The sequence below is a fragment of the Abrus precatorius genome, unplaced genomic scaffold, assembly GCF_003935025.1.
Source record: "Abrus precatorius isolate BTA unplaced genomic scaffold, Abrus_2018 Scaffold11, whole genome shotgun sequence".
Classification (NCBI taxonomy): domain Eukaryota; kingdom Viridiplantae; phylum Streptophyta; class Magnoliopsida; order Fabales; family Fabaceae; genus Abrus; species Abrus precatorius.
In genome coordinates, this window is record NW_020874303.1 from 22624701 (window position 1) to 22681744 (window position 57044).

The 57044-nt window shown below is 31.9% G+C and overlaps 6 protein-coding genes across 7 annotated transcripts; 1 reads left to right on the forward strand and 5 right to left on the reverse strand.

The window, feature by feature from the left end:
- Nucleotides 1–1682: 1682 nt before the first annotated feature.
- Nucleotides 1683–3949, reverse strand: LOC113856164 (uncharacterized membrane protein YuiD). Its single transcript, XM_027487874.1, has 5 exons — nt 3742–3949; nt 3286–3442; nt 2675–2725; nt 2443–2535; nt 1683–1778 (listed from the first exon to the last, which is right to left on the reverse strand). The coding sequence occupies exons 1-5, from the start codon at nt 3837–3839 to the stop codon at nt 1707–1709; spliced, it is 471 nt and encodes a 156-aa protein (XP_027343675.1). The 5' UTR covers nt 3840–3949; the 3' UTR covers nt 1683–1706.
- A 2034-nt stretch (nt 3950–5983) lies between these two features.
- On the reverse strand, nt 5984–13765 carry LOC113856456 (ATP-dependent DNA helicase Q-like 5). The gene is given in 20 exon segments (XM_027488274.1): nt 5984–6114; nt 6356–6471; nt 6575–6599; nt 6822–6991; nt 7297–7425; nt 8307–8409; nt 8675–8730; nt 8968–9066; nt 10094–10223; nt 10299–10393; nt 10480–10524; nt 10979–11032; nt 11162–11236; nt 11335–11388; nt 11661–11766; nt 11822–12043; nt 12161–12273; nt 12462–12515; nt 12617–13254; nt 13366–13765. Coding segments are annotated over 20 exon segments (2772 nt in total). The 3' UTR covers nt 5984–6026.
- Nucleotides 13766–14679: 914 nt separating this feature from the next.
- On the reverse strand, nt 14680–21506 carry LOC113854471. Of its 2 annotated transcripts, XM_027485469.1 has the most exons (7): nt 21331–21506; nt 20212–21216; nt 19993–20101; nt 19661–19781; nt 18786–19535; nt 16255–18151; nt 14680–15512 (listed from the first exon to the last, which is right to left on the reverse strand). In XM_027485469.1, exons 2-7 carry the CDS (start codon nt 20405–20407, stop codon nt 15082–15084), a joined length of 3504 nt encoding a protein of 1167 aa, XP_027341270.1. In that variant the 5' UTR covers nt 20408–21216; nt 21331–21506; the 3' UTR covers nt 14680–15081. The 2 variants fall into 2 exon arrangements, with proteins under 2 accessions (XP_027341270.1, XP_027341269.1); XM_027485468.1 differs by having other exon boundaries at nt 20212–21506.
- Nucleotides 21507–26377: 4871 nt separating this feature from the next.
- On the forward strand, nt 26378–29590 carry LOC113855842 (3-oxoacyl-[acyl-carrier-protein] reductase 4-like). The gene is made up of 10 exons (XM_027487470.1): nt 26378–26608; nt 27170–27223; nt 27708–27788; nt 27937–27982; nt 28070–28164; nt 28445–28477; nt 28905–29039; nt 29121–29214; nt 29323–29405; nt 29558–29590. The coding sequence occupies exons 1-10, from the start codon at nt 26378–26380 to the stop codon at nt 29588–29590; spliced, it is 885 nt and encodes a 294-aa protein (XP_027343271.1).
- Nucleotides 29591–30489: 899 nt separating this feature from the next.
- LOC113855198 lies at nt 30490–34059 on the reverse strand. Its single transcript, XM_027486735.1, has 2 exons — nt 32914–34059; nt 30490–31903 (listed from the first exon to the last, which is right to left on the reverse strand). Exons 1-2 carry the CDS (start codon nt 33628–33630, stop codon nt 30596–30598), a joined length of 2025 nt encoding a protein of 674 aa, XP_027342536.1. The 5' UTR covers nt 33631–34059; the 3' UTR covers nt 30490–30595.
- Nucleotides 34060–43988: 9929 nt separating this feature from the next.
- Nucleotides 43989–50245, reverse strand: LOC113855150 (putative ABC transporter C family member 15). Its single transcript, XM_027486652.1, has 11 exons — nt 50168–50245; nt 49111–49993; nt 47559–48988; nt 47378–47464; nt 46700–47293; nt 46429–46593; nt 45933–46227; nt 45011–45531; nt 44869–44932; nt 44483–44722; nt 43989–44258 (listed from the first exon to the last, which is right to left on the reverse strand). The coding sequence occupies exons 2-11, from the start codon at nt 49946–49948 to the stop codon at nt 44143–44145; spliced, it is 4350 nt and encodes a 1449-aa protein (XP_027342453.1). The 5' UTR covers nt 49949–49993; nt 50168–50245; the 3' UTR covers nt 43989–44142.
- Nucleotides 50246–57044: the final 6799 nt, after the last annotated feature.

Sequence of the window (57044 nt, forward strand, 5' to 3'; positions counted from 1 at the left end):
AACTAGACGGTCGCCAGTAAGAAAATATGATGATGTGATTTGTCTATAGAAGTGCCAAAATGTTGGCCAAAACAGTAAAGTACATGGTTTATGCTATAGTCATTTTCGTAGTCTTATAATAATTTATATGTATAAGAAATACTATTTCTTTTTTATTTGTTTTAATTATAAATAAAAATATTTCAGAGGCATTACTTGTTAATTTTACTTATTTATAATAAAATTAATGTTAACAAAACATTCACATTTGGATAAATTCATTAATATAATACATAAATCATTATTTTGATTATTTATTAATACAAGTATATAATTTATAACATATTTTTTATTGGTCTTATAAATAAATTATTTATTATTTCATAAATAAATCAGAAGAAATATTGGAATTTTTATAAAAAAAAAACATAGATTGGATAAAAATTCTAAGAAAATACTACTAAGAATGGTGTCCTTCACATAAATATCTCTAACCTGGGTAATGTCTCGTCGTTTGTTTTGAGCACATGCGTTTCAGACGAAGTATGGTAGTTGTGAAATTTATGAAGTGGAATTATTGCAAGAGAAAATAATTGAATGGCAAGTGTACTCTGATGCGTTTCAGATGACTTAACCCATTTTGAGGCTGAATTTGCAATCACAATAACCCATCTATCAGATAAAATTTATTTTACAAGAAAATTTGAGTTAAAAATGAATAAAACAATAAAATATATCTAACTTATTATTATTTTTTATCATATTATACTTTTTTAACTTTTATATTATGTTATTTTTTTAATTCTATCTTATTCCCTAAGCCACAATCACTTATAGCACCACAGTACCATAGCCAGCACCCACCAAGCTCTTGTGCGAACCTAAGGTTTGGCAAACCCTAGCCAATTGCAATCAAACCCACCAATCAATACTGAAAACGATGTTCACAATTAGAAAGGAAAAAAAAATAAAAAATAAAAAACACAGGGAAAAAGAACATTTGTCTTGATAATTAAAAATTTAAGGAGTAAAATAATAACATAGACAAAAAGAACCTATTACCGACGGTAATAAAGTTAAAGCTAGACCATAGTAATAGAACCAATAAATTTAATAGAATTTTAAAATTTAAAGAAATAAAATGAAAAAAAAAGTTCAAAAGATTAAAATGTTATTTGTCATATACAAATAATTTAAAATTAATATTATAAAAGAACTTTAAATTAATCACATAAGTAGATATAATAAAAAAAATTGTGTCAACTCAAATAACTAATTATCTGTGTAGGTTAAGTAGGATCAATAGTTTTCCAATCTTATATGAAAATTATTTTTCACACCACTCATTTTTGTTAGTTGTATCACTTTTTTTCCCGGAATTTAATTCTTAAAAGTATATTTAATATATTTTAAAAATTAAAATTTTAAAATTATTTGCAAATTATTTTTAATAGAGCAAACATGAGTGCAATCAACCCCATGGAATTCCTTTGAAATTGACAAAACAGAACAAGCTAGGAGGCAAAGTACTCAAGCAAATAAATGATTCTATAAGATAGATGCTTCCATTACATCAAATACTGTTAGTCTATAGTATTTAATTTTTGATTTCTACTGTAGAAGGTTAAGTGAAGATTTGGGACCACAAACTGATGTCTTCAATTCTTGTACTATGATGGTATGAATTGAAATAGCCCCAAGTAGGAATGTCAAGAAAGGCATCAAGTCTAACTACTAATCAAGGTTCTCAGAAGCCCAATTGCTGCTGTTAAGACTCCAAGTAACCCACCGGCAATGACCTGCAGTATAAACAAGAATGAGTAAATTTCTACTTTAATCACTGAGATTGAAATTGTAATTTATTTAAAGTGAAATGAAAAATAAAGTGAAAAGGAACTTAAATTAATGTTTTTTTTTTATAAAGTGAAGGACTAAACGAAGGTTTAGTAATGTTAGATACTTAAGTACGGGATATCTTACTGTTAAGAACCTACTTATCCCGGTTTTTATTTTTTAAGGACTTAAATCTGTCCACTTTAACATGCCCTGAGAGGTAAAAGAGAAGAAGCCACAAACAGATATAGGAGGAACTGGAAATAATACATAAAATGAGAAAAAAAATAGTGTGGAGCAGTTTTACCAAATCTAGTAATGTCAATGTAGATAAGCTAATCATAAATTGGAGTACATTCTGAGTTAGAATGAAAATAATCAGCAATTCTATAACCTGTCATTTGGCACACTATTTCTCTAACCAAAGGTTCATCATTCACTTGGTAATCTACATTACATAATAAGATAATGAGTAAGATAGCCTGAATGAGTTGAAATAATGAATATAACTCCTTGAAAACCTCAACCTTTAGCATTTTAAAGTGCTGTCATTATGGTGCACTGAATTCCATTGGTTAAACTTAGATCCATCAAATAGTCACATAAAACAATGAAATGAAAAATGATAACCTGAGAGGGTGTATGCCCAAGAAGTTCGCGAAGCGGCCTGCTTTCAGCCAGAGGATGCTCAGCTGGAAGTTCATATACAATTTGGTTTAAAACCTGGAAAATCCATTCACTCAAATTTAATAAAATCCATTGAAAACAACCAAAACAAAAGAGCAAAGCCTGCCATTTTATCTCTCATGTCTGTCATGAGAGACGTACACAAGAGAGAATATTGCATAGAGGGGCATCAAACCTCTGCTTGGCGTCCTGCTTGCAATCTTACACCAGTAGCATCATACATTACCTGCCAGCAATCTCTTTGTTAGAAATTTACACAACCATATGAACCAGCATTACATTAGTTTCTGATTATATATCAGAGTGTGTTTTTAGATTACCTTATTTTGAAGTTCAATTTGTTTTTTTACTGTTTCTTGGAAGAACTTAAAAATTTATTTTTCTCTAAATAAACTGTTACCACCAAATGCTTTCGTAACAGTAAATGGAGAAATGTCAGCAACACGTTCTTGAACCCACTCTTGGTAATTGATATATTCTCTAAAAAATCAAAGCACTTACCTTGTCAATTGATTTTTTTTTTTAAATTACTTTAATCTTTTAAAAACCTAACTAATTGCAGGAAGTGAGTTAAATAGACTGCTTAAAAGAGTGTCTTGCTAGCATTCATAACTAACATAGAACATACAAGTCTGTTGTGGCAGGTGCAGATATGTTGCAAGAATAGATTGAATATTCCTCATATCACATCACACATCATTATAATTAGTAAATAAAACATCAAGTCCTTTAAGAGGTCTTTACATATTACTGATTTATTTGAATAAGTATAGAGAGAAGTCATACAACACAAGCCAAAACCAAGGCAATAGCAAAAAGAGGTGCTCCTAAGCCTTCTTGGAACCCAATGGCAGCTGCAAGAGCAGTGACAGTTGCTGAATGAGATGATGGCATTCCACCAGACCCAACTAATTGTTTGAGATCCCATCTTCTTTCCTTAAACCTGCATATCTAAAAAAAATAAGACTCTTATTTATGTTTCAAAGTATTTTACAATTCTCAAATTTTAAAAATGAAAAAATAACTATTCCCCTCCAAACATACCCTTAGTTAAGTATATAGTTATTGAATTGACTTTATTATTATTTTCATTTTAATTTAAAAACTTCACTTGTCCAAGGATATCAAATATGTGTCAAATTGAATCAAGCTACTACAAAATCTTAGGACCAAAACAAGAAGATCAAATTGGATTTGAGTGTTAAGGAAAAAGAAAGGAAGCAAAGAAAAGGGAATACCAACCAGGTGGTGAAGAACTTGATAGATTGAGAAAGGGCAAAAGCAAGGATGGCAGAAATGAGAGGGTAGTTGGAAAAGATTGATGAGATTGGAGAGTGCATGGCTGAAATCTCAGCTTAATTTATGTGAAGCCAAAGGATTTGGGAACAGAAGGCTTAGCCTTAGAAGAAACAAAAGAGAGATTTCATTTGAGAAGAAATGATGACTTCTCTCTGTTTGGTTCGGTTGCTTCTTTCTTCTTCCAAATGCTAACTAACGGTCATACCTTAGCTTTCTCAACTGAATTTACTTTGCATGTTTACGGTGCATTCGTTAAATAATTAAAGTATTTCTCTAATTTTTTTAATTGTATAAGAGTTTATTTATGTTAGAAAGTTTAACATAAAATTTGTTAAAGCACGTTTTATTTTAACAAGATACCCTAAAATATTTATTAAAATAAATTAAAAAATTTAAGTGACCATAAGTTATTTTTATAAACTCAAATAAATTTTTTATTTATATACTTAATTTTTTAAAAATAAGGTCTTGAGTTTTAAATTTTTTATTTATATAAAAATATCTAATAAGATAATCAAATTTATCATATTATAAATATAATTAACTCAAATAATTTTGTCTAAATACAAAATACTGTTATTTTATGTTAGAAAACAGTGAGTACGTAATATTAACAAAAAAATTTGGTCATTTTTTTGGTCATTTAGAATAATGACAACAGTGTGATTCAATGGGAATGACTTTTTGTAAAGGTTTTACAAATTGATTTTGGTAATGAACGTCTTTCTATTATTTACAAGAGACAACTTAAATATAATTAAAAGGGGGAACATACAATTTGTCAAGCAACTGTGCAACATTGGATAATTTTAACGAATACTTTTATTTTAAATTTTTTGTTTAATTAATTTTTTTTACAGGGATAAATATTAAAATTTTCTAAATATTTTATTGATATACATCAGAATACATATAATATATGTTTTAAAAATATGTAAAATTAAGAACTCATTCATTGAAATTTAATTTTTATACAGTGTGTAATAAATAATTAAAGTAATGTATAATTATTAGATAATGTATGTTAAGATATTTCTTGTATGCTGGAAAAAAAAATTCTTTTATATTATTAATGAAAGTGATATATCCTTGATTCTAATTAAATAAAGTCTTCAATTCAAATTATATGTACGCAAACATCTTAACAATTTTCTTTATGAAACTAAGTAACATTCAGAATTTGGATAAGCTCTCTTACTATTTTTCACTACTCCTTAATAAGTTTTTCTTCCTGCCATTAAAAGTGAAATACTTGGTTTTTTCTCATGGGATTATGGTGTACAAACAAATTTAAGAATGAAAACTGAAAAAGAAATACATTTCATTAAATAAAATAAACAGTTTTAAAAATATTAATCTCAACCCTTATAATGAAATTTAAATAACTAAAAATATTTGAAAATATTTAATTTTATTTTTGTATCTTTAATATAATAAATATTTTTAACAAAATTTTATTATTTTTAGATGCTTAAACTCAATTTTTTGACTAAATTTAACAAAATTAACGATTTAAGTGAAATATAATATAGTGAAAAAAAAATAGATAATTTTATTGTTATTTTGTTCAAAACTAAATGAATAAATACATACTCATGACCAAAGAGTAACAACTTAGAAAATTGAAGTATAAAGTAGATGTTATGACAAGGATAGTAGCAATATATTTCTTTTAAGCATTCCTTTTGTCTTCATTTTTGTAATGTTATTTTCAACTTCTATGCCAAAAATCTTCATTCACTAGATATTTGAGAGTAAGCAAGTAATAACGCCATCATTCATTATTGGGTGCTATTCAAGAAAGGATAAGGAAAATAGAATAATTATTAATCAGTCTTTTTCCTTTTGATCCAAAGGATCACTCTCAAGGACAAGGTTATAACAACAAAAATATCAGACAGATAAGGATTGTAAATCCCTGATTCCTCCCACCATACTATCCCAACGGACAATTGGAAAATGCAAATAAATAATAGCAGAAAGAGGCAGGATTTCAATTTTCCTTTCGCTTCTGTCTCAAACTGAGATGACAGACATGTGCAGTCCTCACAATTACGACAACAACAACATGGCACAGAACTTCCTAATTCAAGTCCAACGACTTGATGGATCACAAAAATTGAGCTTTTTAGTTTTTTCCCTCTTGGATCAATGCAGATTTTGGATTCTTTTGAAGGCTAGGGACCCCCAATCCAAATCTGTCAGCTGGTAAAATCAATCGTAAATGGCTAGAGCATATCTTTTTCAACAATATTCTTAAGTTCCCCCTTTGCTGCTTCCATCACCACCTTAAAGTCTATATTCGTATACCTTCCCCTGCAATCCACAATTAGAAGTTCAGTTTTAGCACCTTGCTCTAATCAATGTTGTAAAATGTGCACACAGAAAAGATTCAATAACTATTAAATCTTTGTTTGGAAAACAAAAATAGGAGGGGAAAAATGAAAGGAATGGAAACTACTGCCCCCTATATTTTCCTCTTCTTTGTTTCCCAGAAAGCTAAAAGTTTGGAAATAGCAAATCATGACTAATGTTTGCCAATTAATTTCCTATGTACCAGAAATGAGTTCTACTCCAAGCTGTTGAAGGATAGGCTGGGCTTGCAATTCCATGCATTATCCTCGCAATGGCTCTTGGTGTAAATCGAGCCTGTGAATTGCTCTGTAGAAAGACCTGGTGATCCCCAAAGGAAAATGTGGTTTTCAAATTTTCTCTTCCAAACATGATGTGCGTTGAGTTTATTTAAGATTACCATAATGCCCATGTGACAACTTACCTTTATATCTGCCCGCAGGAAAGGGCTGCACATGTAAATACAACAAATTTTAGTACGAGATAATAATGTAGCATATAGCACAGGTATATCCTGATCATCAAATAATAGGTTGTTACTTGCAAAAGAATTTTATATCTGATGTTTCAACTCCGAATAGAATTCAAGTTCATCAAGCTTAAAGCCATATTAGAAGTCAGTGGTTAAATTTGTGTTCTACAGAACTTAGGTGACAACAATTATAAAGTACCTGCTTTGACCAATTTTCTTGCAGAAATCAGTATTATCGACTCCAGCAAAGTAATCCATTATTTTCTTTTGCAAGCATGGTGTGTGATCAGCACTACTACAACCTTGCATCTTATCACATAGGTTTACTGCGAAGTATGCAGCATTAAACATTACATCCAGTTTTCTTACCTACTCAAAAAGTAGAACCAAAAGAAAATAATCAATCAGTGATAACTTGAACAAGAAATTTGACTCTACAAACACAAAGAATGCAGACATATCATCTAAAATGAATTATCCAACCAGCACTTATTCATGGTTCAGGACTTCTGATTGTTGAGAAGAATATAGGACAATATCATAAGAACATTACATTTCAATCTTTAATCCCAAAAGGGAAAGAAATTGTGCAGAGGACCACGTCCAAAATGAATATATTTTTCAAAAATACCATAATGAATAAATATCCCACAAGTTTATCAGAATTTACATACCTTACAATTTTCAACTTCTGATAACCATCGGATAATATCTGCTGATAGACATAATAAGTCTGTTGGGACTTCAACAATCCTATAACAGTAGGCCAAGTCCTTCATTTCATAAGTTATTTCTCCCATCAACTGAGAATATTTCATGAAGAGCGAGGTCAGATCGTACGCACCAGAATATGGCTATATTGCTTCCAATACCACACATATGGTCAGAGATCCCAGATTAGAATCAAAATAAAAATATTTTAGTTTTAAAAACAAATTGCTTGCAAGATTAAACTTTTGAAAAACCCCAGATGCAATACCCTTCTGATTCTGCATGTACACAGATACACAAACACTATTTCCAGATGATAACAAAAGATAAAACATCAGTGTATTGAATATCTGGACCTATCATGTATTATGCAAAAGATTTTCAAGACAAGGTAAACTAGCATAGGGTTTAAGATAATTACAATAATAAAAAAAATTCAAAACATAAATCATGGTGTAAGTATTTATTGCTGAAATATTATAAGAATAAAACTCCAGCATAATCACTATGTTTTTCTTTCAAGCACATTCATCAGCAGTTTAAACAGGAGTACTGTAGGCTAATTGGAGGTTTAATGCAGGGGCAAGTATGGGAAGTATTTGTCCTTTGGACTACTATCCAAAATCAAAACTCGGCAATTACCATGAATATTAAACTGCATTCAATCTTAGTGAAATTTTTTAAGAACGACATTGTTATACGAAGATGTTTCCCATATCAATTTTCAATCGTAATATCTGATGTCTTTGCTTAAAGCATAAATTCTTGGATGAATGTGTTTTCACTATCTTCTGATATGTAAACCATGCAGCTTAAGAAAGTTGGATAGGACTTCTCTTATCATACTTCGTTGCTGTGGGGTAGTGAATTTCAATTTAATTACTCAGAAGAAAGAAGACCTCTTGGACTTCTTAAACATATTTGTTAAGCACACATGTGAACTGAAGAAAAATATATATCCATTAATCCAAACCTTCAGGTCGTACAACTGATTTGTTATTTCAACTGCTGTAACCCCTATGTCGTTTGCCACAGTTGGAATGTCAAAAACATATTGCCCATGCTTATTTTCGGACCTGAAAATCACATAACAACAATTCAGTTAAACGGATGTATGAACGTAAGTAGAATTAAACTGCTTTTCTATCATAATCAGGAACCAAGTACCATCAGCAGATATACCTCCCCTTTATATAAATTGAAAATTTGAAATCAGACTCCATCTTAAGGAAGCAACATTAAAATATTAAAATAACTCATAAAACAGTGACCATCCAGAGGAAACCGGAAAGATTTGAAACAGTGGAAGGCCAAGAAATGTCATAAGCTAACTATTATTACCTTTTTAGAATTACAGCTATAACAGAAGCCTTTTGAGCAAGGACTGGTGGAGAAGTCTGCATTAGTGCCAAAAATAAAAAAACTATAAGCACCTAAATTATTATTCAAACCACGCTTCTTCCTTTTTCTTTCTTTCTAGATTTCAGTTAAAATTACAAACATGACATTGAAATGTCTTATTTGAAATTTACCTACAATCTATAGTTTATGATATAGTTTAAATATATAGATTCAGAGAGATAGCATTCAATGAATTTACTTGTTCAACATGAAAAGGTGTATCCGGCACACACCTTATGAAAACTCAAAGTGCAAGTCGCATTTATCTGTGGAAGTAACTGCAAGTACTGAACCTCACCCAATTCCAAGCGTGTCAAGAGTGTGAGCATCACCTGGTAAAGGAAAATATGGGAAAATTTTTTAACTGCAGACCTAGAATAAAATAGGCAACATATAATTTCTAGAGGTTCCTTAAAAGAACAGGTTTCATTTCTAGCATATTATATTACATGATAAGATAAATGCTTGCAACATACCCTGCTGAACACATTTGTTGTAATTGGTCAGTTTTTAAAAAAGTCAAACCTCTTACTTTATAAATTGATTATTTTTTTGGAATTACTTTGACTTTTTAACAAACTGATCAATCACATGCGGTGCGTAAATAGTGTGTCTAAAAAAGTATGTTGTTAGCATTCCTCACTTACATAAATAGAAAAAATTACTAATATGGGTAAGAGCAAAGGAGAGATTTGCATATGTTATAATAAACTTGCATAAGTGGCAAGTGTGGGAAGCATTTGGGTAAAGTTATGGGCTGAGTGGGGATATAAGGGGAGAGGGATGAGAAGGTAGGTAATCAATTGGGTAGTTTTGGGTGGCTCTTGCTAGAGGGCAGAGAAGTTCCTTCTCTGATTTGATTACTTTCATCATCTGTTTCTACATGTTTATATCTTCAGTAGATTAGCCTTGTAATCAGTTCTCTGAATATTTCCTTTATTATTCCTTAGTAAATTCAGTTCCTATTATTGTCCAAAAAAACCCTAATTACTGCTTAGAAACCCCACCTTAGCCTTATCAGGTTTTAAGTTAATCTTGATCAAGAGTCAGATAAAACAAAACATTTTTATACAAATACAGAGATCACCTACAATCATTGGCTAAAAATGGCAATTTTACAAAGCAAGCATACCCTACAGATCCCACCCTAATGATTTTCTATTAACCATGTCCAACAACTCTGGAGCTACAAGGATGGCCATCAAAAACTTGTATCCCCCTTTATTTATCATAAAAATATCAGAACAAGTAATTCCTCAATAGGATGTTATGAAAGCTTTCTAAATTTTAAATTGAAAATCACTCGTCTTAGTTATCAAAGTTATGAATTTAAATGAACAGTAGTATTGAGTAGAGGACCTCTTCTTTCATGTCAAACCTGCGTGAAGCAGATTCTCTGATTAATGAACAGATTTTCCCACAGGAATTTTTGTCAGCAGGAAACACTTCACACAGAAATTTGTTTACTGCATATTCATCTACTACTTCGCTGAGGATAAAAAATTGTGTTAAATACAGAACAATTTAACAGTGTGCAGAAATGAAAAGAAAAAAAAATTGTTACCTATGTGTTAGACTACGAAGTTTGAAATAAGTCTCATCGTCATAAAATAGGTGACAATATGACAACCTCCCATCCCTTCCAGCACGTCCTATCTCCTAAAATATCCATACCATTTGTCAAGCAAAGCATATGATAGAACATCTTGCTATGCTACTACAAAAGTTTAGGCAAAATCGTATACCTGTACATACTCTTCCAGACTTTCAGGCAAACTATAATGAATTACCTAAATACACATATCACAATGGTATGAATTACTGTTATATACAATATCATTTATATTGCGATGCAAATATGCGGTGTGTAAAATACAAGAGAAAAATGTATGCAGAGTGATGCTCAATAACGGTATTTTGTAAACTGTAATTATTAACTAAAGTAAATAGCAGCATATTAGCATGAACAGAAACTGGGGAAAGAAAAGGCTCAATTATCCAAGACCATTTGTCGGACTTTGGAGCATTAAGTAACCATAAATAAAAATCTTCAAAGGAAGAATCAGTATACAGTCACAGTTCAAAGCTTTATAGCATAAGACACATGGAAAAGCAGGTTACCATGCAACAAGAGCACAGTGACAATCAGTGAACCACTACATGAGCAAACCTATAGAACTTCTATTGTCAGAAACCAGATCATGCGAGTAATGCAGAAAACCATGACATGTTAATAAGCCTTACAGCTCCAACATCTCTTTTATCTAGTCCCATGCCAAATGCCACAGTTGCAACAACCTTCATAAAAAAGAATATAAGATATAAGTTGACAAAATATAAAGCAAGCAAACAGGCAGACTATTATGCAAAAATGCACATGCCAGAAATTTGACAAAACTAGTGAATCGACAATAAAATTTATCTCACCACTCTGATCTTGTTGGAATTAAACAACTCCTGTACATAGCTACGTTCCTTTGCAGTGATACCACTGTGATAACTCTAGGTGATAATTCACATCAATCATCAGATTTCACACTCATTTGTCAAGGATTACACAGAAAGACATGTAATGTCAAAAAGAAAAATTTGGAGCTAACCTTTGCCATGATATTGCTATCATTCAAATACCTGCTAATTAGATCAGTTTCAGACTGAAACAATAAGCAGCGTCATTAATTCCCACCAATAAAGATAAGTTACAATATATCCAGTTATCCACTATAGAACATGATGTTCCTAACAAACTTGAATAATTAAACATATTCTAAACCTGAGTCATAAGGATTTCAATAACTTTGCAAACAATATTATACACATCAAATACTGAGCTAGAAGCAAGGATTTATAGCAATATAAAGACAGATGACTTTTGAGAAATCATAGAACATCCTCTGAAAGGTGAACATCATGTCCATATACACACCTGAAATTTGCAGTATATGATGATGCTTTGAACTTCCGCAAAAGGAGGAGACTTAATCAAACTCAGCAGGTCTTTCATTCTATTACGTTCAAAGTATTAATATATAAGTTCAACAAGTTCAGATGAGGTAAGCATACAGGGTGAAGCAGTAATAGAACCCTCTAACTTGCCTATTTCTGACCAAAGACACTGACAACTGAAAATTATCCCTTAACTGTGCCTTCTGAATAAGATTTGTGCAAGGAATATCTAGAGCAGACATGATAGCATCTAAAGTTGTGGTTGTAGCAGTTGCTGTCATTGCAAGAACTGAACCAACATTAAGTGTTTTATGAAGCAGAGATGCTCTAAGTCTCATAAACGAAGGTCGGAAATTGTGAGACCTGTAAAAATGTTAAACATCTCAAGATCAACCAGAAAGAAGAAGCATAAAATGTGAGATCTCCAGTGTGAAAATATTGTAATTAATATTACTAAAAAAAACATAGGAATCCCCTCACCATTCAGATATGCAGTGTGCTTCATCAATAACAACAAGTGAGATGGCTGGCATAGCAGAAATAGTTGACAGAAACTCTTCGTTCAGGAACCGCTCTGGCGAAACATAAAGCACCTGTATGAATTAGGGTTTCTAATATTAGCTTTAAGATAACAGTACTATCATCATCCATAAACAAATCCCAACATGCAAACATGTAATAAGAAAATGGCCAGTAAATAATCAACCATGGTATGCCATCCAAACTGCAAGAGTGCTACATAATCTGAGCAAATGTTGCATTCGGTTATCAAAACTCATACCTTTATTGCACCTTGTCGAAGCTGGTTGAGCGACTCAGAGACTTCTTTAGTTGTCTAATATAATTGAACAGAAATGGGATTTAAATGATGACATTCCATATATCAGACAAAGCAAATTGAGCATAATGGAGAATGCAAAAAAGTATATACAACACCTGAGTGCTGGATAGAAGACCACCCCTAATCACTTGAGGCAATTGCCTTAACTGATCAATCATCAAGGCCACTAATGGACTAACAACCAATGTAATCCCAGGCAAAACCACAGCAGGCAACTGATAACACAGCGACTTCCCTGCACCGGTCGGCAAAACAAGCACGCCTGACTTCCCAGCAAGAACCATCTTGATTGCCTCCAGCTGCCCTTCTCGAAAACAATCATATCCATAAATCAATTTCAACAACTTCACCAAGTTCTCATCCGAAGGGTCAACACGCGCTGTCGCTACAGCCTCATCCACTGCATTGCAATCAATCTGTCTTGTCCCACAACACCCCCTTTGCTTCAATTGTCCACTTTCTGCAGCCAAACCAGCCAGCTCCTCTTGATCCTCCCCTTCACGTTCCAATTTCCCCTTACCTCTCTTGTACCTTTTATGACCAAATTTTCCACCTTTCTTCCATCCCTTGTTAACAAACTTCCTTCTCTTTCCACTCAAATTCAGCTTCACATAATTCCCTTCACCACCACTGTTTCGCAACTTCACATTCGGCATTGGCGCGCTAGCACCTATCAAATTAGGGTACAGCTTCTTTCCCTGTTTCCTAGCTTCGCCACTCTCAACCTTGGGTCCTGAATCAGACGCAGAAATGAAAACCGGTACAGTTCCAGAAGCTTCTAAATTGACGAGAGGTCTTCGAATGTTCGAGCAGGAAACCTTGGCGCCTGAATCAGACGCAGAACTAAGAAGCGGTTCGGTTCCATAAACTTCTAGATTGCCGAGGGGTCTTCGAATCTTGGAGAAGTGAGCGGAGTTGGAGAAGAAGAAGCCGGCGGGGAGGGTTTCGATGGAGAGAGAAGTTGACGGCGCAGAAATGCAATCAGAGGGTCGCCGAATTTGGAAGGGAAGAATGGTGGGAAGGGAGAAAGAGTCTTGGTGGGTCGGGTCGGGTTTGGATGGAGTTTTGGAGGGTTTGGAAGGGAGTGTTTTGGATCTTGAGGGTTTGATTCTGATTCTGGATTTAGAGGAAACTATAAGAGGTGGCTGTAGTGGCGGCGGCGGCGGCGGCGGCGGCGGCGGAGTTGATTGTCTTGGTGGAGTTGCAGAGACGTAAGACCCGTCGGAATCCGAATCGGAGTCCATTGTTGTTGTCGACGAGAGAGGGTAAAAGAAAACACATATAAAAGCTAGCTGTTACCTTTGTTCAATCGAGCTTTCCCGCCAAATTTGTATTTTTTTATTTGGGTTCCGATTTTGGGCCTATTGGGTTGGACCGTATAATGAAATCATCAACTGCCCTAGTCTTGGCCTGATTTAACGAGAAGAATTATTTCATAATGAGAGCTCAAATCTTTTGATGACAAAAAGAGAGAGAGAGAGAGAGAGAGAGAGAGAGAGAGAGAGATAAAATATTTTAGAAGAAAATTAAAATTAAAATTTGTTTTAAGATTCTTCTGTGAGATTTTCAGTTTTCACCCTTGTTTTAGCCCAAAAACAAGTTAATAAAACAAGAAAAATCTCTGGTAATTATACAACTGAAGACATTTCAATTCATGTAAAATTTGCAAGGTGCATTAGTTATATTTGCAAGAAATTGTCCTTTTTTTTTTATCTTTAATATGACGGTATCATGTAATTTAGAAATAGGAAAATATCTAAATCCATTCACCCACTCCTCTGTCGAGCAATTTTTTTTTTCTAACCAATTTAAGTTGTGCACATACCCTTACATGAGTGTGAAACAAATATCTTAAGAACGAATTTGCTTGTGCCTTTTTATTTTTTGTCTCTTTTAAGAAAAACGTATTTAATTAAAAACATAATAGTAATTATATATTTTGAAAATAAAATTTTAGTAATTTTCTTAAAAAATTATTATCATAAAATTATATATATTTTTTACTTAACTAAATGCACTTAAATGTACAGTCAACAATTGTTAACCTCATGGAAATGCAAAAAAGTTACAACAATTCAATTCCAATTGATATCTACTTCTGTTTTTCCCTTTTTCCTTATTTTTTGGGAGGGGGGAGGAAGTATGATGCACATAAATAAGCTTCAAGCAATGAAATCAGTATGCTTTTCACAATCTTAACCAATATGAATGAGTTCTACTTCACACTTGCATTGATGGATCACTTGAATTGAGATGGAAATCAAATAACAAGAATGGGGCAACTGGAAAAGCATAATCCTCCAAATGCCTCTGATTAATGGCCTACCAACAAAAAAAGGAAGGGAAAAAATAACTTTACAATTATGTCAAACACAAAGTGGTATATCTTACAAGATATTGGAACCAACATATTGCAATTGGCTATTATCCCAAACAATCATAAACCTAAAACCATAAACGCCCAAGCAATTGACTAAGCTTTGCTCTGGTGTGTATGTAGGTCAACAGGAAGAGTAGAAATGCTGGCAGAAATTGTAAGCACAATCTGAACTCTGCACTCTCACATTATGATGCAATTACACTTTGATTCAAGCTTATTTGGGGGTTTTGTGCTGTCTACCTTGTTAGGAAGCCCAACATTGCGCGTCAAAGGCTCATCGACACTTTCATCATTCTCAGTCTTAGCAGAAGGGGATTTTACATCAGTTTCCATTGCCTTTGGCCTAGCCTTCTGGGGTTTCACAACGCGCTTGCCAGCAGTTCGGCTGCGAGAATCCTTTATATCAGAATTGGGTTTCCCCAATATAGTCACAGTCGGCTCAGAACCTTCCAATGGTTCCGAGTGTTCCTTTTCCATTGCTATTGTTGCAGCCTTATATGCAAGATCATGGATGATAGAACTGCAAAAAAGTATAGTATCTGTTGCCTCTTCAAGTGTAAGGCTTCTGGTGTTCCCTCCATCTTGACACTCCACTGTAACACTGGATCCCTCTGACATGGAAGCATTAGAAATTTGTCAGAAATTTGTGGAGGACTAATATTTTCTCCAAATAAAGCTTTAGCAGATAAAGTACATTACAAGCACTAAAGACACCATATACATAGAGAAGCAGAATCTGTTTTCATTTTCAATACAAAACTGAAGTGAGCCTAGTAATAAAATATTTGTTCAGATTTCAGAAACCTCAAAAAAAAAAAACACACAGCCACACTTGTTATTAGAGACCATTCAATGAATTGCGATGTTTAGAAAGTAGCATAAAACATATAAGTTAATCCAAATGCAATTCTTAATTGAAATGTAAGAAACTATACTACAAAATTGCTGCTGACTATAAAACCAACACAAAGATATCCTAACATATCAGGTACATCACTTTAGAGTATTATCATTATTATTAAAAATATGTCAAGAAACAACCGTTAAAAATAGCCTAACTCTATCTAAACCCTAAATCAGTACTATGAAACAGGTGAACCTAGTACACAAATCAATACTATAAGATAAAGCAGGTGAAGCTAGTATAGATAAAGCAGGTGAAGCTAGTATAGACTATCATTCTATAAAATTGCGTATCCCTTAAAATTTCTCAAAGTTAACATATGACAAGCTGTGTGCTACGTATATAGATGAGAGCATATGAGATATACATGAGAATAATAAGAAGAATCTTATGGAAAATTTTCATCATTGGCAATATCTTTTGTTTGAAATATCATCCCAGCATCATACCTAGGCCATGGGAGTACTCAGAAACAGAAGCTGTAAGACAATCGTTGGAATAATTTGGATCAGAATGTTCCTGAAATTCAGTGACAGTGCTCTTTGATACCAGAGATGGATCATCATCCACACCAGTATTATTCTGAGAACGGTTTTCCCCTTCTATCTCTGATTTTTCAATAATAGAATTGTTGGGAGTTACCAAAGCATCCATTCCATCAACACTAGAGTTATCCATATCATCTTTCTGATCAGAAAATGACTCCCTTTCCTTAACTGATGTTTCTGTATTTGAGACACTGGTTATGTTATTTGGATGGTCTTCAATATTATCACTTGAAAAACTTACCCCATGATTTGGAAATGATGCCCCTGAATTGTCATCAGGCTGAACACCAGTAGTAACTTGGCTTACTAGGTCTGAGCTACAAGCATCAATTATTCTACTATGATCATGACATTCAAGTTTATCTTCCTTGACACAAATTGAACCCATAGAGGCAGCCTCAATTACATCTGTCGCTGCATTTTCTGAACCTTGCATTTCTCGTAGATCTAGGGGTATCTCCTCTAGATTCCCACATTCTGTATTGTCAGGAGTTTCTTGTGTAGCAAAACCTAATCCATAGAGAGAATGGTTTGACATCCCAGAAAAGGACGAACCAGGGCTTGGAGGCTTGATTCTTACATCATAACCATAGTCTACATCCAATTTCCTGCCACTTGACTGCCTTTGGACACGAAAATCAGAATGTCTTGCTGAGCTGAAATCAACAGATGATGAGGTAGAATAACTGCTACGTCCAGTTGAGCTTCTAATACTGTTAACACTGTTTCTTGCAAAAGACAGATCATCATAAGATATGGTTGTGGCAGTAAAAGTCCTGCCCTGAACTACAGGTCCTTTACTGCTGCTTGACCTTTTTAGTAGTACAGAAATGCCAGCGCCTTCCAAGAGGTCCGCTTTTAAATTTGAGCGATCATTGGAAAGATACAACTGCTGATCCCCAGAATGATTAACAGGCTTCTTGTAATTGACCCCTGACTGGCCCACTTCTAGCTGATTGGCAAGCATTGGCCCACTTCTTTCCACCAGTGAACTTGAGAGAGGACTTTGTTGTGAGTGAATAAATTCACTGGACAAATTTTGAGTTTCCTCAGCATCTGGTTCACCAAGGGGAAACCTCATGTTACCCACATGAGTCTCTTGAGGCAGTTCAGACACAACAGTTAGTTGGTCTGTTTCAGCTGATGATTTTTCTTCTGCAGACATGTCTGTGGAAATCACTGAATTCTCTTTGGAAACTGCCAAAGTTGTCTGCGGGATGATATGTCTCAACAATGTGCTCTTCCTACTGCATTCTGGACATAGTCTAATATTCCTCTCAGCTCGATCAGTGGCCTCGTAATGGCAACCACAATGAGAACAGATTGCTGTATTCTCAAAAGTACCAATTTCTGTAATGTCACCTATGACAAGGGAAGTTTCTAAAGTTTCATTGAATTCTCTGTCAATAGCATGATAAACAGAATCTTCAGATTCAGTGGGATTTAAAGCAATCATAGGGCCTCTAGTTTTATTGTGCAGGACATCAACTGATTCATCATTGATCTCATGCCCAATGTCTACATCATCAATTTTATCAAAGGAAAATACTTCTTCATTAACATCATGGTATAATATCTTCTCAGTTTCACTTGCCACATCATCTTGATTGTGGTCACTCCCTTCAGTATCTGGTGGAAAACTAGTACCATGATCAGAGCTCACATTGCTGCTAGTTGTGATAGAGGAATTCCTAGATACCAGGGAATGTTGTGCAGAATTTGCTTTTCCAACATAAAAGGTTGTACTTGGCACACTTGATAATAGTGGCCTGAACATGTTCTGAGGACTCTTTCTATCCTGCACAGCATTGTAAGTTAACAAAACAACTAAGCAGTTTGATCCCAACCAACTATTTAAAGAAATAAGAGAAAAGATAATAGAAAAAGTGTAGATTTTAAGACAAATTCATGACTGAGCATTGGTTTCTCTGCCATTAAGAACAGCAAATGTGTCACCAATAGAAAAAACTTTGCTATAATAACCATGCTAGTGCAAGCATTTACTAGAGTAGCATTCTTATCAAGTGTACTTCAAAAATAATTTTACAGAGGAAAGGAAAACATGCATCAGAAGAACCAAATAAAGCATTTGTACCTAAGATTATACAGTGGTAAATAGAGCAAATATTATATCAAAGTTTTGATCATTGGTAGCCTAGTACGATCAAGGATCATTGACTCACTTGACTTTTCACTTAATTTGCATTGATTTGAATAGAAAAAAATGTACTACCTTAGCATGTATCAAAAAGGAAAATGCAAAAAGGAGGGAAAATTCAGGAGAATGAATGAGAAAGAGTCCTAAGAAGAGGAGGGACAACTACCTTAATAGGAATAGTCAGGTTTTAAATGGCATGATTGCTTGTCAGCAAATTGGCAGTGAACCATAGAGTGATTGAAAAAGGAAGTAAAGAGATTAGACAACAAAATACCATTTGCCGGAGAGCAGAGTCAAAAGATCTTTTAGGAGCAGAACTTGGGGACACCATCCTGGGCGACTTCTTGGAAATTGAAGGAGTTTTGCTATTTGAAAATGAACCACCCCTTCTTGAACTCAATTGGTCTAAACTGCCCACTGTGATGGACTGAAGAGAGTCCAGATCATCATCACCAGAAGATATGACAGAACCTTTGCTGTGTGAACTAAATTGGTCTCGATCATGACTATGAAAATAACTGCTGCTCCTGGAAGAAGTGGGAGACATTGATTGCCTGCCAAATTTAGGAGTATAATCTCTACCATTTCTGGATGCTGGAGATGACCCCCTCACATATGATGCTGGTCGATCAGCCATAGAAGTACGAAGATTGGGAGGAGCTTCAGTAGAGAAATCAGGAATATTAGTTTGCCATGCTCTTATCTTTGGTGAAGCAGAGTTTCCACGACTTGTCTTGACAGGGGAAGTTCCCCTAATCCCTGACGAGACTGCTGGAACACTGGATCCAGTGCTGATCCGTCGAGGAGTAGGAGTGGAAGACCTGGGAGCAGGTGTCCCAGGCTTAGCTGGAGGTGGAGATGGTCGCCTTGTGGGAGTAGCATGCTGCAAATTTTGTGTTGGACTAGAATTTGGTACTGATGAAGACCTTCCCCTTGATTGCGAGGTATTATTTCCAGAACGAGGAGATGAACTCAAACGGTTTGGACTTGCACTACCCCTACTGCTTTTGTAACTTCTCTCCATCTAAAAGAAGACATCCGACCAAAGATGGATAATTAAAACAACCACTACATTTTTCATAAGGAGGGTAAAAGCTAAGAAATTCTATGTAAGAGGTAATTAGGCATAAAAGGGATTTGAAAGCACACCGTCGATGATCTTGATATGGAAATGGGTTTACTTCGAGGCCTCCCTCTGCTGACAACATTTATTTCTGGTGGCTCCTCATCTAATGAAGGAAAAAGTGGTGTGTCTGGTGGTGTCAATAACCTTAAAATGAATAAAGCAGACATGTTGCAGCGTAAGTGAAGTAAGATGCGCATCAAACTCTCAAGCTTTGTGAATTGTCCACAAAATAGTACATTCTTAATGTGAAAGAAACACAATTGCAAACAGTTGGAATTGAAATCATAAAATTTGATCATAAAGCACAGATATGATTTAACAAGGTAAAATTCAAAAGACAGAAAAGACTACGCACCAATCGTAGTCATTCTTGTCACCATCTGCATTAAGCAAGTCACTGGTTTCTCCTCGACCAGGAATGGATATCCCATGCTTGATATCAGAAAAATGTCTCAACTTTGTCGCTGTAAATTAATAACAAAAACAACAGGGAGAAATGCATGAGCATCACCCAAATAAAACAACCAAGAAAACAGACACGTTCTCTTCTTAAGATGTCAGTAAAGAAAATTACAGAATGAGTCTTCCAAGTCATCTGATGACTGAAGCAAAAAATTCTCTCTTTCTCTGGACTGCATTTCACTGAACAAAGCAAGATCTTCATCTTTCTCTCTCAAGATCAATCCACTTTCAAGACTGCGCCCACGCTTGTGACTGTCTGATCTTTGCTCTCCACTTGGAGAGCATCTAAATGCTGGGGAAGGTGGCATCTCCACTACCCAATGCAGGGTGTCAAACAAGTGTCACCTCAAGTTCTCCATACAATCCAAATTCAAAAACCTTCCACACTCTAACCAACAATCAATGATTAACACATACCTGATACCTCAATCTCACAACAAATTCAATATCCAAACATCAGTTTCAGCAGAATCCCACTTTCCTTCACCATGAGCTCTCTCCTCAGCCTTCACTACTACTTCTCTAAACACCCAACATACTCTGGCATCACAGCCAATGTGACTGAACAGCCAAACCACATATCCTAAACAAACAAAAGCTAATTTGGCATATTAAAACAGTAACAGAAACAACTGTACCATTCAAAAAGCAATGTCATACACCTCAACATGCATATGCAATAAGCATCCAAAACCAATATTGAAGATATTCCACACCCTGAAACCCTAGGATATTGGCCAGTAGCAGATCCTAATTATGCAGTTGACGTGCACGGCCAAAAGGGTAGCCAATTCAAACGCCAAAATTCAAGCTTGAGCGCCTATTAAAGCCACCATTGAAGTTAAAAGCACACCATAGGAGTGTAGCAGCTGAACGTGGCTCACTAAATTTCCAAGTCAAATAGCTTCAAACACAGTTCCACTATTAGGATCCCAAGTTCGAAGATTAAAAAACAAAATAAAATAATAAAAACAAAAACAAAAAAATAGAGCTTAAATGCCAATTACAATGCGACGAACGTTGAATCAGACATCCGGATCTACAGCATTCATGGCTTCTTCTGAGCGACCAAAAAGTACAGATCAGAACCAGTGTGATCCAACGGTTCCAACAAACTCTAAAAAAAATTCTATTATTCTCTCTCCTCACACAATTTTATTTTTTCAGTTCTGAAAAAATAAGAATATTGGACTGCAATTTGAGAATAATAATATTAATACTGGACCAAAACCTTTGTTTGTTGTCGTTTGATTTGCTGTTTTTTCCTCAACACCAAGCATTCTTTCTTTTCTTTTTTTCCTTTTTCCCTTTCTTAACCTTTTCTTTTTCTTCAGCTTCCTTTTTCAGTTTCCGTTACTATTGCCTTGTAGATTCCCTCTGATTTTCCATACTTCTTTTCCTTTTAAATTTTACTTCAATACTTCACATTTTTTTTGAAAAAAAAGAAGAAATAGATGTTTTCTACTTTTCTATTTTCCCATTTTGTGTTTGCGTATAAGAATTAAGAGTATTGATTTGTCGATTTTGATTTTTCGATTTTTAGTTCCACTTGTCATTGTAGCTTTGGAACCGTTTTCTACCTTTTTAATTGCAAACATAAATTGGATTGAATGGGATATTATAAATGTGCTGGTCGAAGGTTATGTGTAGGATGTTCCATTTAATGCCTACGGTGTTACCACATTGAAGCCAAGTTTGGACTTTTGGACCCTCTCATCGCATGAAGGGACTCAAGTAGTAATATTAATAGCGGTGGAATTGATTGGGGTCAATTTTTGGGACTAACCAATTAAATTTCTTATCACATTCAGTAAATGTATGTTACATTGATCCGTAGAGCAATCAAAAAGATTTGACTCGTTGAAAACCCAAAAAGGGCAAAAAAATATGTACTAATTTGGTGGAAAAATCTTCTATTTCAACTTGGAGCTAATAGACAAAAAGATAGTTTTATTAAGCTTCATTGGCATAATTTAAAAGTAACGAACAATTTAGAGACAATGTATAAGAAAAAACATACAGAGCATTGTTTATGTTGATGTTTAAAACAAAGTCCATCTCACGAGAACTGAACAATCACGATCAGTGGCATCATTTTGGTGAGGTTGGCATTTTAAACAAGTGATATGTCCTAATTAGTTTATTTGTGGCCAAAGGTTTCTTTCTACGAAAATAATGTTTTTTTAATAAATTAATGTGTAAATTGGTGACAAACGAAAAAGCCAAGAAAGAAAAAACTTGAGGGGAAAGGAATGAGGTTCTGTGGGGCAATGTGGGATAAAGTCAACATAACAACTGAGTTATCATTAACCAATAGCTAGCTGTGTACACTAATGGAAAGATTATCCAATTATGTCTATTTAATTGGTAGGTGATGAAGGAAACTTAAAAGGCTATTTGTTAATCATTTCAATTGCTTTAAGCCTTTTTCTCGTGTATGGTCCTAAACACATTATTTTAAGGAGTTTTGGAATATATTTTTTAATATACATTTAATTATTAGTTAAAATTTATTAAAATTTATGATTATAAGTTGAATTTATTAAATATTAAATATGAAGCTCACATAATTCTCATAAATTTCAACAAATAATAAAAAATCTAATTAAAAAACTGTTTTAGTGTTGCTAACATATTTTCACCATTTTATATCGATCTCGTTTTTTTATTTAGAATTGTCTTAAGGATAAAGATCATCTGCTTTGAATAGTGTATTCTCTTCGTTTTTTAGTGTTGCTATCATCTGATGATTTATATTTATCAGACTGAGCTTGTTATTATTTTTTATCATATAATCAAAAGTTTTATGGCTTTAGATTTCTTTGCAATTTAGGGTTTAGGCATAGGGTGCCATCCTCGTTTTAATAAGTGTATAAAAAATTGATTAAAAATATTTATACTATTTAATCATATTTAATGGCCATGAAATAAAAGAGTTGATAATTCTATTTCTCACCACAATTGATTAAAAATGGGAAGTGAAAACACTGTAAAATTACCAGTTGTCAAAATTGTTCTTGTTAATATGTATATTTACGTTAATTGCGTAATGCATAAAAGATATACATTAATTTCTTATAAATATATAATTGCTAATGGATCATTTCAGTAGCAGTTTAGCAAAAGTAATTATGTACCACTATCAGCACAAACTTACAGTTAGGAAAGGAAATAAGCTAAACTGTTATTAATTAAGTGAGTTAGATTATGTTTTTTATTTTAGTTAAAAGAATAATAATTTTCTCATACTAGTTATTACTTAGTACTATTAATGTATACATCTTAAAAAGTATATTGGTTTGATTAATTACTTAAGAAAAAAACTAATTTTGTTGTAATATTCTTATCAAAGCTATTGCAATAGTTAGGTAATAATCAATTTTAAGATTATTTCAATTATTACTTGACAAAATTTATTTTAAATAAATAAGGGTGATATTAAAAATTTTAATTAATACTTTTTAATATCTTTAAATAAAAATAACTTGAGACAAATAAAATTTAATAAGTGATATTTATTTGAAGCAATGAGCATGTGGATCAACGGTTAAAATATTGATTTAACTTAACTTATAATCTTAAATTTCATATTTAAAATTTAATAATATAATTGTTATTTAAACATATAATTTTATTATTTATAGTAATTTTATTTAACTTGAAAATAGTTATCTTTAATGGAAAATATATGTGGTATAGAAAAAAAATATAATAATTAATTAAAGATGGAAAGATTAACTTTTAGGTAATTTTATTTATTTTAATATGCTAACCTATTTAAATAATAATAATAATGATATACTATATTCTTAATTTTTTAAAAATATATAATTAGTAGTCTATTTAAATAATTACAATAATAATAACAATAACTTATTTAAGATTATATCGTTTTCAACTGAGTTGTGATTAACCATTTCGTATAGAAAAGTCAGTGTTGATTATAGGAATTGGGAGAAAACTGTGATGTTGTAGGCACATCTAATACAAAGGCGTTTTAATTTAAAATTAAAGTTAATTTTAAACTATTTAAAAATATTAAAATATGTATTTAAATTAGTTATAATCACAAGATTCATATTAAAATGTTTGGTACTGTAGAATAAATCAATTTTAAAAATCTGTCAATAAAAGAGTTGGCCAAATGTATAGAGGTAAAGTCAAAAAGGCAATTCAGTCAATTTATATATACTTTTTTTTTATGCCGAGCTATGATTTAGACTCGGAACCTTGAGATTGAGTGTGTAAGATATTTTTAACATTTATAAATTATTATTTTTTCTTTTTTATAAGAAATAAAATAAAATATTTTTTTATTATAAAAAATAAATAATAAATTTAAAATATATTAATTATTAAAAATTTTTATACTTTTCTTTTATTAGTATTATTAAATATACAAATGACTAATCATTTAACATTATGAGGATTCTTAAAATAAAATTTATATTTATAAAAAATATAATTGATTTAATTATTTTTGTTGGTCTCATGATTTAGTTTTTGTTTGTTATAAAAAAGACTGAAAATATTACCATAAATGATAGATATTTTGAAATATTATATATTTCATTCCTTTCAAATAAATATTATTTAAAGTTTTAGATGAGGATTTAGAAAGACAGTAAAATCTCTTAATTTTAAGAAAATGTAAGTTCTTTTGTCTCATTATTGTTTTTAATTTCATTTAATTAGTGTTAATTAACTTGGTGCTTGAAATTTAGTATGGAATTCGAATTGGTTCATATGGACATGATTGATTATTATTTCAAAAATAGTTTTTATAATTTTAAAAAACAATAAAGTCCTTTGGTAAAGGTTATTTTTATTTGAACTTTAAAAACAAAATTTCATTTCTATTAGGGAAAAAAAAACCAAAATAAAGGGATGTTTTCAAAGGATTTTTCTGTTTTCACAATGACTATCTTGAGAATTATTCTCTTCATTGGTGCAATTTTGAATAAACTCATCTATCCCTTACATCACCATGGATTTAGATGAGTGCGTGACATCTCAATCTTTCTTGCAAGATGAAGACTTCGACGATGATGTTAATGATGGGTTTGATCATAACCAGCATCTCAATCCCCACAACTTGTCCATGTTTTGTGTGTACTAGTAGCAACTTTTGTGGTGTTGACAAAAACGACATTGATAATCTTCCATTGCATGTCACGCTTTGTTGAAAGTTTGAAAGGTGATGGAGATGCAAATGAGGAGTTCTTAGGTGACAATATGCTACTTTAAGGTGTCCTTTGGGTCTGAAAACAAAATGGGTTGCTGTTATTCTTTGTAGGCTTCGCCCCCACACTACAGAAATTGGCCTCTGCGGTTGCAAATGAAGGACTATGCCAATGACAATGGGGTCGAAAGTGTATTCATGTTGCAAGAAAAAAAAACTTAAGAACAATGATCCACGAAAGATGAGAACAAGGGACGAAAGGGTTACTTTATTTTAAACATTAAAATTGATATTATATGTAATTTTTTATTATAAACTTATCTAGTAAAGTGTGATTAAGCCCTACTTGTTAAATTATTTATCACAAAATAAATAAATAAATAAAAGAGGTTCCCGTAAGAATTAAATCATGTGCTATTTTAGCTATTGAGACATGCTTTTATACTACTGTTGTATTACCATCTTTTACGAAAATGACGTAATGAAAAATCTATTATATTTAATTTTTTTATTGATGACATTAATTTAATTTATATTTATGTATATATTAATATTCTATTATTATATTTTTATCTTGTGAAAAATTATTAGTTGATATCGTTTTGAGATAATTACTATAAGAATTAATGGTTCTTAGTGATATAATAATTTATAATTGATTGATAATATATAGTTTTATACTATTAGTATAAAAATATATACGTCAATAGTACATTAAAATTAAATTAAAACAAAATTTGCCCCCCGAAATAAGCGACGAGCAAAATTTTCGTTTAAAAGGATTGTTGAATCCAAACTTAGGTGCTTCCCATGATAAGATAAAATAATAATAAATAATAACAATAAGATGAGCTCTTTAATTGCCTCTTTGTGTGTTCTAAATTGTAGCCTTGGCATAGAGGATTAGGACCATGGTTACTAAATACTTCATTCTTTAACAGAGACATCTATTATTGTTTTTGTTTTCTTTGATATAGTTTTTTAAAAATAAAAAAGTTACCAAATAAAGAAAAATAAGCATAGCAGAAATAGTAATACAGGAATATGGAAAATATATGATTAAGGTTTGCAATGAAATAATATTTGTGTATGAAAAATGAATGTGATGGGATGTCTGAGGCGACCAAACTGTGTCCTTTTTGGAGGCAGAGCTAACCTGACGAAAAGCAGTGGCAGTGAGGTTTTGGCTTTACAGCAGTTCGCATGGAATGGGAAGGGTATGAAGAATCAGCATCAGCATGTGGATGCGCCTGTTGTTGTAGTCACCGGAGCCTCCAGAGGCATTGGCCGCGCTATTGCACTCTCCTTCGGTAAAGCCTCTTCCAAGGTTCGTTTCCTACCTCATCTCATCCACTTGCTATAATGTAATGTTGATTATACTTTTATAAGACCTAATTGAAAGAGTTTTATGACTTTCATAATCAGTTTTTTTACTTATTTATACAAGTTATTTTGTATAGTTTATCGAAATAAATTTCATTCATAAACTGTTATTTAGAAAAAATTATTAAATAAGTTGTATATTTTAACACACTCTTGTATAATCCCTAGGTTGCATGGGTATGAATACGTATATTGAGTATAATGTGATACACAAATATGAAAAAATTGTAAAAAATGTTTGTAATCGATCTTGGCAATATATATTAACTATAATATACTTATATTTGTGTATGCATGTTTAATATTTTATAATATAATTAAATAATGACAGATATACATAGAATATGAATGCACAACTTCCTTACGTAACTGTACAATAGAATTAGAGTGCAATTTCTCTTCCTATAAACTAGCTGTTAAGAGTGAATTAGGCCTCATTCTCTAATATTAGAACTACTCATTATTGTGATGTCACATGCATTTCTTTTCTATCTATTGCTTGCAGGTCCTCGTCAACTATGCCACCTCATACACGCAAGCTCAGGAGGTTTCTAATTTGGTACACTTCAACATGTTCTTCCTCTCTTTCTGTTTTTATTTTACGTAATACATCAATATATATATATGTCATTGCATGCTAATTACCTTCGTTGTTCTTTCAAGTTTTTGGTTCCGTTTCGTGATGTTTTAATTTTTTTATGCGGTGGAATTCACGAAGAGGATGCAATTTAAATATCAAGAAAAATATGGTGCAAAGTGTATTTAAGATAATATGGTGCTCTTGCTAGCATTCCTCGATAATTGAATGACTTGCTTCCTAGAAAAAATTAGGGAAGACTGTTTTGCTTATATAGAGTTTGAATCTGTTTTTATTCACTCTTGAATTTGTGGGTTGGTTGTTATTCTTGTGTGTCATGTTTGATAAGATTTGTAGCATTTCTCATGTTTCTATGCGTTATTCATGAGTCACTGAATCAGTGTTGAAGCTAGCAGCTAGGTTATGCTGATTGACTGGCATTAATTTCTTTGATTACTACTCTCAGATTGAGGCATTTGGTGGACAAGCTCTTACTTTTGCTGGAGACGTTTCCAATGAGGCTGATGTGGAGTCTATGATTAAAACTGTGAGTAAATATTTTTTTCATAAAAGGTTTTTATTTATAGATATTTAAATTCAGTTTTAAAAGTTGAGATTAATAAAATCAATTTTTTTATTTATTAGATTGATCAAATTATTGTACGTTAATTGATTCGTGACTTCAACATCTGCAGGCAGTGGATACATGGGGAACTGTTGATGTATTGGTAAATAATGCAGGTAAATTGAATATATAAATCTCTGGTGCTACAACTTATTTGTTTTAATTTCAGATTTCATGCTTAAATAAAATTATCATTGGTTCAGGAATTACTCGGGATGGTTTGTTAATGAGAATGAAGAAATCACAATGGCAGGACGTCATTGATCTAAATCTCACCAGTGTTTTTCTTTGCACTCAGGTAAAAAAAAAAAAAAAAATTGCTCACAATTTGAGTTCATATTAAATTAAGGCAAATGCTAACGAAGGTCTTTATGACACTGATTAAGAAATCAAAAGTGAGAAGTTTTAGTCTAAAATGTTGTCAATGCACCTTCCCTAGCCCATTATTTCTAATACAATCTAACATAGTTTTCAATATAAAAATTCACTTTTAGTTTTGGACACCGATTAGCACGACTAGTCAAGTAATTTTTAAAAAAATTTAAGAAAAAGAAGCTGAGATGGTTTGCTTTTTGCAGGCAGCAGCAAAGATTATGACGATGAAGAAGAAGGTAATATCACACTTTAAGGGTATGTTTATTTTCAATTTTTAAAAGAGTTTTCTCTTTTTAAAAATAAAAAATACATGTATTTTTAATTTTTTAAAAGGAGAAAACTCTTTTAAAAATTGCAAAACAAACATGCTCTAAATATACCCTCCCCATCCCTTTCCCCTTATAATTTGTTTATAGAAGAAGGGGTTTTTGTTGGATAGAAGAACCCTTTAAGCTTTCAATTGACTTCTTTCTTTGTGAATTAATCACTTTTCATGCTAACGACAATATCTATGTAAATTACCATGTTAACTAATAACTACAGATTATTTTTGCATTCAGCCCATTGTGATTCTTTTTATTTAATTTACAAAATGACATTCAGTGGTTGCTGAATTGAGCTCTCTATTATCATATCTCAGTTTACTCACTAGTATTTTTGCAGGGAAGGATAGTGAATATTGCATCAGTTATAGGTGTGGTTGGGAATGTTGGACAAGCCAATTATAGTGCTGCAAAAGCAGGCGTAATTGGCCTAACAAAATCTGCTGCGAGGGAATATGCTAGCAGAAACATCACTGTAATTTATTGTGCCTTAGATCCATGAGCACAAGTTATGAATTGATGGAATTAATTAAAAGGGGGTATATTTTTATGACAGGTTAATGCGGTTGCCCCAGGGTTTATTGCATCTGATATGACTGCAAAACTAGGACAAGACATTGAGAAAAAAATATTGGAGGCAATTCCTTTAGGTGAGTGTGACCAAAAGATTCTTAACTCTGAAGCAAATGTAATTAAAGTTTTAAAATATTTAAAAAATGTTGGTAGCTTAATTAATTACAATTTCCACCATGATTCAGGAAGATTTGGTCAACCTGAAGAAGTAGCTGGACTAGTGGAATTCTTGGCTCTTAGTCCTGCTGCTAATTACATCACTGGGCAGGTCATTATTTATTTCCCAATTGGTTTTCTAAACATATAACCAAATGATGAGTTTAGTGTATCATTAAACTTAGGCTTTTGTAACTAATATCTTATTTTATTTTTCAATTCTTCTGTTGTGTGTTTTAATAAACCATAATTGCCATGTAACAGGTGTTCACTATTGATGGGGGTATGGCGATGTAAGTCAACAATTTTCTGTATAGCAACTTGAACTTCTTTACATCAGAGTTCATCCCAATGGTCATATAATTTCAAATTTCTATGTTATATGATGATAGTTTGTTCTATGCTGATTTCTGCTCAAGCTAGTTATACGTGGTGGTGACTTATGGTAGAACTTTAGTTGAGCTTTTAACATTTCTTGGGATCAATTCGGCATATTGTTGCATTTTGGTGATTATTGGGGTCGCAATATTACATTTTACATTTCATGCGATTATGCAATCTTGAGCAACCTTTCCTTGATGATGAGAAGCTTGCTTTAAAACTAAATCCTTCTTCAAGGATAGTATTTTTAAGAAGTGTTATCATCTTCGTTACGAGACGTGTGATATTTTTTTTCAGTGAAATTTTTTTATTTTAAATATTATTTCTTTACTTTTTTAAAAAAAATTTAAATCTTGATACACCATATCAAATTAAATATATCTTTCTCTTTTAGATAAACTAATTTTAAAATTATTTTAATGTTAATCAATTAAATTTAAATTTAATTTTGAAATTTTTATTAATTTAAAAAATTATATCTTTAATTTTATTTTATTTAATATAATAAAATGAGTTGATTAAGTGATGCACACATATTTACTTTATTATTGCGCATCTAAAATGGATATCCATACCCATCTAAATTTATGGATACCCAATAATTCACAGAACAAAAAGATTTAGAAAATAAACTCTATATCAATTTTCTCAAAATAATATTTGATAGTTACAGGATTAATTTTGTAGACTAATCAAATGCAAAATTGGTGAGGCCATTTTATTGGGCCCAACTTATAAAAAAAAAGTGGTGGGCTTTATAACGATCTAGGTATGATACGAAGAACGAATATAAAAATATTGACGAAAAAGAAGAATATAAAATGTTCAGTACCATTTTATTCCCAAATGTATAATCTGAACATGTTAATCCTTGAAAAAGAAGAATAGATTCTTTCATACAAAATGGCTCATATATAACATCTATGCAACTAAAGAACTAAAACGCTTAGAGCTTGGATTTGACATTGTGCAGCTATTTGCATCTTCCAAAGCCTGGCCTTGTGCTCCAAAAGAAAAATATCGGTTCATCAATTTCTTATTGAAAGAGCTTTGCTTGTAGTTCAACTGTATGGTGCCACCATCATCAATTGGTCGATTGGAGCAAGAGGGTCCCATTGTATCAACACGTTTTGGTTTATTATTTGAAGAATGAGAAGAGATAGAGAACACTTGAGAAGAACTAGAAGTTGAATGAGTAGGAAGAGGCACATGTGGCTTTACCTTAATCACACCTTGCATTAGGCCTGCGGTAAAATACTTTTTGGCTAATGGGCTTGGAGCATAAGTCCTTATAGATAGTGTTCTTTTGTTGTTTGGAAGACAACACATTTCAGAGTATCTTTGCCTTAACGGGATTGGAAAGTCATCGAAGTTTTTCCTTGAACTGAAAGAATTCACAGAAGCATCATCTTCCAATTCTGAGGCTGTTTCTTTTGTGTCTCTTCTACTAGGCCACTGAAGTAGAAGCTTTAATCGCCTTGCAGCATAATTGAAAGAACTAGACTTACTGTTACTTTGGGAATTGGCTGAATCATGATTGTTTATTTCACTTGCCCATGAATTTGATTCTACACTTGCCTGATCATAATTGGCATCAGATGAATTTTCAATGCCTGTGTACAACAATATCTCAGAATCTGATATTCTAAATGATGTTCCAGGACTCGCTCCAATGTCATGAGTTTTCAGATGAGTAACAAGAGCATTTCTTGCGATGGAATCTTGACAATTAGAGATCCCTCCAGCTGAAATCAACTGCTTGATTAAAATTTCAGAAGATGCTGATACTGGTCTTTGCTTTAGATGATCCAAAGGGGTCATTCCATCAGCATCACGAACGTTCAAATCAATTGATGGAACAGACATCAATAGTTCCACTACATCACATTGAATGTTATGAATAATAGCAACATGAAGAGCTGTTTTTCCATCATTGTTCCTGACATTGATGATGTCTTGCATGTTTACAATCTTTTCACATGTCAATTGCTTCATGAGCTCAGTGTGCTTGTCCAGTCTACAGAAACCGGGGCTTCTAAAACCAACCACTGCCATGTGAAGAAAAGTATCTCCATAGTGATTGGTTAACATTGTTAATGAGGAAGATGCTTCAATCAGAACCTCTACCACAGGTGAGTAACCTCTGTAAGAAGCCACGTGTAATGCTGTATTGCCCTGAGCATCAGTTGAATCTATGATATCACATGACACAATTAGATTTCTCACCACCTGCAGTACTAAATGAATATTAGTAATGTATTAAACCCAGAAGTTTGGACATATTGAACATTTGTAGCATTAACTGTTCCCAAAAGTATCAAATGTGAAGGCAAGTGGTAACATACAACAAGTCTTTTTAAAGCAAAATATTCAACATTAGCTTAAGTCTATGTAGTATGTACACAAGATTTCATGGTTTCTACCCCGAGTCAGAAGCCAAAAATTGGAATAAAGCATTGAAACATCGAAAGAGGAATCCACCCAAATGTGTCGTACTATTTGAACAGTGTATTAAAAAACTTCCCACTCAATTTATTAAGGAATCTGATCTATTGGGAAGTTTGATAATGAACAAACTAGATGTTCTTTAGTATCTATAAACATGAGAGGATTCGTGGGTTTTCTTTTTCTCACTCCTAAATAAGCAAATCTAAAGATAGGCCTAAAAGAAACTTCTGAAAAGACAGTAACACTAACTTCAAAATAAAAAAAATCTTTTAGCAGGTTTGAACCATGTTGGTGTGCTTTAAGTTTTTTTGTGAAGAGAATTCAACGAAGGTCGAGCATGAATTGTATAAGACACTTTATATGATGACATAACGGGCGATAAGTTTTGCATAAAAGGTCCAGGATAAAGTTTACTTATACCATACAGCTTGAATGGCACTGAAGACCACATTTTCTAGAGACCATGCAACTACTTCTTAAAGCTTGCTGAGCAGGTTTTTATGTATTTGACATATTCCGATTGTTAATTTAGAGTTTTTAATTATAAGCAAAATACTTTTTTTTCCTCATGTTTTTTCCCGTTTACAATTAAATCGTTAAAGTTATTTAGCCTCCCTGACCCTGGCCAAATAAAGAAAAGGGTATTCTTGTGATCCATAAACTACAATAAATTTTTCTATAATATATTATTATGGACTTGATATCTATGTCCTTATAACTTCTAAGCATAACAATAACATTAAACAAAGTAAGGCTCTTGATTTTTCTACAAGCACATTAATCTGCCTCACCTCAACCTGCCCTTTTCCAGCTGCTGCATGCAGGACTGTACATCCTTGAGCATCTCTGTATGACACAATATGAGAAACACTTGCTAGAATCTGCTTCAATATTTCCCAATTCCCTCCTCTAGCAGCAGCATGAATGGCCCTATTCATCATGTCCCTTTTGAAAACCCAAGCACCTCCATCTAACTCCCCTTCCTCCAATTCTGCTTCATTGCTACCACCAAGGCACTCCTTTCTTGAGAGGGCAGAATCAAACAGAATCTTAAACACCTCAGACTTCTTGCTCCTAGCAGCAGCATAGAGCATATCAGTGACACCATACTCTCCTTCACCAAACACCAACAAGGGGTCTCTCCCCAACAATTCATTAACAAAGTCCACATCACCAGCTGAAGCAGCAGTGTAGAGAAGCCAGCCACCATACCCTGCACCAATGAGAGAGTTGTTCCCACTTCCTCTCTCACACTCATGCAGAAGATTCCTTGCAACCATGGAACGACACTTGGCAACATCCTCAAACTGAGCCTCATCATCCCAAACAGTTTCAAGGCGATGAATCCTACGAAGGGAAGTGAGCTTAATGAGAAGGTTTGTGTCAAGGTGAAGAAGCTCAATGACAAGATCATATAGTCCATTTGCTGCAGCCCAATCAATAGGAGATGCATACCACCACTGATCCCCTGTGCTCTCCCAACGAAGAGGGAAGTAAGAAGGAGGCATGGTAACACTAGAACAACAAATTAGAGGTGACCTTTTACAACAAAGAACACTTACTCACTCACTGACTACCACTATGTTCAATTCTAGTTCCAAGCAGCATAGTTAAGTGGCTTTTTACCTTTGAGACACCCCCCATAAAGCAAAAAGTGAAAGCACACCACTAAGAGAAGAATGAAGTTGTTCTTATTCTCTTGGACTGAAAAGTTGTTGAAAAATGAAAATTCTAGGACTGATCAGGGTGATAACCTTGTGAATAGTGAAGTACAAGGAAACAAAAGTTGGATGCTGTAATTGGCCAACATGAAGCTAAAGTGTTTGATCCTAGCAGAAGTTGGTGGCAAAAGCATAATGCTGAAGGGAAGAAAAAGATACCAACTATAAACAGTTGTGGCAGAATGTTAGATGACAAAAGGAAAATGACCAACAGATAGGATTTGTAAAGGTGGGCAATACTTATCTTTGGTGAAGGAAAAAGTTAAAAAGAAGGCTTAGAAAGATTGAGATTCTCTGGTCCGTGAGCACACAGCCAAAGGATATTTTTTTATTAAATTATTATAATTCCGTAGACCCCACTATGTTGGTGATTGTTTTCATTCTCACTTTGAGGAAATTTCAAGGATATTGTCATTTCTAGAAGGACATGGGGCACATAATTAGCCGGGGGCACTTTAAAAAGAGAGATTTTAGAGGGTACAATTTGTTTTTGCGCAAATTTCCTTTCATACATAATTAATTTGCATGACTTGCTAATGAAAAATTATCGCCCTGTTGAAATTTGGCAGCCATGAACTTTTGTGGTGTTCACCATTTAGAACAAAATCCTATATAATATTTGTGCATCTTGAACGGATTCTTCTAAGTTTTTTTAGTAGTTAATTTAAAATGTGAACATACAAAAAGATAGAAATATATAAAAGATAAAATAATTATATACAATGTTACATTTCAGACGTAGCATGTCTTGAGGCATATGATTTCGAAAAAGAGAGTAGGGAACAGCGAAGAAAGGGGCTTTCCCCTTCTTGTCTGTGTACATGCTAACTTCAATGCATGTTGCATTCAAAAGAAATGACAATAATAATGTTTAATAATTATAACCGATACAATTATGCACAACTTACCGTTTCTGTAATGAATATGGCTACCCTTAGTTTTTCTATCCCTCAATGTATACCAATCTTAAATTCTGATGTTCATTGTGTGAATTTTCAAAGTAAAATGTTAATTTTGATACAAAAAACAATGTAGAAATATTTAAAAATTACACCTAAATTTTGTTTTTAGAAAAATGTATAAATATTAGAGTAAAAAAAATTGATGGCTAAAGTTTATTACAATTGAAGGTGGGTTTTTATATACGATTAGTTAACCTTTTGAACCATTGTATTAGTTAACTTCATAATTTTCTTGGTGCGTTATTAGTAAATTACTTTGTTACGATGTAAAGCAATTATTATAGCAGGCTGGCCGGCCTGCAGTAAAGGCATTCTCCTTGGGATAGAATTTGAATGATGGCGACTCTCATTCTCTCAGTAAAAATTAGATCAATATCAGCAAAAAAAATTTGAGAAATTTTTATAAAAAAATAATATAAAAAATTGAATAATATTTCATATAAATTTCTTTAAATTTTAAAGAAATAAATTATTTTTATTTTATAAAAAATCTTTTTTTATATTAATTTCTTTACGCTGAAATTTTTTTCCTTGAATGTTCAACCTGAGAAGATCGTCGCTTGCTACTATGAAGGATTTACTTTTTATAATAATCCTCTTTTCATTCAAGACTAAGCAGTGATTTACACTTTTTCATTGTAATAAGATAACCACATGAAATATAATCATTAATCATTAGTCTCTTGCGGTCCCATTTTGCCACTCTTACTTCTAAAAAGAGAATATGCTGTAACTTAGTATTTAAACTGCCATCCTATAGGTCCAAGAATACGTGATTATCCATCGTTTAAAATTATTTTAATGCATAAATGTAGATTTCTAGTCTAGAAATAAAATATAGAAGATGGTAAACTCCATATGAATGCAATCTCCACATGCATGCACCCATAATGTATTTCGTTTGGTAAAACAAATTGCATGGGACAGTTACTTGTTTCATGTATGATTTTCAAAATGATCATGGGATATGTAAATAAATAAACAAAAGATGATATATGACATAATTCTACACTATTATTCAGAAAATCACACGATAATTTTTTGTCTTACACACAACATCTAAAAGTTACAAGTACCCATCAATGGTACGTTTAAAAAATTTTACATTTTCATAAATTATTTTTAATTTACTTTAATAAATTTTATAATCAAATTTGTATCATCAACTTGTGTAAAAAATATTATTAAATAAGTACTAAATTAAATTATTACCTGATCAAGAAAACAAATAGAAAGGCTAATTAAATTCAGACCCAATGAAATTTTGTGCTTCACTTGAGGGGTGAACACATGCAAAATTAAGTTAGATTTCAGGAGATATTTTATCCAAACTTTTGGGTTACTTTTCACATATTTTTATATTTAACTTGAATTAAACTAATCTATTAAATCTATGTTCTGGTTCCTATCAGGTCATTGATAAAAAAAAAAGAATTATTTTGTTTAAAATATTTATTAAAAAAGTTCAAAATAAAGAGATAGGAAAAAGGAGGAACAAGTGAAGATGGATGGATGGGTTTGAAACATTTAACCTGAGACTTGACTAAAAAAAGAGATGCTTTTGGAAATGTAATTCAATTTATGAAATTATAATGGGAAAAAGTGGAGATGAATCGTATACCAATACAACCAATATGGGGGGCTTAATTGACTGACTCCACATTCATGCATGTGAATTTCTTGTGTCGAATCAGTACATTCAAAAATCCAAATAATGGGATCATCAACTTTGTACCATTTTTGTCCTTCTCTAATCAAACGGACACATCATGTGCAGTTCAGCAACCAAAGCTCCAAACAAATTTCTCATTTGTCAAAATACCAAAATGGATCAAACATAGACAATGTTCGGACGTGTCACAGATTCCACCTCTTTAAGCTTATCTCACCTTGCTAGCAGTGTCAAATGGGACTAAATGAATAAAAAAATTTGATCTTCTTTTATTCACAGCAGATGTGTTTGTGTTTAAAAGAAATATATATATATATATATATATATATATAATTTTTTTAATCATTATGAATAGAAAACAAAATGAATAAAATGTAATGGAGGATATTTTATTTTTATTTGAATATTATATATATATATATATATATATATATATATTCTTTTGTCAATCTATATAAATTAATATTATGTTATACTTTTATTATAATTTTATGAATTATTAGATAAATTTTCAAATAACAAGACTTATTTTTTATCTTTAGTTTCTGTTGTTGCTTGTAATATTGGTGAAATTTTTACAACCTTAAATGAATGACTTTATATTTTTACAACCTTGTATTTTTCAAGAATTAATCTATAACTTTCGTGAGCTCTTTTCAATCAATCAAGATTCTCATCGAATCCACTAGTTCATGAAGGAAGGTGATCAAAATCAGCTCATGAATGTGCATGCTCCAAAAACTTAAGGAATTACTATATAGCAGTCAAGCCAATCAAATATGTATGTGAAACAAATGATGAAGTCTACAAGAAAGTTTACAAAATAATTAGTGATAAAGAAAGGCCAGAAAATTTGCACTCCAAGATCATGGAAGCAAAGGATTCAAGAATTAAAGTGACATCAGAGACCATGAAGAACATCAGAATTTTAAAATTGCATTCGTGGGAAACCACATTCTTGCAGAAACTCCTCCAACTTAGGGAAACTGAGAGGATGTGGCTGCAGAAATACCTCTATACATGCTCAGCAGTAGCCACTCTATTCTGGACATCTCCAACTTCAGTTTCTGTTGTCACTTTTGTTGGCTGCATACGGGTGAAAACAGTTCTAACAGCAGCTAGTATCCTCTCAGCTTTAGCAACTTTTCATATTTTACAAGAACCAATCTACAATTTACCTGGGCTTATTTGCATGATAACTCAAACAATAGTCTCGGTTGATCGAATCCAGGAGTTTATCAGGGAAGAGGGTCAAAATCAATTCTAAAATAGTCATGCAGCAAAAACTTCAACAATTGCTATTGCAATCAAGCCAGGTGAATATGCTATGGAAACAAATTATCAGAACCCCAAGAAACCAACAATTCAAATTACAGATAAGTTAGTAATAGAATATGAAAATCGGGCTTGCTAAGCTGTATGCTTTGTGAGATTTCATTGGTTTTGGGCAGTAACCGAAGTGTACTGGACTAGAAGTTATGTACCTCGAAGTTCCAAGATTTAGTCTGCAACTGTAAAAGAGAATATATTGTTTGTCAAGTAAATCTGCTTCACCTCACTTGTTGATATTGTGGTGCAAAAGACAACTATCCAAAACATTTTCATAGAAGTTCTTATTCATTCACTTGGCAAACATTATATCTCTCTTATAGTTCCAGGCTGAATTCAAGGACTTAGGTTGTTTGACTTTGGTTACTGCTTCAGAAACCAGTGAAATCTCACCAAGCATACAGCAGAGCAAACTTGATTTGCCTGACCCCACTGACCTACAAACTGCTACCTTTTGACCTTGTGCACTAATTTTGACCTACAAACATAATTTGAGGGTTTCTTGTGGGTTGAATCATTTCTTTCCAATGCAGAGATTCATCTGGTTTGATTTCAATAGCAAGTTCTGAAGTTTTTGGAACATGCACATGAGATGGTTATGATCTCCTTCCTTCATGAACTCTTGGATTTGATCAAGAGAGACTTTGGTTTGATTTTATTATGGAAATAAACTTATGTTATAAATTGGATTATGTAGAATACTAAAAAGTTGCTAAAGTTGAGAGAGCTGTAGCTACTGTTAGTTCTGTTTTTTTCATCAGTATACATAACATCAAAAGCCACAACAAAAACTAAATTAGGAGATGCCATAATAGAAGGGGTATGCTGAGCTTGTGTAGAGATATTTCTGCTCTCACCTCCATTGCATGATGTTGGAGGAGTTTCTGCAAAAACGTGGATCCCATTCAAGCAATTTTAAAATCATAATGTTCTTCATGGTCTCAAAAGCCGCTTTGATTCTTGAGTCCTTGCTTCCATGATCTTGGAGTGAACATTTTTGCATATTGGCCAAATGTGTGTTACCCTCGATGACCAAAATGGTGACAGTAATTGCAGCAATGGAAGGGATATTACTCAGACTAGAATTAAAAACAACCAAACTCCATGAATGTGCCAAGAAGTGACCAATTCTTTCAGCATCCAACATTAATCAAATTTATGATTTTCCGTGTGTTGTTTCAGCCACTTAATCAATAGGGACTGCTAGTTGCTATAAATTACAGCCATAAAAGCAGCATGCACTCGAATTCCAATTTCATGAGCAGCATAGCACCATTGTCTTTGACTCAGTGATTCCATATTCCTTTAGAATAAGAAAATCAATGCAAGAATGAGTCCATATAGAATGCGTGAAATATCAGTTCCCCAATAAAAAATTCAAAGTTTGAGATCAATGTAAGAGGCAATTGTGTTAACATCTACAAGAATAAACAAAATATATAAAGACAGAATCTGCAGAATGTAGGAATGCCTTCATCAAAGCATTATATATCAAGGGAAAGTATTTTTTTGGTGAACACGTATCTTCGAAAAATATTTGTCTCACGATTACTTTTTCTTAGATCCTTTTCTGTTTGTTATAAAATGTCAAAATCAGAGGATAAAAAATAAAAATTCATGAACTAAATCAACACTTTGAAAGCCATTTATTGAGCTTTTATTCACTTATTTAAATATTTTTATATTTCTTTTCTGTCAATATAAATCAATATCACATAATATTTTGATTATATTTTAGTTAATTATTAAGTGAAATTTTAGATGAGAGGCTTTATTATAACAAAATATAGTAACCAAATGCAAACAATAAGAATTAAGAGAATCAAAATTTTAAGTAATACGACTAAAATAAAGTTAATCCAAAAGAATAATATTCATTTGATGGCTTGGGGATTATAGATCTTTGAGTGGATGAGAGATATAACGAAAAATTAAAATAAATAAAAATGAACAATAGATGTAATGAAGATGAAGAAGATTAAAAGCGGTGTAAAGAAGATATAAAAACCAGAATGTAAAAAAAATCAAAGTTAAAATAAAAATAAAGAAAAAATTATGAAGAGACTCTTCAATGGTTATAAACGTGCGAGTAATTTTGTAGTTATAAATCTAAGTATAATAAAGAATAAGATAAAATAATTAGAATTTGCATGAAATAATATTGTCTTAATTACACTTTTAATTCTTTTTGTTTGATTTGTGTCTTACTTTAGTCCCTTAAAAGCTTTTCAAACCAATCGATTCTCTTTATTTTTAAAATAAGGAAACTTAGTTTTATCATCAAATTTTTTTTACTAAAAATTTTATATTTTTATTTTCACTCAAAATGTCTATAAATTTTAAAATCCATAAGCGACCTAAATATTTACCTTAAAAAAATAACTTAGAGTTTTATATGAGAAAATTTGAAAGTAAGACTAGAATTATATAATTTTAAAAAAACTTAATTAACACAAAAAAATTAAAATCATACATAATTTAAATTAAAAGAACTAAAGTAGAGGTAAACGACCACGAAAAAGAAAATATTTTTGATAATCCTACCAAGTTTATTTCATTTTTAAAAAATTAATATACCGATACTAAAAAAACAATAAGTCATAAAATTAGAATACATAAAATGAAAATTATTAAATTTTTACAAGCATAGAAAATAAGAGAAAATATAAAAAACAAATTAAGAATCATGAACTAAAAAAAAGAATTTTCAATCAAATAATGGAACATAATTAACTAAAAAAATAGAAAAAAGAAAATAAATATCAAAGATAAAAAAAAATGTTATTTATATGTTTGGCTCACGAAAAATAAAATTTGTGCTTATACGTATTCATTTATTAAAAGTCAATTATTTGTTAAATGTTTAAATAGAAAATCATTTTAATATGTTAAAAAAATTTAGAGTATATTTAATTTCTATCTTAAAAATAATTTTTAGTTTTTTAAAGTAACTTGTAATGCAAATTTGTATTATATTTTATTTTTAAAAACTAAAAATATTTTTCAAAATGAAAACTAAACATGCTCTTAGACTTCTATCACAACTTAATATCTCAAATCAAATTATAAGATCGACAAAGCACGACACTTAAATTTTTTATTTTTTTTGTTTAAAAGCTAATTAAAATTTTATCATTTTTTAAAGTAATATTAAACACAAATAAGAAGGTAGCACGGAGCATCAAACTCTAATATAAAAGGTTATTTTAATTTTTATATATTTGTTTTTTTCTGACTTTTTATTCTTTCCAAAAAAATTAAGCATGTCTGAAATAACAATTAATCCTCAAAGTCAAACAAAAATGGAGCCAAACATTTAATTAAGAAAATGAGCAAATATCGAAGCCCAAAATGCAAGGCAATAACCCTAAAATAACAGAAGAATACAAGAGCAAAGAGAGATAGCTGTATACCCCTGGCATAAAGCAGAACAAACGCAAGCTTCATGGTGGAAGTTGCAGAAAGATGACGACGTTGTGGATCTGAAACGGGGAATGCAGTAGTGGTGCTGTGTTTCGTAACTTGTTATGTTTTTCAAAGATGATGAAGCAGTGTTCTCTTTTTCTCTCTTATATTTGCTCTCTACATTGAGGTGCCAAAGAAAATCAACTGTGTCATAGGATTCTTTTCACTGGCTTATAATAGATGTTATAAGAAAGAGATAGAGGGTGATATATAAATATTAATACTGTTCAAGATTTTAGTAAATGATAATAAGCCAAAAGTTAAGGCTACTTATAATATGAATGTTACAAGGAAATTGAGTAGGAAATAACCCTTAATCTCGAACACCAACTATTTAGTTATTTTCATTTTTACAGAGGAAAAGGAAAAGATGTACATGGCTTCTCAGGTTTCCCTCTTTGGAATAAAGCATCGAAACAAAACACAAACAAATAGAGTAACAATGTGGTGCTTTTAATAAATTAATATAAATATTACCTTCTGATCTTTTTACTAACCATTCACGAGCTGGTTTTGATCTTCTTCCTTCATGAACTCTTGAATTTGACCAAGAGGCACTACTGTTTGATTTATTTTAAATTGGTTCATGCAGAATACACATGCACTTCACAAGTTAGAACACAAAACCAAACATGCACTGCAATTATTTAAATACCATTCTCCAATGTAATTAAGTTTTACAATTTTGACTCTGAATATTAAAAAAAAGAACTGAAAGGGGATGCGTAAACTTCATTGAATTTACAACAGGTGCATGTTTTTTATTGGGCGTAAGGGTAAGATTGAAGAGTTGCCGTATATGCTATTCAATATCAATTCTGACAACATCTAAGACAGCATTTGTCATGTTACATGGTACAGATGATAGAATTGATATTTCATATAAAAAGGAAAAGGTAGGTGATTCAGAGGCATAGCTTATATCACTTTTATCATGTGACAATAAGGACCTGGATATGCTGCTGTGGAAGAAAGATGCAGTTGGTGCAATCATAAAAATATGAATCATTTGATAGATACATCTAACGTTTTATACTCTGCTACATCGTTACCTCTATGCATACCGTAAAGTTGCTCGAGAGGATCCAAAGTGTAAAAAGGCAACAAGAGTATTTACTAGCCAAGAACACAAAACCAAACTTTTTTTCACAACCCGTATTTTTATCTATACCAAAAATAGAAGAAAAATATAAGTATAATTTTTTAAGTATTTTTATATTATTTTTAATTAAAATTATAACTTTTTTATTAAAAAATTGAGCATTTAATGTTGTTTTAAATCATGAAAAAGGCTAATTTTAATTAAATAATAATACAAAAAATATCCAAAAAAACTGTACCTTAATTTTATCTTAAATAAAATTATGCAACAAAATTTGGTCGTCACCTTACTTTAGTTCTTTTTTGGTACCTTAGCTATTTTATTTTATTTCATTATCATTTAATAAAATCAATTAATGCTCTTTTACAATTTTACTTTTAATAATTAGTGTGTGTTTGATTGAAGAATTTTCTTTTTTTTAAAAAAATTATCTTTTATTTAATATAATAAAAAAACTAGAAATAAAAATATCTACTATTTTTTTATTTGTATTTATAAAATCTATAAAAAAATTTAAAATAGTTCTGAAATATACTTTTAATTTTTTATTTAAAAATAGTTAAATTAAAGAATATTTGTTGCTTCTAAAATAATACACATTTCTTTTCTATGAAATTATTCCGTAAGAAAACACAATTTCAATCTTTTATACGAGGACTTATCTACGATAATTATAACTCATCACTTTAACTTTTTATAATAAGCTACTACCAATTTATTATGAGTATTTATAGAATAAGTTATAAACAATCTAATGGTTAGAATATGATTTAAACAATCCAACAGTTAAAATATAATTATGCATTATTTCAATTATTTGTAGAATATTTATTAACAGTTGAATAATAGCAAAAGTATAATGAAAAAATATTTTCATATGATTAAACTATATGCATATCATGTTAGTCTTGACGCATTAATTATTCTTTAGAGTAACTGATTTTGATTGACATTTTAAATGGTCAAAATGAGTTCTCAAGCTTTCACACGTGTGGTAGCATGTATCAAGCGACATAGCAAGATTTGTAAATGTTGGAACCGGTTGATGCCTTAAAATAAGTGGATATAAAACAACAAAAGATCTGTTCATGCCTCCTCTAGGGCTCTTAGAGCTTTCACTGACATTATCAACAATTTTGGACGAAACATTTCCTAAACAGAGGAAACAGTTATTAGTTGCAAGACATATATATATATAGTTTGAAAAAGGGTAAATTGGAAATCAGTCAATCTCGTGACAAAAGAACAGCAACTAAGAATATGTGTTGATCAGAAGCCCCAAGCCTATATTAACCTAAATCGCAATGTTTGCTAACTATTAGAAAACAGGGTCTTAAGTTACACCTAAAAGTTATTATAGCTGTATCATATAAGGAGATCTCAAGTCTTATAAGGATTATTATACTTCCTAATCAATGTAAGATATCTTAACACATACTACTCATTCCTATCAATGAACATCTGGTGCTTGGAGTTCATCTGCGGGTTACTCATCATTAAACTAGATAAACTCTGATGCTCATAGAAGTATATTTACTCAAGTCTTGGAAGGAGTATTCTAGCTGAGCATTGAGCCTAACTATTCCAAGTCATTGTAGGACATCTTTAACCCTAACATAATCAGCCAATGTTTCTTGAGCTGCTATCCAACGCCAGACTAATCTTGCTCAGCATTGGGCCTAACTTTTTCTATGTACAAATAGCGTAAGGTGGTCTGCCACTGCTATACTATCCTCCTTAAAAAAACGATATCTGCTTGTTCTCATTCTTTATCTCTTTTGGCTGTTGCTTTGAGATGATCTCAAAAATTCTGACACCAACTTTGAGAATGAAGAAGAATTGTTCTGTAGCAAATGAGCTGGTTGATCATACTCCGCAATCGTCCCTGTACATATCAGATGGGGTAAATTAATATGCTACCGTACTTTGAAACTTCAAATTCAACCTAGCATCACTCCTATATTCAGCCCCCCCCCCCCACCATCCCAATTAATATTTTTTTTATGATAACCTGCATTATGAGATAATATGTTTTCGGCGGTTTCATTATCAATTTATCACTAATGGTTTGATCACATATGTAGAAGTGCATACTAAGTCTGCAAATACCTTCATCAAGGACTAAAACCAAATCATTATCAATAACTGTAGGAATTCTATGTGCTACTGTAATGACTGTGCATCCACTTGTTTCTTCCCTAATAGTCTTCTGAATTAAATTGTCAGTAGCAGTATCAATGGATGCAGTTGCCTCGTCTAGGACCAAAATTCTTCTTTTCTTCAGTAGAAGCCTGGCAAGACAAACAAGCTGTCTTTGTCCAACACTCCAATTCTCTCCATTTTCGGCCACTGCATAAATGTGCAAATGTAATTCACTTCAACTCAATAATAACACAATTTTAAAAAAAATTTAAGCCACCAGAACTGTGGTGTGGGACTGTTATTAAAGTTATACTCCTGAATGATGAATAAATAATTTATTTACTTATTTATACCTGGTGCATCAAGGAGTCTTGGATCCTGCCTTACTATTTCAGCTAGATGGCACTTCCTGAGAACCTGAAAGGCGTAGTTCCTTTAGTAATAAGATAAACATTGGCATTTTTTCAAGAAAGTGTTCTACCAGCTAATGCTAACCTCCCATAGTTCTTGATCTTCATGTTGTTCCAGAGGATCCAAGTTAGTCCTTACAGTACCTAGAAACAAGGTTGGATCCTGAGGAATTATACCAAGTTTAGATCTTAAATCTTGCAGACCAATCTTTGAAATATCTACACCATCAATAAGTATACATCCTTCCAAAGGCTCCACCACTCGAAAGAGGGCCTGTACCAGAGTAGATTTTCCACTCCCTGTCCTCCCTACTATACCAATTTTATTTTGTCCTGGGAAGACACAAGTGACACCTTTGAGAACCGTAGGAGCAGCAGGATCATACCGTATATGAAGGTTACGAAGTTCAATTTTTCCCTCCCTAGGCCACTCTGGTTCAGGCCTGCAATCTTGAATAGTCAATGGGGCTTCACTTGGTATGTTAGAGAATTGTAATATTCTCTCAACTGATATCATTTTGTTTTCAACATTGCAAAGATTCCATATCACCCAAGCTTGAAGGACATTCAAGTTCAAACCATAAGTAGCTACAAGACCTGCCAAGCCTGAAAATCAGAGAAGCGACTTAGTATTCCTATTTGTTACTTTAGTGGATCCAATCTTAATTATTTCTTTTGTGCTTACACAAGTACTATAAATTGAGTGGGAATTATAGAATTAGAGAATTAAAGAATGTATTTCTTTTGCACGTAAACAAGTACTATAGATGTGAGTATTTCCGCATTACGGTCACATCCAGAAGGATCAAATACAAACCATCCTAAGTATATGCAAAATTATTTTTCTTTTAGACTGTGAAGTCTAAAGCCAAGAAAAATTTGTTAACCAAGGTTAGTAAGTTGTAACTGTCCTTTCTTGGAGTTTCTTATTTAATCCAGCCCAAAATTGGTTCTCACATGCATGTATGTAACCATTATCACTACTGATAAGATAAGAAGGACCTTACTTGGATCAATGGTAGACCTTGGCAGAGTAACCAAGATGACAAGAACAAAACAGAAGACCAGATTGAAGAGAAAATTGATTCTGACAGACAACCATTCCATGGTGGCAAAATTGTGAAAGGCTACCCGAGAATAATCATCAATTAGAGCATTAACTTTGGTCAGGAATAATTGCTCTTGATTGAAACAACGGATGGTGGCAGCCCCAGCAATCGATTCTGAGAAGTGATGCAAGATTGGCGCCTTTCGAATCCCAACCATCCTGGCTAACTCCCTGGCTGTTGTGATGTAATAAGCCTGCAAAAACGCATAACTCCAACATTAGAATACTAGATTGAGTCATGCAAGAGTTAGCATATGCAAAGATTTATGACAAAATGAAGCTTCATTATGACATGAACTGACCCTACAGTTTTTCAGTTCATGCTTATAAGATTTTGACAGAAAATTATAATGATATAAATTCCGTACATTGTCTAAGAATGATCAAGTTCTCACCTGATACCAAATGGAAATAGCAAGCACCACAAAAAATAGGAGAATGACTTGCAAGGCAACTTGGGACATTAGCATGATGATACTCAATAACTGGATAAGTGCAAATACTAGTCCAGCTAATCTGTATGGTATGTCTGTGTCTACTGTACTTTGATCCGTAGATGACTGTAATTATCACAAAAGAAAATGAATTGTTGAACTTTGAATAAAACCAATGTTAATTAAAATATAGCAATAATATATCAAATAGAGAAATAATAGTGAAACGTACCCTACTCAGAATTCGGCTTGAAGGTGTGGTGTCAAAAAATGAAACAGGTGCCCTGAAAACTGAAGTGATCATTCCATGAAAAAGACGTTGAGCAGTTTCCCCGGCAATTGTTGCCATTAAAACAGTCCTTCCGAGTATGAAGATGGTGCTGCCACAAGATAGAAGGACAAACATTCCCATAAGCTGCTCATTGTTGATCCAGCCCCTCTGCTCTGTGGCCCAAGAAATCCAATAATTGCTTCCCATCTGCATAACTTGAAAGAGAATCTGGCAGAAAAGAATAACCGGAACAAGTGCCCCTTTATAAGCAGATGTGACAAAGGTTGAGTAAACACTCCATTTCACTCTACCCGTCTCGGCTTCCTCTTCCTTAATTCTCTTCCAATCCTCAATGGTCTCTTGAATGTTTTCTTCAGCAACTTCAATTTGAATTTTTTGGATGGGTCTGTAGCTAACAGAATCATCTTCTTGGCATGGATTTATTTGGTTTACTGTTTCTTGGTGAGCAGCCATTTGTTGAACTAGTTCACAGTTGGGACATGCTATGAGATCTTTATACCTTCCTGACTCGACTATTTTTCCATTTTTCATTACCTGCAAGTATATTAATGGTTAGATGTCAACACTTGTAGCAATATCACCACTGAAAAGATAAGTTTTCAGTACTCAGTGGCTTACTAAGATGAGGTCTGCAGCTTCCAAGAATTCCAGTTGATGGGTAGCATAAACAACCGTTTTATCATATAAAAGTTTCATGAGACATTTCTGCACAGCATTTCCAAATATTGGTGAAATTCATTGAAAGAGATGAAAGTGACATCAGAAAATGCATCAGTAAAAAGTGCAAGCAACTGCTAACCTTAAACAAATGAGTTCCAGTATGAGCATCAACAGCACTAAAAGGATCATCAAGGAAGTAAATATCCGAATCATTGTAAACGGCCCTTGCCAATTGAATCCGCTGTTTCTGCCCCCCACTTAAGTTTATGCCCCTCTCCTCCACCAGAGTCAAATCTCCATCACCCCACATGTTGATGTCCTGGTGCAAAGCACAGCCATCCAAAACATGTTCATAGAAGTCCTTATTCATTTGCTTGCCAAACAATATATTCTCTCTTACAGATCCAGACTGAATCCAAGGACTTTGGGGTACATAACTTCTAGTCCCGTACACTTTGGTTACTGCCCCAGAAACTAATGGAATCTCACCAAGCATACAGCAGAGCAAGCTTGATTTGCCAGACCCAACAGACCCACAAACTGCTACCTTCTGGCCTTTCTTTATTACTAACTTTTCTGTAATTTGAATTGTTGGTTTCTTGGGGGTTTGATCATTTGCTTCCCATGAATATTCACCTGGCCTGATATCAATAGCAATTGTTGATGTTTTTGCAGCCTGCCTATTGAAGAATTGGTTCTGACCCTCTTCCCTGATGAACTCTTGGATTCGATCAACAGAGACTTTTGTTTGAGCTATCATGGAAATAAGCTCAGGTAAATTGTAGATTGGCTCTTGTAAAATACGAAAAGTCGCTAAAGCTGAGAGGACGGTAGCTGCTGTTAGTTCTGTTTTCACCAATATACAAGCACCAAAAGTGACAACTGAAACTAAAGTTGGAGATGTCCAGAATAGAGTGGCTATTGCTGAGCATGTATAGAGGTATTTCTGCAGCCACCTCCTCTCAGTTTCCCTAAGTTGGAGGAGTTTCTGCAAGAATGTGGTTTCCCACGAATGCAATTTTAAAATTCTGATGTTCTTCATGGTCTCTGATGTCACTTTAATTCTTGAATCCTTTGCTTCCATGATCTTGGAGTGCAAATTTTCTTGCATATTGGCCAAAGGTGTGTTACACACCATGACCAAAATGGTGACACCAAATGCAGCAATGGAAGGGGTATATCCCAGATTTATGTATAAGATTACCAAGGCCAAAACAATCTGAACTGGAAGCAACCAAACTCCATGAATGTACCAGCAGAAGTCCCCAATTCTTTCAACATCCACATTGATCAAATTTATTATTTTGCCATGATTTGGTCCAGCAGATTTCATCGACAAGGACTTACTGTAAATCAGAGCCATAAGAGCTGCACGAACTCGGATTCCAATTCTTTGAGCTCCAAAGTACCATTGTCTTTGACTCAGTGACTCCGCTGTCTTTGAGAGGAAGAAAATAAATGCAAGAACCAGTCCATATTGGACGCTTGTATTACCGCTATTCCCCAATAGAAAATTCACAAAGTTTGTGATCAACAATGGACCTATATAGGAGGCAACTGTGTTAACACCTACAAGTGTAAAGAAAGTTAGTAAATCAGTATATGAATAAGTGCTGAAAAGGAAACGCACAAAATCCAAATAGGAATAGTAGGGGTGGGATTGAATAAAATATAAAAAAAATAAAATATACCAGCTAGAACTGCATTTAAGGCCAAGGATTTCCATATAGAATGAGCAATAGCTTTTGTCAAGTACCCCCCTTCAAGTTTCTGCTTGAGAAGTGACTCTTCCAACGTGGAAGATGCATTTTCTGCAGTCTCAGAATGAGGAACAGGAGGAATATGAGCAAGCTCAAGTTTCTTAACCCGACCCGTTTTTAAAATGGGGTTCAGCCATCGGAAAGTGAGCTTGCTCCATGTGCTTGCTTTTGTGAGGTCCTCTTCATTTTCTTCTTCCAAGGAAGATTTCAACTCTTCATGGAGTAACAGTGGTTCCACATCACTGTGCCCCCTCGCACTTACATTGGGCAGTGCATTGAAACAGACAAGTAACAACAAAGGCAAGGAAACAGTATCAACTATGTTATCCTCAGACAAGAAAAACCACAAGTTCATTGGTTCAAGACTTTTCACTAGCTTTACAGATACAGAGAGTGTATCTGTGATAGTAGCAAAGACCCACCATAGGATTAGTACAAGAGGAAACCTTTTGTTCTCCCTCAGTGTTGTCTTCATTGAATACAATGAAACCATAGTTGATAAAACCCAAGTTAGAGCGAAGGAAACAGAGTCATATCCCATGACTCTCTTACTACTGTATTGATAAAAAGCAAGAGCCACATTGAAAACGGAAATAACAGCGTTAGATAGAACAGTGATTGTAGCGAAAATTGTTGGTCCTTGTCTCCAATGAACAACATGAACATGGTTTCGCTTACTTTGTTTCAAACTGTGAACCAAAAGCCATGTCAAAATAACATAGAAGAATGCTACATTGGCCGTTCCCAACAAAGCGTCCAAAATGGCCATGGTTCTCACTTCTCACTAATGATGAAGAAGAAACAAAGACAGAATCTGCAGAACGTAGCAAATGCCCTATCAATTAATTGAATATAAAAATAAAGAAAGAAATTAAATCATAAAGCAGAGCAAAGCATGTTTACTGTGTGACAGAAGATTCAACTAAACGATATTTCGAATAATCACTTAAAAGATGGAATAAGAATACGTTGAAAAGTGACGCCAAACCTGTGGAAAGAGGTAGGAAGAAGAGAAAAGAATTTTGAAGTGGGAGCGGCGAGTGTTGGTGATGATAAGTAGGAGGCATTGGATAGTGAATACTAATAACATAAATGGTATAAGCATTAAACTATATATGGAGCATCTCATCGACAAAATGGAATAGAATCATGTCCAATTTACTTGCCATCTTGTCCATTCAGTTTTTAGAAATTCTTTGCTTTTTTTCCTCCTTCAATTTATGTTATTATAGATGATCAGATTTTTTGTTTCATTTTATCATAAATATACTAAACAAGAAAATTGTAATTTAATTTTTTAAAAAGAAAATCACTTACTTTATGAATAAATTTTAAGAACTTAGTCTTAGTACACTTTAAGTATACAAAATTTTACGTTGCTAACTGGTTAGAATTTTTATAGTAATTACTACGTAAATAAAATATTATTACTAATGTTGCAATTTATAAATGGACAATAGTATAAAATAATTTTAGGTTGTTAGTGTATTTAAATAAAATTCAAATTTTAAACAATTAATTTTTAAAAATAATACAAAATTAATAAATATATATTATAGCACATCATCTTGATAACTATATATATCAAATTTTAAATGTAATAAATATTTAATTTCATAACTGATACTTATATATATTTTTAAGAATATATTGACTATGCATTAACAAGTTTTTTGTGACTAATATAATAGAAAAAACACACGATATGACTTAAATTTAAAGTTTAGATAAGTTGAAATGACTTTTATTAATTGATTTAGGTATTTAATGGTATAGTATATATATTATTTTGGTATATGAATTTATTTGTGAAAAAAATTGTATAATCGTTTACTATTAATTAGTAATTGTTAATTATTAATTAGCTTAAAATAATAATCTTGTATACACAAAATTAATTTAACATTTTCAACTAAAATACATAATTAAAAAATAAAAATATAATGATCGATCGGAAGTTTTGTTTTAATTTGAAAAAATATATACAGATTTGAAAATACATTAAATTATCTTTTTCGCCTTGTACGGATACTTCTTATCGTATGATTTATGAATAACAAACAGTATTATATGAATGCTGCAAAAATGTATATTATAAAATTGACATATCATAATATTTGAATTTTTTTCATTCTAATAAAATGCTTTGAGGCAAATTATCGAAAAAGGGGAACGAAATCTTTTTCAGTCATTTGGATTTATATATTTTAATTATTGTTTATTTTTATATTAATATTTCATCCTCCATCCGATTTGTTTGTTCTGTGATTAATATATTAGAGCTTCAGCACTTGCTTGCTTCAGATTTGGAATCGCTTAGACGTTCCTTTGATTTGTAGAAACCGGTTTTCTAACCACCAAAATGAGAATAATAAAATAACTCACTCTTAAAACTGATTTCATTAGCTGCAATTTTTTTATTTATTATTTAAATTATTAAAATTTGATACTATATATGATTCTTGTAAAATTATTTTTGGCAATATCAAGAAAACAACCAAATTTTATGCATCATCGACTATATAATCACATAATACTATTAAATTTAGTTTAAAAACTTACCTTAAATAATTTTTAGTTATTTTTTTATTATAAATGCTATTATAATATTTTCATATATACTATTATTTTTTATTATATTTTTTTCTACTTATTTATCTTAACATTTTTATTTTAACAATTTTAAGAACATTAGTTAATAAATTAAAAATATTATAAAAACACCTTTTTTGTAATTCATAACGTATTTAAATATAATTTTATCAAAATTTATAATATTCTTTATAACTGAGAAGATTCGGTATTTTTTCTTACACGTGAAATAATTATATTTTTATATTAATAAATATTAAAATTAGTGATTTAGTTAAAAAAATATATTAATAATCTTTAACACAAGAGATGAATTACAAATTTACTTAATTTTTTTTTTAAGTTTATAGGTACTGTAATAAATATTAATTTTTAATAAGATCTATTATTTTTATTTTTTATTTATTTTTTATTTTTATACATCTCAATATATATATATATATATATATATATATATATATATAAACACGTGTTTGCGGGTAACATCTTTAATTCTCTCTAAATGGCAGACAGGACATTTCCCAGTTTTCTTTTTACAACGGTACAAACGCTGGTAAAATGGTCCACATATTTTTATCAAAATTTAAAGAATTTTTGTTGTTACTACATTTAAAAAAAAACTATTTTAGCATATTTTATAAAAATCATTTAAGTTAATTTTCAAAATATTACTCTCACACTTAAATCATTTTTAACTACATATAAATCAAATATATTCTTAGTGTTTTTTAGTAAAACAAAATATTCTCATATTCTTAATGACGTGTATGTCTTATTCTGGGTAAAGCGTGATGGAAGGAACGAATTTATAGCAAAGAGGGACTTCAAATAGGTTTCCTCCTTCCGAATTATGGTCAATTTCCCCGCCCGTTAGAAGGAAGGTTGTGGGAAAGTGGGAATGCAGAGGTAAAATCAAAGTTGGACTTTATTATCATTAAGCAAATGAATCAATCATTATATAATTATTTTAACTTACATCTGAGTTTGAAATTTTGGTCTAATTTAGATAAATTTATAAACTTATATATATATATATATATATATAAATTGAATTTTTTTTCATATATTAAAAATTATTTATAAAAGAAATTATATTATATTTTTTTATACATGTGCCTCTTATCCAAACATGTCCTTTATATGCTTAAAAAAGCTTTGTCACCCGTTCTTTTTCCATTTCAGTGAAGCACACCCTCCATTTTTCCACTGGGGACTTCATTGTTTCCTCTTTTAATTTTCCAACTTAAAAAAGACACTTGGACTGTTTCAGTATGTGTAAAGCATTTTTATTTTTAGCAAAAGTTGACCCAAAAAATACATTTCAGTATTTCCCTCTATATTCCAATTTTAATGGAGAAACTCACGAGCGAGTAGTCATGGAGAGGCTTATTTTTTCGTCAGTGTTTAATTTGGACTGAAGCATGCCAACCTGTGAACTTGTGTGTATGTGCTACGTGGGTGGAGGGGAACACGGCGAAAAAGACAAGCTTTCATTTCGCAATAATTTACGTAAACGATTCTGATACTCACACAGGCCACATGGTTTACCATGAGTCGATGCCTTCGGGTCCCAGAAGTTATGCTATTTTTTTTATGAAATTATTAATTAAACACGCTTGAAGAATGTCTTATGCATCATTCATCACTCTCATGATCTAGAACTGGATCTGAATAATATCTTTAGGGCACTTCATTTGATAAGATAAACTCTGGAGTTTGCAATTAATAATGGCTTTGCGACAGGGAGACACTAATCATGCTTTACTCCATCCCTCCTCTTGTTTATTAAAAAACATTCTTCAACAACCAATAATCCAACGGTTGGAAATATTGGAGGTGACGAGGTATGGATGAAGATGATTTGGCAGTGTGGATTTCACGTTGTTGTTAAGTAGTGAAGTTATCATCTATGACAGGGAATGAACGTGTGTTGGTTGGACGTTGACGTGGGTGGGAGACTCGTGGGGCCAAATAATCACTAACACGTGACTAATTACGGCTTAAAGCAATTTTTTTATGACTAATCACATCAGAATCTTTCAATTCGTAATCATATTTTTTATTCCCATCCCCACGGAATCCCATTTCCATAAAAGCCCTCATCATTATGCCATCCAAGCAAAAGCCACCACACTCCTTTCTTTCAGAGCTAAGAGGATACCTATAAATGACCATCTTAAGTTTTTCTCTTCTGACTTCAATCATTTCTTTCCAACCAATAAGTCAAATAAAAAAATTAACTAAAGTTCACATCTCAATAGCATTGAAATAAAAATATTTAAGCTTCGTTTTTAACTCTATCATTTAAAAGCAAATATAGCTTAAGAAAGTTATGTTTGTGTTTATCTCTTCCTTTATAAGTTAGGTCTTAGTCAATGATTATATATATAGGGTTAAGCTGAAATAACGGGGATCAGAATAAGCTTCATCTTCATCATTGAGAGGAAAACAACCCATGTCACCGGCTAAAGCCCTTCAATGATGGCTCAATAATAAAGAAAGTAAAAGTGCATAGACAGTAGGAGTTTTGCTTAGAAAGACATTTTTAAAAGACTGCGTAATACTCACTAATTAAGTGCAAGTATATAAAAGAGAAAAGAATTCGTTGATTAATATTTACATTATTTAATAATTTGTATATATATATAAAATTAATTAATTTCACTATTAGTTTAAAACTTTTTATAAAATAAATTAATTTTATATTCATATAAAAAATTAATAAATATGTTATTATATTATTTTATTTTGACAGATATTATATTTTTAAAATATAAATAAATATTAAATTTTAGATAACATGTTAACAAATATTTAAATGGTGTGAGATTTAATATATATATATATATATATATATATATATATATTACTATAAAAATAATATAAAATAATTTAACAACTTATTAATTAGTTCATAACTTGTTTATTTTTGACAAATTATATATATAAATATTCATTATCTTGACAAAATATTTAATAAAATGAACTCAAATAATTTATTTCTTTAAACTTTTAACTTGCAAAGTGTGCATACTGCATCGGACGTTAGAGGCCGTAAGTGTAAGGAATGAAGTAGGTCTCAAATGGACTAAAATATGTTAACTTTTGAGTTTTGGACTATTTAAGTCAACAGATTTTTACAAAGAAGACAAACTCTTAGAGCTTGTTCGTTTCCCATTTTTAAAAGAGTTTGTAAACATACCCTTAATATTTACTTTTTGCATTCAAAATTAGGTGTATTGAAGAACATAAAATACATAAATGATATTTAATTTTTTTAAATTCCCATGGAGCTTGTTTTGTTTTCTTTCCGGGGCATAAAAAAAACATTTTTTTTATTATTTTAACATGTAAGTGGAAAATAAGAATTTACAGATAAAAATATTTGTTAAATTTTATAAAATTGAATATTTTAATAATATTAAACATCATATATTTTGTATTCATATGACGCATGTGGCCATTACATTACATCATATTTGTTTGTTTAAGGTGGCTTTGTTTTGTTGTGGAGTAAATAATCAGAGCTACACTTTATTTATTACCATTACCAACGTGGTCACTTGCTTTTTCATCATATATCTATTTGTTACCAACTTTTCTGCAGATTAAAATATTATTTCAAATGATTGTCTCATAACCCTGTCTTCTTACTTTTAAGACTTTTATTAATTTTAATTAATTAATTTCGGTAAAATACAACTTTTGTATCTTCTCAAAAATTCTGGGGGAAAAAGATGGCCAGTTTTGTTTTTTCATTTGTTCTTTACGTTCAAGTTAAAATTTAATTTGGTTTTTTATGATTTAATATCCTAAAAAATATATCTTTTTGTTTTTATTATAAATTTATTTACTATTGGCTTGAAATATAACTGTAAGAACTAGTTTTCTTTATTCGAAAGTTAAAATTATTTTTCATTATTCAAAATATATCGAAATTCAGTTTTATTTTTATAAAAACTAAACGGTTCAGTCAAATAAATTTTTATATTTTTATTTAAATAAAAATACAAAATTTACTAACAAGACTGGCGGGATTGAATCCGAATCAGTTGAAAATATATAACAATTGTAGATTCATGAAAAATGTTATACCGTTTTAATAAATTAAAACCAAATACGTTATTTATAGAATATATGACTGATATCACTTAGAATGATTATATTGTTTAAATAAGTTTCTGAAAAACAAAATATTTAAAGGGTAATTGAGATTATCATGCAAGAGCGAACAAAAAATGAAACAAATGCAACACGAAATACTAAATGAAGAATAAGGAATCTCTTAATGGAGAATATTATAAAATAGGTGTTGTCAGGAGGTTGGAAATGAGTGAGTAAAATCCAACGTTATACCTATCAAAATAGGGACGGAAGAAGAAGAAGAAGAGGCACGCGTCGTTAAATTACTTTGTCGTACTCTGTTTTTCTAGTCGCAAGAAAAATGACCCAAAGCTGTGGATTGAGATCATAATGTCGACACAATGAGGGCATTCAAGACTCCAGGAAAACAACAAAAACTCTACCTTTTTGCTTTCACTCACTCTATCCTTAATTGTGACCTAGTTATTCATAATTTTTATATTAAGTAATATGATTTTATGTAAAAAAAATTTGTGTCATCAAAATATTAACTCGTGTGATTTAAATATTGATATGTTTGCTCATTATGATTTAGATATGTACATATTTTATTTTTAAATATTATTTACTTTGACACTTTTTATACCAAAATGATTTTACATAAAGTTTTATTTTATATATAGTGTAAATACCTATATAGTTTGATTGTTGGTAAACCTGTATGCATATTTTTACCTTTATAATCCAGTTACTAATGCATTATATATATACTTTTTTCTTGTGTACATCTTCATCCTTTGTTAAAAAACAAAGGTATAAAAACGTACAAAGAAACAAAAAATAAAAATTAACAAGAAGCTAGTAGGTTGGCTTAGCCATTGAAAACCTAACCCACATGAGCCAATCAAATTTTGGATTGGGCCAACTATGATCAGGTTTGAGCTTTTAAAAGGAAATCCACATTATACATTGATTTATTTAAGTTAATTCATCCAACTCAACCTAATTTGGCACTATTACTAAGTATAAATGATCGCAAGATGAGATTTATTACTCAAATGCACAATAATCAAACTCATGCACATGGAAAGTATAAATTCGTCAAAAAAAAAATAAAGGAAAACTTTTTTCATATTCTCACAAAGTATTTACACTGAATGACATAGGAAGAAAAATGACAGGCGATATCA

Excerpts from the sequence above, each read along its gene's own strand:
- LOC113856164 (XM_027487874.1), bottom strand. The coding sequence starts at position 3,839 with ATGCACTCTCCAATCTCATCAATCTTTTCCAACTACCCTCTCATTTCT. Across the intron at positions 3,443-3,741 it reads ATCAAGTTCTTCACCACCTG|GTTTAAGGAAAGAAGATGGG; the intron begins GTTGGTATTCCC and ends TTAGATATGCAG. Across the intron at positions 1,779-2,442 it reads TTGGGCATACACCCTCTCAG|GTCATTGCCGGTGGGTTACT; the intron begins GTTATCATTTTT and ends TTTATACTGCAG.
- LOC113854471 (XM_027485469.1), bottom strand. The coding sequence starts at position 20,407 with ATGCCACCTTCCCCAGCATTTAGATGCTCTCCAAGTGGAGAGCAAAGA. Across the intron at positions 20,102-20,211 it reads TGACTTGGAAGACTCATTCT|CGACAAAGTTGAGACATTTT; the intron begins GTAATTTTCTTT and ends ATTAATTTACAG. Across the intron at positions 15,513-16,254 it reads TGAGTACTCCCATGGCCTAG|AGGGATCCAGTGTTACAGTG; the intron begins GTATGATGCTGG and ends CTTCCATGTCAG.
- LOC113855842 (XM_027487470.1), top strand. The coding sequence starts at position 26,378 with ATGAATGTGATGGGATGTCTGAGGCGACCAAACTGTGTCCTTTTTGGA. Across the intron at positions 27,983-28,069 it reads TGTATTGGTAAATAATGCAG|GAATTACTCGGGATGGTTTG; the intron begins GTAAATTGAATA and ends TCATTGGTTCAG. Across the intron at positions 28,478-28,904 it reads TTATGACGATGAAGAAGAAG|GGAAGGATAGTGAATATTGC; the intron begins GTAATATCACAC and ends GTATTTTTGCAG.
- LOC113855198 (XM_027486735.1), bottom strand. The coding sequence starts at position 33,630 with ATGCCTCCTTCTTACTTCCCTCTTCGTTGGGAGAGCACAGGGGATCAG. Across the intron at positions 31,904-32,913 it reads CTGGAAAAGGGCAGGTTGAG|GTGGTGAGAAATCTAATTGT; the intron begins GTGAGGCAGATT and ends TTAGTACTGCAG.
- LOC113855150 (XM_027486652.1), bottom strand. The coding sequence starts at position 49,948 with ATGGCCATTTTGGACGCTTTGTTGGGAACGGCCAATGTAGCATTCTTC. Across the intron at positions 46,228-46,428 it reads CTATTTCCATTTGGTATCAG|GCTTATTACATCACAACAGC; the intron begins GTGAGAACTTGA and ends GCGTTTTTGCAG. Across the intron at positions 44,259-44,482 it reads GGTTTTAGTCCTTGATGAAG|GGACGATTGCGGAGTATGAT; the intron begins GTATTTGCAGAC and ends TGATATGTACAG.